Raw genomic sequence first — 58,949 nt, forward strand, 5'->3', positions numbered from 1 at the left:
ATATCTGAAAATAGAACTCACTGCTTGACTGCCTGCAACAATTAGCAGAGCAGACAGGCTCTTGTTTACCATGTGGGACTGAGATAATCCACAGTCAGCAGCTCTGCCTGCTGGCCAAACAGAGTAGGATATTAAGCTTCTGAAGGAATCCTGCACAGGCGCTAAGACACTGCTGCACTTTATGCACTTCTAATATTCCTTCACTTGGTGTTGAAGTTTTTCTGGGCTCTTGCTTCTTGCCCCACCAGAACTGGTAATGGGCCAAGATAGCAACCATGGTTGAGGGTGAGAAGTGTCCAGCATCTCACATACAACTTTTTGACCATAATGGTAGTAATAGTGCACCACATGTTACCATAATTGTCAGTGTGAATGCACTTATGCTCTGAATGGCCCTCGCCCTAACTATGGGTCATAATAAGCTGCTCACACAGACAATGAAACTGTCCTGGGAGGATAATTTCAACCCTGCACAGAGGAGGCAAACTCACCTCTGACGATGGAAGCTACTATACAGAGGAAAGTATAGGAACATTCAGTGACGGGCTATCATAGCCATAAATAGTATGAAAAATGGGGATTAATATAAATATCATGAGGATTATAACATAAAGCATAAAGCTGACAATAGCAGATTTATGTTACACTGTTAAGTGATTTGTGTTTGAATAGAGTTTACAGTTTGGTGATTCGGTGAGTTCCACCTGAACACTTTACAGCCTGCAGGTGACACACCTGTGCTGTCCCTGACTCCACAGTCTCATCACCATGCTGCTCATGTACCTGCAGTTTGTGGTCATTACCATCAGGTGACTCTCTAACGAGGTGTTCCTACTCCATGGTCTAATTAAGGAGAGCGGGACTGATGTGATGGGGGTGTGTGAAATCTGCTTAAAGCCAAATGAACCTGTAAAGGGCAGTAACATTATTCCTGATACCTGTTATGTCAGGTTGGGAGCTCATCATGTCCTGATTTCATCTCTCACTTCTGACTGACAACAGTTTAATTACTGAGACCATCCACAGCAGCTGCTTGTTTTCCTCATCAACCATCTGAATCATGTTTATCAGGAACAAAGGCTAAATTAGAGCATTGCACTTTGGATTAGGTCCAAGTGCTGGTCCAACGAAGTTAAGAACAGAAACAGTTGTAATGAAAAACACTGGCTCACCTTTGGTCAGGTAAGTAGTTGCTGGTTGTTGTGAGAGAATTTAAATGTCAGACTGTTGTGGAAACACCTGCTGCCATTTTCATTTGACTTTAAAACCCAGCCCACTCCAGTGCCGTATGTTACCATATCATGATGTGTAATATCCAACTGAGGAATATAGTGATGTGTACTCAGTTGTGGGTCTCTAAATCGTGGAGAATAACTGGTTCAGGTAGATGCAGATTCTGATGACGTCACAGCCAATCTACGCATCACTGCCGCCTACACTTCACTAACCCAGACTGTTAACTGCTTCACTAATTGTTGGATGAATATTTATATAAAAATTGTTGAACATTAGTTGAAAATTATAGCGAGAACTCTCTGTAGAAAGATGTCAAAATAAAGTGTTTCAGAAACTTTTAAAAATAAGGGCTACTATTATTCATCAAGACGAGAACCTTCTCTCCAGATCCACTTTTCTTCAGCTGAACATATCATCAATTAATAAAGGTGATTTCATGGATCAGTAAAAGTGGTGTTAATGTAGAACAAAGGATGATGATCACCAACATAGTCAACCCGCCTCGTCTCTCAGAAACTTTGTGAAGCTCTGTAGAAGAGAGTCTAGAGGCCTCAGTGTCCTTCATGGTGAGATAACACACTAGCTGTCTGAAGCACAGCAACACAGCATCAGTGGTACACTGAGCTCCTCGCCGTGTCCCTGACTCTAAATCAAACTCCACTTAAAAACTAATTCTCTCAGTCACAACCACAGGTGTGCAATGAAGCACAGACAGGTAAACAGAGAGCTTCATCTTCATCACAGCAAAGGTTAAAAGAAAGTAAAGACCCCCATCATCGGGCCAGAACAACAGAGTGACCTGTCTGTATAAGTCATGATGAGAGTTCTTTATCCTGGGGGGGTTCAACAGCCTCAAACCAATGAAACACAGAACATAATAAAGTTTCAGTCAGAGAACAACTTCCTTTAAAATCTGGTGTAACTCTGTCTGCAGTCAGAGTACTGAGGACGATGTGAGGGTACAAAATCCACATACCTACCTACCATACCAATGACCCCATCAGATCAGCTCTGGAGCTTTTGATTCTATGACATGGTCTTCATCGCCAGATGTGGTCACCCAGCTGGTCTGGAGCTTTAGATATTCAAAGTGCATTATTTTATTCATCATGTGTTTACACAGGTGAAGAAGCGCGACAGCATCAAACAGATTTAATCAGAAAATCAGAAATAACTAGATAAATTATTATACGATGATGATGATGTTCAGAATGAGTAAGGAGCACTGGTGACCATGTTGAATTTAACTCTGGGATTTTAACACACTTTGTCATGACGTGAATAAATATCATTCAACATACTAACTTATCATACAAGTTTACTCTGAACTCTGAAGTTTACTCTTTTCAGCTCCTGAAAGTCTCACAGTAACAGTAACAACACATCACCTGTCATGTGAGTGTAGGAGCGCAGAGGGAGCTGCACAAATGATCCTCTACTAAAACATCTCAAATTGTTTTAACCGTCTCCTGGTAGATACAGGGGTCTGTAGACAAACTGACTGCAGCTTTATCAGCATGACATTAGTGATACACACCCATGGCTGCAAACTGTTCTACATCTGTATCTACAAACAGTGACAACAACCAGTCCCAGTGTGACGCTCACCTTTGTGTGCAGAATGTGTGATGGTGAACATGATGTTTTTCTCTCGCATATTTTAAGTACTGTATGTAAAGAGTGTTGCTGTTGGCATTAGGTTAGATTAGTGGACTATCGTGGACCCTCACAGGACTAATGCAGGACTCAGACCTTTATCCAAACACACTGAGGTGAGATTGTATGGGTTCTTCTTTATATTACGAACCGTGCCATTATGTCACACTCCCATCTGCTAACAACGCATCCATTTCATGTCATTTCCATTTTTCATTTATATGCAAACTAATAGGGCTTCCTTCATTATTATGAGATCTCTGCTGTCTTTGAAGGAGGAAGAGAAAATATTTCCTTTTTCTCTTTGGTAACTGGTTACACTCTAAATGGCATGTGCAGTTTTTATAAATAAGGTGATTTGTTAAAATGTGAGATGTACATATAATACACAGGTCATACACCAACTGTTGTACTCATATCACAGTGAATTAGTTCTTTTTCTTAATAAAGAGCAGAGTGATGGAAATGTCACGTTTCCGTACGTGCAGACCTGTTTCATCAACTGTGCAAATGTGTGAATAAATGTGATGGACAACAAAGGTAATAAAAACACATCTGAATGAGCTTGTGACTTTAATTAGGGCTTTTCCATTACAACCTGTGACCTGGAGCTTAGCAGAAACTGAACCTGAACCTGTGAAATCCACGTCTCAGGTTCTGCTTTCCTTTCACTACAAACCAAATAAACAGTCCAGACCCAGACCCTATGTTTGAGCATGTTCGTTTCATTGCACAATAAATCAAAACTCCAGACACGGCCTGTACCACCAGACAAACCAACCTTAAGACCTGGTGGACCATCCAGTGGGGTCATATGACCATTACAAAGGTCATATTTAACTCATCGCACTTTAACCATCATGAAATTACAGGAGACGCTCAGCAGGACAGAGACAAAGATAAGAAGACTCCCTCTCACAGTCACTGTCAATGTTATATCTCAAATATCAAATCCTAACAAACATGACTCAGACTGTGTGAGGATATTTTTATCCTCTGTGTTCATCGTGAAAAAATTCCCACAAATCTGCTTAGAAATCACAGTGGTCGTTTTCCCATTCATGTATTGACTCATTATTACTATTATTTGTAGTATTTAATTAATACTACATGTGGTTCAGTTAGTGCCATAGTTTGATTGATTGATTGTCATTGAAGCGCTGTGTGTTGTGTGCAGGTTCCAGGCTGTGGTTAAACACTGAGGAGGAGACTGACAGACAGAACACGCCACTTGGCTCCGTCTCTTAGCTGCTTGTTTTCTGTGGTTAAACTATCTGAATAAAACTTTCAGCCCTGACATGGAAGCGAAGCAACAGGAAACAGTTTTCGTGATGGATTTAATTCTTTCTGTGGTCATACTGGTTCCCAGTTCGGCCTGTTTGGAGTGATTTAAAGGGTCCATAGGGCCTCATGTACGTCCATGACCTACATCTCATCTGACATTGACTCAGTCTGCAGCCTCGCTCCTGCATCAGCATTTATCACACCTGAGTTTTTGACTGTTTCTGTTTACTATGTGCTCATGTGTGTTAAATGTTGTGCGTCTCCGCTCAAGCTTCCTCAGATTTGTTCCAGAGCGTTGTGTGAGCTGAGCCACAACACCAGACTAAAGTATATTCACTGGCCTGTCTCACAGGACACACACATCACTGTTGGGCCCCCTGTGTTTTTTAGTGAAGCATAATCTCTGCAAGCAGCCATTCAAATCACACAGCTCCCCCACTGTTTATATGTAGTGAACGTATTAACAGTATCTATAATTATCAAGAATCCCAGTTTTGCTACAGTGCACTGAGGCAGACTTCTCACCGAGTCTATTTGAAAACTGCTTTTTTCCAGTAAATTTCATCAGCCTGGTGAAAGACACTGTCCTCTCTGCTGCAGACAGACAGCTGGACAACCTGGCTTTGAATGGGGATCCTGGGTTTGTACTGAGAGGACTGATGTGATGTCACCCATCTTCAGTGGGGGTTGTTGACCCCTCCATTGGTCAGAGTCAGTTTGCTCCACCTCCTGTTACTGAGGAGTTTACGGTTCTGCTGAACCTTCACTCGAACGTCAAACACCTCCTGGATGGCTTTCTTGAAGCAGTGGAAGTTGTAGTCGATGAGTCCTGAGAGGGACAGAAAGAGGAGGCTGGATCAAGTCTGTTCTATGTCTGAGAGAGAAGGACTTTAAAATCCTGCATGAAACAGGCAGGACAATAAAGCTCCACCATAAAACAGAAAGTAGATAAAGACTTCCCACTCTGACTCTAGTATACAATGAAATCAGTGTCATCTTATTATCAGGGCCATTCTGTATTTGAGCCAATATGTTTTCACATACAAGGTCAGTTCAGTTTAGTTTTGTTAGTATGATTCAGTGGTTATTATCACACAATGGTTGTATGAAGCAGTATCACAAACTTAAGTTGTTCCTAATAGAAACATTTCTTGTAATATTAGTCATTCCTCAGTAATCAGTAATATTCCAACTTTCTCATGATGTTCAACAACGTCACATTTATTAATAGCTGTTCAGTTAAGACAGTGATGGCAGTAATGACCCACTGCTGGTTCTGTATGTCAGGCCTGACTGAGACCTGATCCAGTCTCCGGAGCAGAACAGAGGGTAGACAGCAGTCAACCAAGGTGGGAGAGGTCCTGAGGGGTCAAACTTTGTGCAACAGCTCCACCTAGTGACCAATATTCACCAAATACCTCCTGACAATTTTAACTTGCATAACGTCTATGATGTGTACTGATGTGTGTACTTCTGCCTAAATAATAAATGAATGAATAAATTGCGCAGATTGGACTAAATTCCATGGGGGAGCTCAAAAAGTACGTTCTGCAATTTTGCAAAAAACAAAACAAAACAGAAAAAATTCTGGGTGGAAATGGGCGTGGCCTATATCAGGAGATTCCGCTACTTTCAGGAAAATACGTGCATGTAAGGTTTTTGAATGTGTAATGGGCACTGTGGGAGTTAGAGGCCAACACACTTTACCTTGATAACAGCGCCACCTGTAACTGTCACATAGCCCTTCATAACTGTTACAGTCTATGCTGCAGTACCACTGTTACCAATGAAAGAAAACATAACAATAAGGTTCCATTTCTGTTTCATTAAGTTTGTTACCAACGTGAAACCTGAACGATTGCTGCTTCACAAGAATGAAAGTATTTTTGTTGTGGTTTTGAGTTATGTTTTGGTTGTTGTATTTTTTGTTCTCTGTCCGTTCCCCCTCCCTTTTCTGTTTTCCCCTGCAGAGCTTGTGTGTGGCAGGGGCGTGGTGCAGCACTGGCAGCCTGACCCACCTGCAGCCCATCACTCATTAAGCCAGTTTAAAACCCCCGGTTCATCACTCACTCAGTGCCAGATTATTCCATGCTCTCTCCCTGCATGCTGTTCCCCGGCTACCCAGTCTCCAGGTTCTCTGTCGCTCCGTGTCTCTGCCATTCTCCTGCCAGCCAGCCTCCTGCTTCCTTTGCCTGCTTGTTGGACTGTTTTTGGCTAGTATTATTAAAGAAGTCTTCAGTTCCCACTCTCTTGTCTCTGTGCGTCTCTGCTCCGGGGTCCTAACCTTATAGGGAACCTAACAATTTTTTTGATGTGACGCAACCTGGACATCGGTTATTTTTTTGATGGAAGCAAAGAGCCTGCGAGTCCAAAACCCCACCCGACACCGACAAGTGGCTACTTATTATTATTATTATTATTATCATTATTATTATACATTATTATTATATCTTTCTATCATTTGTGTAGCATATTACATGCAAACATGCTACACAAATGCTTCACATTAACAGAATTAAAACATAATTTAGCAAAAAAACAAAAATGATTTATTTAGATTTTTTTGATAATATTACCGTAAAACATTACACTGCTGGTTTTACAAATACACAACATTTATAAAACCAGCAGGAAAAATTACATACAGATTACACTGTGCCCACTATGTGTTTATACAAAAATGTTGAACAGGCACTGGATTTTCACAAGCCAGGAATCACCCTTAGTGTGAGTGAAAAAGAAAATGTTTCTTAACTAACACAGCACAGTTACTGTATGATTATAACACAGCTGGTCAATAAGTGCTAATATTAGCCATCAGCAGAAATAAAAGTAAATGATGTGCTAACACTGTCACACATTAGCTTGTAACATACTGTATTTTAGCATCACTGCAACACCAGAATGACTTCCAGTTAGTGTCAATCTGCAGGTCAGCAAACTAACACTGTGCACAGAAAGCAAATCTGAGTCACTTACACATGTTCACGAATATATTAAACAACCAAAACCTACAGCTGCTGCTTTCAAGGACATGACAAGAGAGAAAGACACACTTACTAGGGAGGGTTCCCTATCCCACAATGCACAGCATGACTCTTGCAATGTTTCAAAAGAAAAGTCCATCATGGGTTCAGTGCAAACCAATTTGGCTCTGTGCTTCTATCTGATAATATATTTCTGCATGAGTTATAATAAATTACAATAAGCAATGTGCATTAACCCTCTTCTACTGACTTCAATCAGAGAGCAGAACACAAAGCAAAAAAAGAAAAATCCAGGAGCTGATGAGATCCGACTGCCTCAGTGAAATGCCAGATTCAATAGATGTCATGTTGTTAATTTCCCGGTGAGATCACTGTTCTCAGCTCAGAAGGAGGTGTTGAACGGGGCCACAAACACAGCAGCCTCAGCTGAGAAACACTAGAAACACTGAAAAGAAAGGAAGCAGAAGATCTGAGAGGTCCTGTTGGAACATGAAATGAAAACCAGTCGCTGACACATGAAGGTTGAGGTTGTGTAAGTAAAAGGATATGGGCAGTGCAGTGGCAGTGCAGTTTGGCATCAGCATATGTTTAAAATACAAATGTGAGTTAATCGCATGTTAATACTCAACAATAGTTTGATGAAGATAATAATAACAATAACGTGGTGAATGAAAATCTTTACTACAGGATGATATTATTACCATACAGACTGTCAAAACACAATATGAAGCAATACAATAAACCAAACAAAAGTTCAAGGCATAAACAGTGTGTGACACACTCATGAAGGGTTGCACAAAGCTGAGATTGTAAACAGATTATAGTCTGTGCTGCCCCAACTTTGCCTTGGATGTGAGTCAACAGTGGATGATCTCTATAGACACAATTAATCTCAACAGCAGCAACATCAGGTCAACAGAGCCAGAGCTACACTACATGTAGGAATACACACAAACAGAATTTAACACTGACACTGAAGTCACAAAAGGCTTATATTATAGAACAATTAAAATCATTAATTAAATTATAATTAAATATTTCATTATTAGATGATAAGGGGTTTGATTGTGAGGAATGTCATTGGCTGTATGTATTCTTGAATTATGTCCATGTATCATAACCAAATGATTCAGATGCTTCATATTATCTCTTTATGCACTGAGCTACATTTAACTACCTGCTGGTAAAGTGTTGAATTCATTCCTTATAGTCTTATACAGCTAATTTCTTCCAGTGTGAATATTAGTGGTGATTTTTAAAGGTCATGTTGTAGTAGTGATATTCTTGGGTTGTGTGGCTGCTGCAGAGGCAGAAGGTTTATACCAGCATTCCCATATAGGAAGTCACATAAGCATCTACCATATCATGAATTCAGCGCAGGCCCGACTTATCTAGACAGGTGTGCTGGAAGAAGTTTCTGCTTGTTTGGTGGGTGTTTTAGCCCATCAGAAAGGTGGGGTGAAGTTACCTTTACATTCCCTGGTCAATGATTTTAATCTGATCTGGAGAAAGCATGTGTGGAGAGTTTCACCCCCAACACCGGTAATAATTACAGCTGAAATTATCTGTTTTTCAGCGAATGCACTGATCCTCCTGTAGCTTAAATCCCATCCAGAGCAAGCTCCTCGTATCTCTGCATCGAAAGTCAAGTACATCTACATCTATGTCTACATCTAAATCTATATCTTCATCTATATCTGTATCTCTATCTATAGTGGGGTCCAAAAGTCTGACAGCACTTAGAATGGTCTCAGACTGGCTTTGAGGCTTTGGTCAATTGGCTGAACAGAAATGAATTAAATGATACTGACTTTTTAATGTAATTTAACCGACCCACAGAGAGAGAGAAATAACTCACATAGTCAAGAGAGAGTGTGCGTGCACATGGACAATAAGGGGGGTGAAGCTCAAACTTTAAAATATATTCTGCAGGTTCTTGAAATCAAGCCAGCACAATTAGAATGGTGAAAAGAACACTGGGCTCCTCCTCCCCCCTCCTCTGCCCAGCCCTTCACCTACATCCTCGTCATGTCTGCTGTCGCTGCTATGCAGGGGTCAGGGGTCATGGTCTCACTGGTCTGTGAGTCAGCCATAGTGGCGTCTTCCAGCAGCACAAAGCCTCGGTGTGAGAGGCACATTCATGTGTTGATTGACAGCCGTGTGCTCTCTCCCCTTGACTTTGGCCTTCTCTGATTGGTCAGATTGGCGAGGCCCTCAGAAATTTTAGAAGGGAATATCTCTGCACTGCTGCCGGGCTGTTCCTCCACATTAAGATATGTTTTGGAGCATGTTTTAATATATTTTTTTTTTTTTAAAGTTACATACTGTAGCTTTAACTTTTATCTAGTATATTAATTCAGTGCCATTCTCAGCTTTATCAGTGAAGTGTTTGAAATTACATTGCAGACAGAAGAAGGGTCCAGTGTGGGCTGAATGTGCAGATGGGTCTGTTGTCTGAGGCGTACTGATCTGGACTGTGCAGGTTGGTTTTCATGATGGAGTCACAATAGGTCGACTGTACAGCTCCTGGTTGCAGCTGCTGCTTTCTTGTAAACTATTTCCTCCTCTGATAGAACCATTTTTTTACGTTCTGCAGGGGGGGGTGTTAATAAATTGCTTTTTTATAATAGTTTGTCTTCTGTATCAGCAAGAGACTCTCCTCCCTGATTCAGTTTGGTTCTCATTTTGTTTTCAATTTAACTAAATTTCTGTGTCAGCGTCTTCTGTTTAAAAGGTTGATTACTCGCTAGTTGAGATGAGAATTAAACCAACATTAAAAAAATCTAACTCATACAAGGTTTTGCAGAAAATTAAAGAGAATAAACAAAGGGACAGATGTTGCCTGAATTCTTGTGTCTGCTGGTTCTTTGCCTCTGTCATCACAGCTGTTGTTAAAACCCACTTGGAGCTGCAGTTGAAGTTTACTTCTCTACTGCACTTAACTTTGAATAGGATTGAGTGATTTGATAAATGTGTCTTATTACTTTTACTTCTAGAGAAAAAAAAAACTAGTGTTACAGTTTTACATTACTATGTTGTCTCTTCAGAGCATCTTGTACTGCTATCAGAACATTAGTGTCACTTCAGTTCCTGATGTGAAGTGACACTAATGACCCTCTAACAACTGACTCACTCAAAGTAAGACTTTTCTCATCTGTTGCCAAGGACACAGTCTTTATGCAAGTTATAAGTAAATTTAGAAAATCAAAAAGCACCGAGAGAACAGTCTGTGGTAGGTCTCCTCCCATGCTGCCTAAAATACTGGATTGGGCATCAGCGAGTGAATGAGTCTCCACATTGGTCTGATCCCATGTAATGTGCTGATGAACTTTATAGTACAAACCCAGATGAAACAGCAGTTTTTGCTGGAAATCAGTTCTTCTTCACTGCTCTAAAACAGCAGCCTACACAGGAACTGGTGCTGTATAGCCACTGGCAGCTGCTGTTATAGAGCAGTGAAGAAGAACTGATTTCTGGTAGCTAGTGTAAAGTCAAGCATTGGTCACCAATACGTGGACCCCGGGCCCGATGCAGGCCCAGCTGCTGTCCTGTCCAGACCTGGACCTATAACCTACAAATTATTAAGAATTATTATATTTATCAGAGGTGGACAAAGTCCACAGCTCTGGTACTTGAGTCAAAGTGTAGACCCTCTTGGCCAAAGATGAAGCCAATACAAGTGAAAGTTGTTCCGTCAATACTTAAGTATTCAAAAGTACATGTTTTATGTGAGGCACTGTTGTGTTGCTCCACAGTGCTTTCTTTACAGGACTAATGACTGATACAACCTACTGACTGACTGACTGACTGACTATTTATAAAGTTTGAAAAATGGACTTCAGATCAGGCAGTGGTCTCTGATGAAGGATCTTCTGCCTCAACTTCATCTAACGAAGCATCGTTAAGACACAGACAGCTTCAAACTGAGCTGTTAAAAAATGCAGCAGCACATCATGACTGACAGGGGAGGAACTGACTGTGGTTGGTTTTTCTCCTGTGATGAACACAGGGTACGGTCTATCACATTATTCAAAATGAAAGAAAATTCATTCACTGACTAACAGCTCCGTTTCAAAGTAATTAGTGGAGACAAAGGTACAACATGTGTCTTTCAATGTAAATGTCAGAAGTTTCCAAAAAAAAAAAAAACTCAAGTAATGTACAGATAGACAGAAAAATATACTCAGGTATTCAAGTAAATGTGCCTTGTTAAAGTCCACACCTCATATTTATATTCATAGTGTTTCTGTTTTAATTAGTTTTAACAGCTGATACAGCTGTTTAAATTTCTTTGACACATTGGTATCAGATGATGTTCTTATTGGCTGATACACAAGCTCAGGTATCAGAACTGGACTCTTTTCTTGGTGGGAAGGAGAGGGCCGCCCCAGGTGTCACCTGTGTGGGCTCCCGGCTGCATTGCTGGGGTTAGGGTTAGTAAAGGGTGGTTTGTAAGGACATTGTACATCATATATTCACAAATTCCATATAATAACAATAATAATAATAATGTGTCAGATCACATCCCTGTTCATCCAGAGTCAGATTAATTATGAAACATTTGTGTGAAATTTTGTCATAATTGCTGTGTGAAGTCTTGAGTAATGTCTGCAGAGTTTTGTGAGGTCACACTAACTTTGACCTTTAACCTTTGACCACCAAAGTCTTATCAGTTTGTCTTTGAGTCCAAGTGGACATTTGAAGGGATTACCTTGAGGAGTTCTTGAGATATTGTCTTCACAAGGCCAACACTGTGTTTTGTGAGGTCACTACGACCTTGACCATTGACCTTTGACCACCAAAATTGAAAAAATCTAATCAGTTCATCCTTGAGTCCAAGTTTGTGCCAAATTTGAAGAAGCTCTGTCAAGCTGTTACTGAGATATCATGTCTACAAGAATGAGACGGGGAGACAACCCAACCATGGCTGTCACCGGCGCAGAAGCATAAAAAGGTATCAGAATCAGTATGGCAAACGTCTGTAAATAGAAATCAATAAATCCCAAAGTAAAGGCCAGAGGACAGATCTGGAGACAGCTGCTCCCTGTATGAAAATGCAATGAAAGAAACTCTCCAGTGATGGGTAGGGACTGACAACAAGCACTGCTGTCGATGGTTTACATGACCGCTGTATTTCCTGACAGTCAGAGGTCAGGAAGCGTCTCAAATTGATATTCATCATCTGATTCGTTTTAACAGACTGTTCCTGTCAAAGCTGCACAGCACAGGTATGAAGTCATGGGTGGGTATTTATCCATATTTGCCCATTACACCAGCAGAACCACATGTGTCCATCTCTGTGGGATATTAGCACAGTGCTGCTGTTAGCCAGGCTGCTAACTATTGCTTTTCTGTCATTTTGACACAGGTGACTTTTACAGTGCTGTTCCCCTCCAGCACATGATCACATGGTGCAGGAATCAGGGAGGGAGCTCCATCGCTGCTGGTGAGCGTTCTCCTGCAGGCAGGGCCCCTGATGGATTTTAAAACTTAATTTTGAAACCAAACTGTAATAAATGAGCATCAAGAGCATGAGGGACTCTCACCACTTGTCATATGGTGAATTTCAACATTTATTAGAAAGAGGATTCTGCCTCCTCTCTTATGATGTCTGATGGTGAGCTGGGACTCTCATGTGACAGTCAGCTGGATATTCACTCTTTCATTCATTCAGCTGGTGTCAGCAGAAATATGTGGAGGGCAACAGCTGGTCTGTTCATTGTTATTGTGGATATACAAGTTTTAACCCAAACCACGATGGAGGTAAATTTGTTTACTGTCAGACATAAAAAAGACAAAAGATTTCTGTATCTCTTATATTATTATATAACATAACATAACATAACATGTTTAGAATTATCATATTATATAAATAATACATACTATATATCACCACACTATTATTATATCACTTTACACTCTGTTATCTCTTTTATCTTATATATTATTTAATTACATTCCATACTATATTAGCATTTTTTGTGTTGTAAGATTTATTACTATATATATATATATATATATATATAGTGTATATATATGTGTGTATATATATATATATATGTGTAAACCTGTTGTGAAGACATCGAAGCAGTGGAGCAGTGAAGCCATAGAGGATCTGCGGGCATGTTTGGACTGCACTGACTGGGAGGTGTTCAGGACTGCTTCCAACAGTCTGGATGAGTTCACAGAGGCTGTGACGTCATACATCAGCTTCTGTGAGGACTGCTGTATCCCATCACGCACCAGGGTGAGTTATAACAATGACAAACCCTGGTTCACAGCTAAGCTCAGTCAGCTCAGGAGGCAAAAGGAGGAAGCTTTCAGGAGTGGGGACAGGGACAGGTTTAAAGAGTCCAAGTACAGGTTTAGCAAAGCGGTGAGAGAAGCTAAACGACTGTACTCTGAGAAACTTCAGCTCCAGTTCTCAGCCAATGACTCTGCTTCTGTCTGGAAAGGGCTCAGAAAGATCACAAACTACAAACCTAAACCCCCCCACTCCACTAACGACTTCCGTCTGGCCAACGATCTGAATGAGTTCTACTGCCGCTTTGAAAGACAGTGGGACAAGCCTGACACTAACCTCCACATCAGAGCCACATCAGAACCCCCCTCCTCCCCTACCAAAGGAACATCTCTCTCTATCCTGGAGAGAGATGTCAACAGGCTTTTTAAGAAGCAGAACCCCCGCAAAGCAGCCGGTCCTGACTCTGTCTCTCCATCATCCCTGAAGCACTGTGCTGATCAGCTGTCTCCAGTGTTCACGGGCATCTTCAACACCTCACTGGAGACCTGCCACGTGCCAGCCTGCTTCAAATCCTCCACCATCATCCCTGTCCCCAAAAAACCAAGGCCCACAGGTCTAAATGACTATAGACCCATTGTCCTGACCTCTGTGGTCATGAAATCATTTGAGCGCCTTGTCCTGTCCCATCTCAAATCCATCACTGACCCACTCCTGGACCCCCTGCAGTTCGCCTACAGAGCCAACAGGTCTGTAGATGACGCCGTCAACATGGCTCTCCACTTCATCCTCCAGCACCTGGACTCCTCAGGGACCTATGCCAGGATCCTGTTTGTGGACTTCAGCTCTGCCTTCAACACCATCATCCCGGCTCTGCTGCAGGACAAGCTCTCCCAGCTGAGCGTGCCTGACTCCACCTGCAGGTGGATCACCGACTTCCTGTCTGACAGGAGGCAGCACGTGAAGCTAGGAAAGCACGTGTCTGACTCCCAGACCATCAGCACTGGATCCCCACAAGGCTGCGTTCTTTCTCCTCTGCTCTTCTCCCTGTACACCAACACCTGCACCTCCAGCCATCAGTCTGTCAAGCTCCTGAAGTTTGCAGACGACACCACTCTCATTGGACTCATCTCTGATGGCGATGAGTCTGCCTACAGGTGGGAGACTGACCGTCTGGTGACCTGGTGCAGGCAGAACAACCTAGAGCTAAACGCTCTGAAGACAGTGGAAATGATAGTGGACTTCAGGAAGAGCCCAGCCCCACCCACCCCCATCTCCCTGTGTGACTCCCCCGTGGCTACCGTGGAGCATTTTCGCTTCTTGGGAACCACCATCACACAGGATCTCAAATGGGAGCTAAACATCAGCTCCCTCATCAAAAAAGCTCAGCAGAGGATGTATTTCCTGAGGCAATTGAAGAAGTTCAACCTGCCAAGGACTATGATGGTGAACTTCTACACCTCCATCATTGAGTCCATCCTCACCTCCTCCATCACCATCTGGTACGCTGCTGCCACGGAGAGTGACAATAACAGACTGCAGCGTATCATCCACTCTGCTGAGAAGGTGATTGGCTGCAATCTTCCGTCCCTCCAGGACCTGTACACCTCAAGGACTCTGAGGCGTGCAGGGAAGATTGTAGCTGACTCCTCCCACCCTGGACACAAACTCTTTGTGACACTCCCCTCTGGCAGGAGGCTGCGGTCCTTCAGGACCAAAACCTCTCGCCACAAAAATAGCTTCTTCCCATCTGCTAGTAGCCTTATCAACAAGGCTAGAGAGCCCCACTGTTGCTGATCAATTGCACCAATCACCAGAAAAAAATCCTTGTATGTGAAAACATACTTGGCAATAAAACTGATTCTGATTCTGATATATATATGGAAAGACATGGAAAGAAGGTGATGTGTATGGTATGCGTCTGTGTGTGTGTGTTGGGTGGGTGTGTGTGTGTGTGTGTGTGTCTCTAGTTTGTATGTGAGGTAGTAGTATGTATCTGTGTCATGTGTCTTTTGTCATAGGAGAGTAAAGTGGACATTAATGATGTGATATGAATATGTGTATATATATCACTTTCTTTCCATTTGTGCGTCTCTATAGCTGTTCTTGTTTTTCTTGTAATTTACATGTCTGTCCATTGTATGAACCCTCACTAATAAAAAACAATAAAAAAACAGACATAAGACAAGCAGCAGAATTCACTGATAACATCTATGTTTGAAACTGATGTACAGTGAGGTGAGAGGGATGTTGGTGGTGGTGAGAGGGGGAGGGGGAGCTTCTCTCCCAGTGGTCATTACTTAAGGCTTCAGGAGCAAAATAGATCTCAAAATCCATCAGTGGAGCAGCCTGAGAGAACAAAACATCTTCATCCCTGCCATCAGAACAGTTTTAACTAATAGCTCACACACACAAACACACACTCACCACGAGCACTGTGTCCCTTTCCATGCGCTGTCATGTCTGGATAAATCTGTGAGGAACAATAATGTAAAGTCTAAATGATACAAATCCATCACTCTAACAGATGAAAGCAGGAGCTTCACAGAACGCTTGTGAAAAAGGAATCCACGGTAAACCCTGAGGAGGTGTGCATATTTTTTAATATATTTTTTGCCACTATTCAGATTTTTACTACAGTCCAGTAACAGTTGGTTCTGGTTCAGTCTCAGTAGGTGGGCCACAGTTTCACCAGTTCTCTCTCTCTCTCTCTCTCTCTCTCTCTCTCTCTCTCTCTCTCTTTCTCTTGTTCTTCTCTGATGGACTTTTCCAGTTGGTATAGACTGAAGTTGTAAAAACATCTTTATTATTAGTAGCCAAAATATTTGACAAGGGAAGCAAAAGCTTGTATCTTTAGTATTTTAACTATGACTGTGAGTGAAACTAATGAACGAGAGCTCTGACTAAACTCCCACCAGTGTCTGTGTTTATGGGCAGAAGAACTAGTTTTGCTCAGCCTCTTTTCCTCTTGGATCCCTTAAGCAGAGCCATCCTGGTTCGACAGTGTCATATCACCCGTCTGGAGAGGAGCTGCCTGCTTTAGAGTGTTGCCTGGGGCAGAGAGCAGGAATCTGGGGGTGTGCAGCCCACCCCAGCACTCCCTTAGATCTGGGCCCGAGACCAGCACATAATGTTTCCATCACATTTCTGTAACGAGGTGCATGACTCACAGTAGGTTTGATCTCAGTAGCAGAGACTCTGATACAAATCAGGGTCAACGAGGTCAGACAATGAGGTCTTTGATCAGACGTAGTGAGGAAACAGTCATAGTGCAGTCACACAGTTTTTATGGCTGGTATCATTTGACAGTTTTAGATGTATAGGAGTTAAATGAGAGCCTCTGTCATTTAAGGGGGGGGGGGGGGGGGGGGGGGGGGGGGGATTAGAGAAATAAATGGTGAAGGAGGAGGGAAGGACAGAGAAAAGGACATGTTTAAGCAGTTCAGTGAAGATGTGTTGAGATTGTTTATTATAAAAGTGGTTGAGACTGTTGTCAAGCTACACTTTTTATTTCACTGCGTAAGATGAAGCACTTTATTATAATTTTCTTGAATTGTAACCATGACAACAAAGGTCCTCTAACCAGCTAGTTCTTGTGCCTGAAGCCAACCAAACAGTGACCATTCCACACCTGTACCTCTAAGTGCTGGTACACTCCTTTGGGTTGGTGCCGAGGGTAAGGACAATTGACCTGTGTGGTTGTTCAGGTCTTGGGATGTGTTCAATTAAACACCACTGAGCAAACTCCAGAGTTACAGTTAAAAATACTGAAATCCAGAAATACTCATGCTCACATCGACTGTCAATTATGACATGAATGTAGGAGTATTACCGAATGAATTTGAATCTTTAACATATTGTGCTTGTTCAGTTATTATTCACCAGAGTAATGAAGATTTTCAGGTCCAAAAGCTGTTAATATGAGCTGAGATGTATCAGACTTCAAAGTGGCTCCTTAACCTGACTGTTGAACCAAATACGAACTCATGCAAAAATAATCAGCACAGAGTCAACAGCAGGCGTGTTGAAGACCACTGCTTTATTCAGGACATCAAAGGAAGTGTCCTCACACCTGCTGAGCAGCTCTGACTCAGACACAGAGGTCCACACACACGTTTCCAAGGTGTTTACCATAAAGAGTGGTACAGCAGCCAGTGTCAAATGAACCACCAACTTTGATCATCTGAACACACTGCTGCAGAGGTTGGACCTGAGAGACCACCTGAGACTGAATCCTGTATGAAAAGATGAACAAGCATTGTCCTTCACTCCATCAGAGGCCAGTGGAAAGTGAAGCAGTAAACCTCCTGCTGTTCAGGGGACGCTGTCTCATTCAGGTCGTCTGTCTACTTAGACAAGACAAGACAGAGCCACAGGTTCATTTGTAAAGAATCTGTCAAACATGGAGGCAAAAGAAACATTTACACATTTGTGGATCACTTCCTGTTGGTTTGTGGGCAGCATGACATTTGTGACCTCCCTCCTGCTTCGTACCACAGCTGGTCTGTAGTAAAAAATCCACCAACGCAAGGTGGTGACATTCCTTTACATAAGATAGTCCGTACATGGAGACAGCACAGCTAACACAAGGTTGTGTACAAGCTAGCTCGTGTTACATCATTTTGATTTTGGGTGTGAGGTATGAAGAGCATGTTAATGAGCATCTGTGGACATTAAGCATTAGCTGCTCAGCTAATGGCAACGATGGCAATGAAGGTAGGTATGCCTGCTGCTATAGGGGCACTATTTCAGGAGACACTGCTATGGGTCATATCAAAGGGTTATGTTGTTCTGGTTGGAGGACTGGTTGGAGGAATGGTTGAAGGACTGGTTGGGGGACTAGTTGGGGGACTGGTTGGGGGACTGGTTGTAGTTAGAAGCTAAACGCTGTGTCAGCCCGATGTCACCGGTGTGTTTCTGCTACTGACCCTCTCATCCTCATCTTTCTCCATCAACACCACCTTCTGCTGCTGAGCCCAGATAAAGGGGGTGTAGTGAAGCTTGTTTCCACTCTGCATGTGAATGTACTGACCTTTCCTCTCGAAGCTGTCCTTACGGAGGAAGCAGACCACGGCGAGGAACTTAGTGACCTCCTTCAGGTACATGACCGTAGTGTTGTTCAGATGGATGATGGCCATAGACTCCTTGTCATAGGGTAAACCAGCAGCATTGTCTGCCAGCCTGAAGAAGAAATACACACTCCAGTGAGTAGAAGTAACAATGAATAAATAATGGATCCTCTGACACACAACACTGGCCTTGTTTCAAACATGGAGAACACTGCTGCTATTTAAGCTTCTTGTCTTGGACAATTTCAAAGGAAGCACACGGTGGTGCCTATTCAGAAATACAACAGACCTCTGATTTCGTATTCAACCACAGGAGTTCCAAGATGTAGAGAGAAAGGTGGAATGGAGCAGTGAAGAGAGCAGTTTAAAGGTGAAAAGAGGAGAGAATTTAAAAAAGGAGAAGAGCAGGAGGGCAGAGAGATAGACAGAGTTGGACAGAAAGGACATGCTGTTTTTGGGTTTCACTGGTAATTTATTCTGTTTGCACAAAGGAAGACAACAACTAAATGAAAACACTCTTCTCTTCAGTCCATCTGCTAAATATTAATGTTTCCTTCCTGCTTCAGATTTCTGAGCTGTTAATTTTACAGTATTCACACACACACAGAGCAGCTGTAGCATCAGCTCATCATACCACAGTTTCCCAAAAAGCCGAATCAATAACAGGTTTATTAGTAGAGCTCTTTCATCACAGTGTGTGAGAGCCTAATGTCGGACTCCTGCAGAGCAGATTAGAAGAACTTCTCAAACTGGGTCAGAACTTGTTGGAGAAAACCTGAATTTTTTTTTTTTTTTTTTCAGAATCAGAATCAGAATCAGTTTTATTGCCAAGTATGTTTTCACATACAGGGAATTTTTTCTGGTGATTGGTGCAATTGATCAGCAACAGTGGGGCTCTCTAGCCTTGTTGATAAGGCTACTAGTAGATGGGAAGAAGCTATTTTTGTGGCGAGAGGTTTTGGTCCTGAAGGACCGCAGCCTCCTGCCAGAGGGGAGTGTCACAAAGAGTTTGTGTCCAGGGTGGGAGGAGTCAGCTACAATCTTCCCTGCACGCCTCAGAGTCCTTGAGGTGTACAGGTCCTGGATGGATGGGAGATTGCAGACAATCACCTTCTCAGCAGAGTGGATGATACGCTGCAGTCTGTTATTGTCCCTCTCCGTGGCAGCAGCGTACCAGATGGTGATGGAGGAGGTGAGGATGGACTCAATGATGGAGGTGTAGAAGTTCACCATCATAGTCCTTGGCAGGTTGAACTTCTTCAACTGCCTCAGGAAATACATCCTCTGCTGAGCTTTTTTGATGAGGGAGCTGATGTTTAGCTCCCATTTGAGATCCTGTGTGATGGTGGTTCCCAAGAAGCGAAAATGCTCCACGGTAGCCACGGGGGAGTCACACAGGGAGATGGGGGTGGGTGGGGCTGGGCTCTTCCTGAAGTCCACTATCATTTCCACTGTCTTCAGAGCGTTTAGCTCTAGGTTGTTCTGCCTGCACCAGGTCACCAGACGGTCAGTCTCCCACCTGTAGGCAGACTCATCGCCATCAGAGATGAGTCCAATGAGAGTGGTGTCGTCTGCAAACTTCAGGAGCTTGACAGACTGATGGCTGGAGGTGCAGGTGTTGGTGTACAGGGAGAAGAGCAGAGGAGAAAGAACGCAGCCTTGCGGGGATCCAGTGCTGATGGTCTGGGAGTCAGACACGTGCTTTCCTAGCTTATTTTAAGTGTGAAGTGTTTCCTGCCATGGAGAAAGGACAATGAAATGGAGACGATTTCATCTGCACAGTTCACAGCCGACTGCTCCTCTTCATGTAACAACCACACAACCTCATCCAACAGGTGAGAGCTCCCTCTCCACCTGCATACATGTAGCATGTTAGCAGCATCAGCTAACAGCCAGCTGCATTCAAAATCCTTATGAAAAAGAACAGGCGACTGAAAGATGCCACTGTGTCAAACAAAGACAGAACAGTGTGTACAACACTACATCAAGCTCTTACTGTTTTGTGTTTGTGTTGTTGTTGTGTTTTTTCAGTCTGTGGTGGAGGAGGTGCAGTGGCTTCATTATTGGACCCACTGCAGGGCCCAGAAGATAAAGAGTCTTGAGTGAGGTGAGGGACCTGAGGGTCCTCAGAGAGACGGGAAATCATCCAGAGTTTTCACCTTGTGAGTCTGTGTGTGTGTGTGTGTGTGTGTGTGTGTCAGTGAACAGATGTTGTCACCACAGTGTGGGTGTGGTGCGTCCCAGCCTTTTAGTGTACCCAGGGAACACTTCTGTTGTCGTCTGTGCTACTTTTAGAGTATTTGGTATTTTGTGTATTTGGTTGTGTTGTGAGTATTTGCAGCACATGCATTGTCAAAGTGATGAAGATGTTTTCTGACTTAAGTTGCAGTGATTTGAGCTTTTAGAGCCAACATATGTTATGTTACACTTCACACTTCAGTCTGAACAGATACAGTGTCCTGACCTCAGACTCAGTGTGAACAGCTGTCACCATTTACAGCTGTTCCAGATGAAAATGTTTACATGAAGCTCATCCTTCTCCACTTCCTCACAGTGTGTCGCTGTGTGGTACCAGCCTGATTTCAAACTTCACTGTTGGCTTCATGTTTCAGACCTGGAGGCTGATGCTTGGTCAGTACAGGACATGATGCACAGTAACTGTTGCTGGTCACTTTTGTAACTATGGCAGCCAGTCTAAGGACTGAAGGCCGCTCCATCAGCACTGAACAGGAAGTGATGGTGTTCAGGGTGAGCAGGTGTTTGCAGCGTTTATCGGAACTCTCAAAAACAGTTTGAGCGAATGGAATACATTTCATGAAACGTGTCTCAGCTGAGCTGTGAAGAATGTAACAGTTTCAAAAGGAATTATTTTTACACATCAATCCACAAACAGACTCAGCACTGAGCTGGGCTTTAATTAATTATGAATCGCTCATATCTGCACCTGAGGCAGCGCTGGAAACACACACAGTAGAAACATGATAAAAAGAGCATCTCTGTGCAACAGATGCCGGATTAAATGTAATTATCAAAATGAATCAAATGCTCCCTCTCTCTTAATCTCATGTTGTCGTGGCCATTAGCCTCAATGTGGCTACACATGGGAGCTAAGAATAGTCTCCACAGACCGGGTACAAATATGCTGGGCTCATGTCAGCTCAGTGAGATGTGAACTCATCATCTTTGTCAGAGAGAGAAAGAGATAATTGTGTTTCACTGACAATAAGAGTTGGCTCCGTTTGTTGGCCGAGGAATATTTTAGTCACATTTGAGCTTTCCAAATGTAGATGGTGCCAGGTTCCTCACACCACCAGAGCTCATTAATTAAATGAGCTGAAGAAAGGCTCCATTTCCTGAAGCCTCTAATTAAGGATAATACCCCAGCTGTTTTGTCACGATAACGACGGCAGCCGTCTGCACTGCAATCTGCCGATTGATGAGAGCAGGTCCGAGCGGCACCTGCAGCACTCCCTCACTGTTTCACGGACACGTTACAGGGAGTGACTGAAGCGGACAGTTCAGGTTAACTGATGTGTGTTTACACAGAGAACATGGTCCACTGACAGCAGGCGTCAGTCCACCTCTGTCTGGGGCCAGAAAGTGAAATCAGCCCTCAGCCACATGCTCCCTGGAACAGCTGCAGTGGTTAAATATTCACTCACTTCGGGTCAAGTGTGGCCCAGTACAGTTAAAACCCTCAGCTGTGGTGCCCAGTGTCAATCACACACACATCTGTTCACACACACAGGTTGTCATAGGGTCATTTTTCCAGACATTACATAGACTTAGACCTACATTCCTTTCCTGGAGACTTTCCCCAACCCTTAAACCTTTGACCTTTGACCTTTAACTCCTGACCCAAAATCAGATCAGAAGATGTCCCCATATTAATTGATCTTAAGTCATTAATTGGTCCCTAAAAGTAGCCTATGACACACACGCGTGCATGCGCGCGCGCACACACACACACACTCACACCCCTAAATATAAACAAACAGTAAATGAGAAGCTCAAAACACAGACAACAGCAAACAAGACTAAATTGAATAAAACATTTCAACAAGACATAAATTACATCCAGAAATCTACATTTCCAGCAAACACATAAAACACAAGCCAGAATGATGCTTTGTGGCAGTTCCCATAGTTACCAGTTTGTCACAATTATAACTGCTAAGGCTCAGACACAATTAAATAATCAAAGTTTAATGAATCAGATGTTAAAATTCACATCATTTTTAACCTTCACAAGGTGAACTCTGTAACTATCCAATGATGTGAATGTTCACAAGTCATACACATCTGTACTATTCGTCTGTCTACGTGTCGCTGCCACACAGGAAAACAAACAGGGATCAGGATCATGTTATAATGTGAGATGTTTTTCACGTTATCACAGCATCTGTAGTGTCACCAAAATCACTTCACACATCTTGGTTGTACCACAACACTTCATTTGGAAAAATGGGTAATTGATGTGTGATGTAGTTGTCATGATACTACAGTGCATAAAAGGGAAGTTACTGAATATTGTTCCTCATACTAATTACACAACATAATGAAAGAGCACATTTCTCCAAACTAAGTTTTGTAGTGTAACCAGCAGGAGTCTGTTGATGTGTGAAGTAGGGCTGACCTGCTAACCCTAACCCTAACCCTAACCCTATCGTTGGATGCCACAGGGGGGACTATCGAGATAGATTATCTTAATCTAACCCTAACCCTAACGATTCCTCAAGAAACTCAATCAACCCGAGTCATAAAAGTCATTGAGGCAAATTCTTTGCATCGAAACTTCATTTCATCCACATGAGGCTCAGTCGTCACCATTAGACATGAAACAGTTTCCAGTTTCACGCTGAATTCTAATTATCACAATAACTGTGGCAGATTACTGTGGTTAATGTTGATTTTTCTTATGAAGAAACAAACTAATTGATCATTTTAACAGACCTGTGTTCTTTTCTCTGTTTTATATTTTCTATCTTCTATATATATATAACATGTTCCATTGATTTCTTATGTCTTATGTCTCTTTAATAAGGCAAAGTAGTTCTTATCCAATTACTCGATTAATCATTAGATTTATAGGTACTGGATTACTAAAATAATCAATAGCTAGTGTGAAGTTTGAATCTGTGAACATCTTTCCAACCTTAACAAAGTCTCAAACAGCAGAATCTCCCTTTTCTTTTTCTGCTGTACCATATGATGATGATGAGTGTGAAAATGATTGTAAAATATATATATATATATATATATATATATATATAGCTGATCAAATAATGCTACAATGTGTATCATATAAAAAGCAGATGGTCAGGGATTGTACAGAAAAACAAATTTAGATGGATGAAAGGGAGGATTTAGTCCCACGGAAACATCTGCTGTGTTTCTGTGGAACATGCATACACATGTAGATGACACCACATATAGATGTACTGTCATTATACTACTTTTCTGCATTTTTAAACAGGATTCATTAAATTCATTAATTGTTGGACAAATCTGTGAACACAGTATCTTAGCCTCAAGCCCCTGAGTGGGTGTTTCCCACGGCACTGGCTGACTGACAATGGAGAGCTGCCGTTGCTAGGAGACAAAATATGAGCTTCTGTGGTGTGCTCCTGACTGGAGAACATCAGACTGTATAGACTACAGCTGTGTCCCAGTTCAGGAGCTGCATCCTGCGGAGGACATGGTCACACCTTCTAGATGTCGTAGACGGGGAAGGTCAAACCGAAATGAGACAACAACATGTACAACAACATTTGTACTGTTAGCTGTTAAACTGAGCTGAAGTGCAGCACTCACATTTAAAAGTGTCATCCTCAGGCTCTCTCTCTGTGTTTGCTGACATATCATTTCCATTGAATCTTGGGATAGGTTGGGCCACGAAGGAAAGTTTGTTGGTGACGTTTTGTGAGAGTGTCCACCTCCGCTATATTTCATGCTCTGGATTCCCTGTTGCCTTGGAGCTTCTGAGGGAGCACTGAAGGGAGGGGTGTGTTTGTTTTGCTGTCTTTCTTCGGAATCTCTTACTGCACCTTTGAGATGATTTAACATCTGAGACGACCCATCGTTCCAGCTAGCTGGATTAGCTTGCTAATGTTCACATGGATTAAAACTAGACTTTGTTTTTCCGTCATGTTATTTCAACACCTGCTAAATGAGCAGCAGCTCAATGGTGTGTTTGTCCTTCACAATATAAAGGAGGGAGGGGGTCTAGCATCAGCTGATGGCAGATGACCAGGGGTCAAATCAGAACTTGCAGGTCCTATCTTAACTGTTTGGTAATCATGATAACTAAGATTAGGACCTCATTTGAGAAAAAAAAGCCTTTAGAGATGAGTGCTTGTTCCTTTCTTCACTGAAGATGGAAGAAGTGTATTTCACAAGCTTCATATCCTCCCAAAATCTTAAATAAACTTTCAGTTAACAGTTTATCTGTCCTGACCTCCGAGCTGACTTCTTTCATCCACACAGCTGCTCTTTTATTGCTTTTACACAACCAACCAAATGTCAACAGACAGAACTCATTCACTAAGAGTCTCAGACCTGCTGCTCACAGTAATAACACAGTTACTGTTACAGTCATTTGCAGTTATAAACTTTTCTTAACAGTGAGTTCACTGAAACCATTCTGATGTTATAATGGCAGCTCTATAATAAACTATATAGAGAGCATGTATACCTCCATATCTCCACTGATAAAAATCAGTTACAGTTACTCTAATTTAGTTTGAAAATACAGCTCATACACACTCATACAGCTCTTTACTGTGTACTCCTGCCTCTCTTCTTCTCAAAGAAAAACTCTGGACACATCACCTGATGTCCCCTTCACTGAATCACCAAACAAATGGACAAGGTGCTCGCCACCACCACAGTGACACCCGGTGCTATGAGATTGACCAGGTGCTTTGTCAAACACAATGGTGATCACATTGTGAGGCAATATGATCACAATAAATATTTTGATGTGTTGTTGATATATAAGAATTGTATGACACAAGTCATAACAGCCAAATTATTTTCTGTGCAAACCCTGTTTTCCAACTGACAACCTGCACGTCCTGTTACTGTACCCTGACTGTCTCTGCTGTCAGCAAGGTGCTGCAAGTGGACTAATAAATCATATATATACGTACACATATACATATGTTTTACACACACACACATACGTATATGTAACACATATACATACATACACTTGTTTGCTATCTCAGTCTGATTGTGCACTAAAATATTTACATCCATCTCAAACACTGGAGAATCAAAGCGGATAGCTGGTTAACAACAGTTAACAGTCAAGAAGTGATTTCTGTCAGACAAAAAGAAAAACTGATCTTCCCCTGCCTCAGTACAGCCTTGAATGTTTGATCATTATTCATTAAAGTAAAAAGAGTTATTTAAAAGGCATTATTTAGCCTCTGTATTGTTATGGGGTCAGATTGGCATCAACATTTTTGAGACTTTCAAGTGGGTAATGAGAACCACTAATCTAGATCATCCAGTGTGAGTGATGGTGACATCTTACCCACTTTAAAGAACTAAAGTTGCTTTAATATCAGAGGGCAGCTTTAGAAAATCTGAAAACCAAGAGACTTATTTTAAATATTTAAGAAAAATAAAATATAAAAACAAGAAATAAAGCTAGCTTTCTCCTCTAGTTGAAGAAAAGCTTATGTCTTATCTAAACATCACAGTGATTGGTAAGATGCTTGAATCCCAAAACTACAAACAAATTAGAATCACTGCCTCACAGATGTGTCTCCACCACTCAGACTAATTTCAGATCACATCCTGTTTATCCAGAGTCAGATCAAATATGAACCATTTGTGTGAAATCTTGTCATAATTGGGACAAGTCTCGACTAATGGCTAAAAAGTGTTTTGTGAGGTCACACTGACACTGACACTGACCTTTGACCTTCAACCAACAAAGTCTAATCAGTTCGTCCTTGAGTCCTTAAGTGGATATATGTGCCAAATTTGAATAAGGTCCTACAAGGCGTTACTGAGATATTGTGGACACAAGGCCAAAAACAGGCTTTGTGACATCACCTTGTCCTTGACCTTTGACCTTTGACTTTTAGCAACCAAAACCTAATCAGTTTTGTCCTTTGAAGAAATTCCCTCAAGGTGTTACGGACATACTCCATTCACAAGGCCAAAACTGTAGTTTGTGAGGTCACTGTGACCTTGACCTTTGACCTTTGATCCCCAAAATCTAATGTAATCTTAGTCCAAGTGAAGGTTTGCGCCAAATCTGAAGAAGTTCCAACAAGCTGTTACTGAGATATCGTGTCCACGAGAATGGGACAGACGGACAACCCGAAAACAATATGCCTCCGGCCCTGATTATCGTTGGTGAGGAGGCATAAAAAGATTTACTACAAATCAACTGCACAGATTTTATTTATTTAAAATCAGATTTGAGCTTAAATTTTGTTCAACAGAGGTTTTATGAACTGTCACAAGATGAGCTAAAGTCACAGGATGTTCCTGAAGAAGAAACACAGCCAATGGAACAATGGGTTCATCCCTGATGAGCAGCTAAGAGAGTATCTGCCATCCTGTGATGATCAACTGGCTGTTAGAGGACACTGCAGACAAAAGGAAAATGAGTACAGCAGTTACAAGTCAAAGATCTCTGAGCGACTTAGAGGAAACAAAAAGGTGATCATCAGTCTGAGACAGAGCTTCAAAGCCCCACAAAGAACACTCGGAAATGCCAGAGTGGCCACTGGGAGGGACCGGGATTTATCCCGATGGACTGCTACACAAAGTGTGCTTAATGTGAAAAAAATAAAACATCAGACAAAGACAAAGACACAGAGGGAGAGAGAGAGAGAGAGAGAGAGAGGGAGAGAGAGATGACAGAGCAGGCTGCAAGACCCACTCTGGTCCTATGAGAACGTCTCATCTCGTCTCGCTCTCCAGCTAAATAAGTTCTGTTCTGTCTCGCAGCTCCGCCCACACACTTCATCATGGTCTAAACACTGAGCAAACAGTAGACTGACACTGACTCTATTTACAGGAACTACAAAGTTTAAAAAAAAACATAAGGGCCTGACTGAGAGGCTCAGTCAGGAGAAAAGAAGTAAGATGCTTCAAATAGTTGTGGATCTCTCAGCAGTAACTCTGCAGACAAGGAAGATTGTCTGAGTTTATTCAGCAGGTTAATGTTGTACAGCTTCGTTTTCTGCTCTGGTTTCATCAGTCATTTAAAGTCATGAAAGTCTGTGTGATCAGCTCAGAGCTACAGAATCTTATTACAGAGAGATGCACTGAAGGACGAAACTCCTGCTGTGCTGTCCAGTCTGATTCTCTCTGTACTGACCTGTAGCTACAGTTATATGGCCGCAGCTGCTTGTGTTGATGTAGTCGTGGACAGTTATATGAACATGTGTTTCTCTTCTTCACAAGCTACAATAATAACATTTAATTGAATCTGTATCTGAATAAGGTAAAGAACAATTAGACTATAACACTACAAAGTTATATACACATAGTTCATGTGCAGGTGTTTCTATTTCATGTGCTTATTGTAAAGAGTGGGACAGGCTGTTTGTGATGGTGTCTCAAGATGGGTTTTGGTGAGCCAGTGTGTCAGAGAAAGACAGAGATGGGATGGGGAGGGGGAACCAGAGGAGCGAGGGTCCTGAAGGGCAGTCAGAAACAGAACCTGATGGAAAAGGCTGTGCAGCTATGCGACTTTCAGCAGTGTTCATTAGAGGATAGTATCACAGTCAGGGAGTTACCTCACTAACTTTCTTTTAACAACCAAGAACAGAGACTTAAATCTGGCAGAGAACAGTTATGCAACTGCACAAGAAGGTGAAAAGACACAATACAGACCTGATGTCTATCACCACTGTGGATATAAATACTTCATGTCTCAGACTGATTCCCTTCTTTACACCACAGTCCCTAGTTCATCAGAACATGGAACATTTCTTCATGAAGCTTTAGAGGACAGTGGTGTTGTACCACTGCCCTTGGACAGCATCTCTGGGATGGAACACTCATGTCTCGAGAATACCTTCTCTCTTCCTCAAGAAGCGTCCTTTGAACCACCCTTGCCTACTTCCATTGATATATTACAGGAATAAGCAAATCAGAGAGGAAGAGTGAGGAAGACGACTCTTCTTCATCGTGGACAGACTCTAAGGGAACTTTCTGAGGAAAGTATCGCAGAGGATGACATTTACTTTCATGTTATTCTTCCCAGTGGGAAGCTTGAAAAGGCTGTGGATGAGGGAGCTGTTATGTGCTGTCAGAATTTTGAGCTTCTGAGCTGATCTATGGGAACTTGCTTCAAAGTGTCATACGTACATCATGATTTTGGTAAACAAGAATGAGAAAGTGCAAAATGAATAATCACATTTAGCAGGCAAAAAAGATGATTCCTGTAAATCTTGCCCCTGTACTCCTGCAGCATGCTGTTTGAGTGATTGTGTGGACAGCTTTTTCAAGGATGTGTCAGATTCAGAGCGAGTGATCTTTGAATTTTGTTGATCAGATTTTAAGGATGTTGACTGAGCAGAATTCAGAAATCCTGGATATTAACAACCACAGGAGGCTTCCACCAACAGATAACACTGAGCAAATCCTGAAGGAGCTTGTTCACCAACAACAGATCAGAGTTTAAAGGGTCAGCAGCAGTCTATGAAAGATCATGAGATCAAACTCGCCCAGTACCCAGAATGCCCAGGAGAAAAAAGTGTCAGGTAGTGCATACCTGAGAAAGTCAGACACGCAGCACCTGTCTTCTTTCCTCACAGGAAACAGCATCACCATTGGCATCTCACAAGTTCAGGGATTTCAGAGAAAAAGTGTTGTTCATACATGTAGAGCAAGTTTTAGGTCAGTTTTGAAGACTACCCAGATTTTCAACATGAAACTAACAAGTCCTAGAAAGCAACACATGGCTAATGGACATAGATATAAAGATTTCAGCCAACTAGAAGTTGGCCACCATGAGAGGCTCATGTTTGAACTTTGTAGGTTTTCCAGATTCTTGTCTCATGAAGGAAGTCCTTACTGTCACAGCTTTAAGATGCTGTCCACTGTCTTCTGCTGATGATGGTGAAAGTTGTTTTCAGTTTGAGAATATGTTCTCTTACATGCTATACTACAGAGCAGCCCCATATATTCATGTGACTGAGCTGGCCAAGAGCGACCAAGGGACAGCAATAAAACTCCCTCAGTTTAGGCCTCAACGTGACAGTTCTGGTCCCGGCTACTATTCAAATGTTCTCTGTCTCATATCATCAAAATTTTTCAGTTTTAAAGACATTTTATAGACGATGTGAATCAAAACAAACAAATCAGAAAGTATTTGAAACATTAATCAACTCTAAAATTCAACCAGCCCTCCAATCTGAACAACCATCAACCCAAACGACCCATAGTGTCCCTGAAATAACACCCCTACAGCGGCAGGCATACCGCACCTCAGTTGTCATGGTTACGATAATGGCTTGGTTAGGTTTAGGAAAACATGGTGACTTGGGTTAAAATAAGTACTTCCTCAACATTAGACGATCTCTGTTGTTATGGTAACAATAATAACAACAAACGGTCATGGATAATAGAAACAAAATAAACAACATAAATCTGCGTTTGATTGACAGCAGCAGCTACATGTCACGGACACACAGTGTGTTGTTCGTGATATTTTTATTTTTAATATATTTGCAAAAGTTTCAAGCAAACTTTTTTCACTGTCATTATGGGGTATTGTGTGTAGAATTTTGAGGTTAAAAATGAATTTAATCCATTTTGGAATAAGGCTGTAACACAACAAAATGTGGAAAAAGTGAAGCGCTGTGAATACTTTCCGGATGCAGTGTATGTCTACACCCAGGAGATGTTAGCAAACATTTACATGCTGTTTAATGTGTCAGTCCTGCAAACTGCTGTTCACACTTCTCCCTAGTAGATCAGTGGTTCAACAGGCTGAAGGTCCAGGACAAGATCATATTAGATCAGAAGCAGAGCTCAGCAGGGAAGCTAATGTGGGCTGTTGTAAGGGAGTGTGGCTCAGTGAGTCCATCTGCTCTGCCTGTGATGCAACATTAACACTACAGCTTTATGCATGATTTGATTGACTGGATCCAGTAAAGATCTATCTGCTTACCATGTAAAATCAGGAGGCACCATTATGAACCCAAAACTATAAAAGCTAAATATCTACTCTGTGGTTTCTGATTCTCTTCTAAAGGGAGTAAGTAAAAGAGCAGGTGTGTTTGCTGGAGCAGACAAAAAAATTTTTATCCCTGCTGAAAACAACATTATCAGTGTGTTTAATATAACATACCTAATATTAGTTCAGCAACTCATTGTTTATAGTCATAGAATGAGAACTACGTCACTTTACAGTCACAATACGCATATTTTAAGTGATAAAGATCAAGTGTTTCACCTGGTTAATGTCCTCATGATGTTTTTATATGATAAAGACATATCATGAGTGAAATAATCAGTCAACACCATGACTGAGTGTTTCCACCTTGAACTGCAGTGAACCAATGACAGTCTCATAAAAACAGATTCAGACAGTCAGGGATTCATATGTCATAGAACCTAAGGAATCAATCCTGTCAACTTGTGGGGACGGGGGGTGGGGCTAAATACCGCTGAAACCTTGTCAGTACAGAGAGCCAGAGTCAGCATTAGCACAACCACTAACACTGTGTCAGCCACTGCCAGTTAAGCTAACAAAGATCGTAAACAAATAAAAGATGCTAACTACGCTAACCGTTCTGATACATCTGCTAGTCTCTGATTCTGGTCTCAACAGACTCCTCATCTGAGTCTGGGTCTGACTGAGGCTCAAACATGAGGCTGAGTCTCTCTGATGTTTCCTCTTCGAACCATCTTCATACACTCTGCTCTTTCACCTGGACACCTGGAGCCAGCAGGTGGTGGGCGGGGCCAAAGCCTGATCCAGGGCTGCAGTCGAAAAGTCAAATAATCTCCTTTCTTGACCGCTTCTCCTCGACCTTCATGGAAAACGTCATGAGGTCAAGGAAAGATGTGAGGGAGAGTTCATAAAGACTTAGAGAGAATCCGACTGAACTTTCACAAGGCTTTTTTTTTTAAACCTTTATTTATAACACATGGACGATAGATACTCTTTCCCAAACTACAAAAAAAAAAAAAAAAAAAACAGGATTGAAATGTTGAAATAAAAAACATCAAAGGAAAAGATAAGCAGATCAAGTTGATACATTAAAATAATAATTAAATAAAAATAAGGAACTGATCAGAGGGAGGTCAGAATAAATTATAAACGCATAGAGCTTCCTGAAATGGACACTGGATGACATTTTTATACATTTGTTCAGTGAAGAAAATTTATTTTCAGTACAATGGGAGAGGATTTAGTAAAATGCCATTATGTGTGTATGTGTATGTACTGTGTTATGATGATGACGTTACTGTAAATCTGGACCGATTTAAAGGGAATTAATCTATATTGATGGATTTGGAGCTAAGACCAGGGTTTCCATCAGTTCTAGATCATGTCACAAACAACAGCTGCTTTGTTGTTTCTATATTTATGTGGGTCTGCTGGGGTTAAACTACAAGGGTGTGTGGCTTTAAATGTTGCTGCAGCAAAGAATTGTGGGACGGCATTTTCTCCTTTCTTTTTGTAAAGGAAGGTCCAGTGTTTCGTATGCTAAAGGAGAAGCTTCTTTTCTTATCATTTAGAGAATCTGAGCAGCTGTTATCATGGCTGCTGCTCAAATACTTCTGGGTCATTTCATCCAGTGTGTGTGCATGTGTGTGTGTGTGTGTGTGTGTGTGTGTGTGTCTGTGTTGCGCGTATTTGTGATCATAGCAGAATGTGGTCCTGGTGACACGACTGTAGCAAGAACTACCACAGAGGAGGTTTGGACTTGACCAAGTGTTAATGTGTCTCTCAAGATACAGTCAGAAACTCTACAAGTGTGCAGCTGTGATCAAAATGAAATGAGGTCTGATCCATGATGTAATCCTGGAGTAACGACTGCTGATGGATCATGAGATACTGATTATACAGATTATACGGATTAATACTGAGGGCTTCTCTCCTGGCTTCTTCGTGCAGTGGAGGAATCAGTGTCTCACATTAATTCCCTGACTGAACTCTGACCCACTGACTCACACAGACCTGGATCAGGAGCTAATTATCCTCCCAGCTGCAGTGATTATTACAGAGCAGACTCTGCTGGGGATCAGAGGGCTTCACTTCACATTCAGCTCTGCACCACCATCATATCCAGTCTGCCAGTTCAACTACCACGCACACTTCACCTTGACAAGGACAGTGATTTCAGCCACTCCAACATTCCATGACCTCGTCACCACCCTGATGCTTCTGTTAGACCTTGATCAGCTCCACACACACATCAGTGCACTTAGCTTATTTCTGTATGTATATATATGTGTGTGTGTGTGTGTGTGTGTGTGTGTGTGTGTGTGTGTGTGTGTACATACAGAAATGATATTTAAATTATTTAAATTTAAATTTAAATGTTTTAAAAGGAAATTATCTTGAAAAACATTAAAAATGCTAAAAGAAATTATTTCATTTTATTATTATTAAGGGCTCTCACTGTGATCAGCCACTGACAGGAACTTTTATGTTGTCACATCATATGCTACAAAAACTGGAGAATAAAAATAGATAGCAGGTTAGCAACAGAAGAGTCAGAGACAGATGGTGAATCATCAAGTGATCTCTCCTCCATCAGACAAAGAGAAACTGATCTTCTCCTGCTTCAGTTCAGTCCTGATGCTCCATTGTTATCATTAAAATCTGAGACAACATTATTCCGCTCCTGTATTGTTACAGGGTCGGATGTGGGCCACCAACATTTTTGAGATTTTCAAGTGGGACATGAGATGGAAAAAGTTTGAAACCACTGACATATATGAAATACTCACAGTAAAACTTGTAAATGTACATATATTAAATATATCTATATAATGAATTTTTATATGATGTAACATGTTGCAACTATATATGTTAATATGTTAATATATTTGTAATTTATATAACACCATTACCTATACAGCTGTTCCTGGTCTGTCTCTCTCTCTCTTTTCTCCTCTCTCCTCCCCCCACCCCACCTTTTTTTATCTCCTCCTAAACCCAACCGGTCAAGGCAGACGGCCCCCCACCGTGAGCCCGGTTCTGTTGGAGGTTTCTTCCTGTTAAAAGGGAGTTTTTCCTCCTCCCAAGCGCTTGCTCTTTGTGGGAACTGTTGGGTTTTTCTCTGTAACAAATTGAAAGTAAGGTCTTGACCTTACCCTGTAAAGTGCCTTGAGATAATGTATATTATGATTTGGCACTATACAAATAAAATTGAATTGAATTGAATATAAATAGGTTTTTTTTTAATTAATTTTAAACATGTCTCTTCACATTGTGATAAAGTGTCTCAGACTTTTGGACCCTTCTGTTTATAATATCAACATATACTGACAGGCTTTGGGATGGATATATATTTATGTAACATATGTCTACAATATACATATAATACATACATAAGCATACATATTTGTATGGGCCAGACTTATATCTTAATATCAAATTGTTCCAATTTCTAACAGGCTTCATATGAAATCTGTCATGAAATCTGTCATGAAGGCTCAGTTCCTCACTGTGTGGCGTTAGCATTAATGTTAGCATTAACGCCACACAGTGAGGAGCTGAGCCTAAGTAACAGTAACCAGTAACCTATTCCATGAAACTGAACTTTATCCACACGATTGTATCACCAGGTTTTTTTTTTTGAGCTGCCAAAGCCCGAATTTTTCAAACAGTACACAAAACTGAACAAGACATACAACATGTCATCACCTTTTAAGTTGTTATAGTGACCTGGTTGGACCAGCGGTTATTGAGCATCATGTCTCGAAAGCCCACAGACCCAGGCAGCCTTGTGATTTCTGGACTCTCAGATATTAAATCCTGGACATCCCAAACTTTAAAACTGAAGTAATTATGATGAATTTGCATCAGCTCTCTCAGTGCAAATCTTGCTGACCTCTCTAATTATTTCCAGCTGGCTGTTGGGTAATATCTGACACCAGCCTAACTTCTGATAATCAAGTCAAACATGTGGTTCAGTCTTGTTTCTACCAACTCAGCATCATTTCTAAAATCAGATCATTTCTATCAGTCACAAAAAGTTGTTCATGCATTTATCTATTCTCTCTTTATTCAGGTGTCAGGCCTCCATCCACAAACTGCTGCTGCCCGTCTTCTTTCTGGAACTGACAGGTACAGTCACATGACTCCGGTCCTCACCTTACTACATTAGCTCCCTGTTAGATTTGAAATTTTCATTGCTGACTTTTAAGGCTTGAATTGATCTTGCCTCAACCAAGGACTGAGATCCCGTGTCAGGGTTTTGACTAATGGTGACCCATTAACCTCCTTTAAATCTCTGGTGATTTTTATATAATATATTTATATTGTTTTATCTCTAATTATTGTTTCTACATATTTTATTGCCTCTTTTTACTTATTGTCAGATCCTTTCGCATAATGTTTGATATATGATGTTTTTATTTATGCTGTTCTTCTTTTTTTATTATGCCCCGACCATTTTCTCTTTTACTACTCTGTAACTTTGTTAAGAAGAAAAACACTTGATAAAAAGTTGTTATTATAATTATCCCTCACCTGGAGTCATGTTTCTGACCAGTGCTCCCTCTCTTTTCCTCTTGTTTTCTGGCTCTTTAGCTGCTAAATGCTCCATGTTCACCAGCTGCTCTCTGACTGTGTCTGTCTGCTGGTTGCTGCACAGCAGGTCCTGTATTCCGACTGGTTTTTTTTCTCACTGAAGCCAAATATGAGACTATGAAACTGTGAGAGCTGTGAACCAGAACAGTCACATTGTGGACTGGAAAACAATGAGCAGAGTCTGACTCTAAAGCAGTTCATTAACTATACCAGCCCTAAACATTACACAGAATACAGATAATAACATAGATATGATGAAATAATTCAACTGTGTGCATTGCTAATGATAATGACAGAGGCAAGTGTGGAGAGACTGAAGGCATAGAACGAAGCTTGTTCACTCACCAGGGCTGACACATTATTGAACCTGTGCTGCGTCTCTTATTCTTGTTTTACCACCAGTGCCTCTCATTTCACATGAATCTTACCTTTTATAAATATTTAGAGCAAAGGCCAAAGTCTCAATGGCATGACACATGTTTGAAAAAGCGCACACAGACACACATATCCGTTATAAAGTAGTGCAGGAATAGAATAGAAGGAATAGAAGTGTTCTGAATATTAAGGTCATAGTTATCATTTGTCATAGACACATGATGGTTCCCTTCTTTCACTCTGAGACTGTGGAACATAAAGTGCAGTATAGAAACACATTTCCAGCAGCTCCTCACACACACTGGTGTGTGTTGTTCCTTCCTGGTTTCCTCCAGTATCATTGGAGTCTCTCTCTCCTGTTGAAGGCTGTAGAGCTGCTGTCAGCGAACACTGGTTGTGGATGGTCAACACAAACTCGTTCATCCTCTGGTACTTAAGAATAATGACCTGACCTCTCAGGAGATTCAGAGTGTGACTGTTACTGCTGTTGGCTTTACTTGACGCCTGATGGAGACTCTTTATTCCAACAGAAACACAGTAGACCTACAGTAAAAGACCTCAGGTTCAGTGGAGCTGTAGTGAAGCCTGAGGGTCCACTAAGGACTTAACTGAACCAGGAAAACTTAGTGCCTCATTAAGAAAAGAAGGTTGTTTCAAAATTTCATATCTCTAGCTGTGTCCTAGCAGACAGACACACAAACACACACAGACACAAAAACACACAAACTGCTCTCCAGTTGAAGTAGTAGGATACTTGCATATATACCATGACCCATGAGAAATGTAAAGTGATGCAGTTTTAACTATTTTGAAGATATAGAATAATTGTTGTTATGATGATGAACTTTGACATTCAGGAACATGTTGCCACCATTTCTGATGGAGCTTCCCATCAGGTTGTATAACTCTCCTGATAGCTGGAGTGTGCTGTTGTGATCTGCTGAGTGTCTCACCCATAGATGCAGGAGATGTCAATGACCACGTCGATCATGTCGCAGCACAGCTCATACGTCTGCATGTCCACGGGGCTGCTGTCTGTGGCGATGTAAATCTTACTGACCACGTCAAACAGGAAGGCCTTCTCAATACCTGAGTTCTGCAAACAGAGGCAGAGACAGAGAGGTTGTTAATGTTACCATGACAACCTCAGATGATCACTAAGAGTTTTCAATGGCTGATGATATATGCAGGTCTGATAAACGCCTTCCATTAACTTCACCTTGGATACACATCAAGTGGTCAGAAGAGAGTGTGAAATTACATAAAAGAATTCCATTCACCCATCCACCATCCATTTATCCATCCATCACCCATCCACCTTCCATTTATCCATCCATCATCCATCCACCATCCATTTGTCCATCCATCATCCATCCATCCATCACCCATCCACCATCCATTTATCCATCCATCATCCATCCACCATCCATCATCCATCCATCATCCATCCACCATCATTTATCCATCCATCATCCATTTATCCATCCATCCATCTATCATCCATTTATCCATCCATCCATCCATGCATGCATCCATCATCCATCCATCCATCATCCATCTATCATCTATTTATCCATCCATCATCCATCCATCATCCATGAATCCACCTATACATTCATTCATCTGTCTGTCTATCCATCCATAATCCATTTATCCATCCATCCATTCATCCATCTATATATCATTCATTTATCAGTCTATCCATCCATCATCCATCCATCATCCATTCATCATCATCCATCCATCCATCTATACATCCATTCTTCTGTCCATCTATCCATCCAGCCATCCATTTTCTGCCACTCCTTTGGAGAGTCGTCACCATGGCAGCAGCTCAAATGTAGTATTCCAAATGTTCCTCTCCTCAGCAACATTTTCCAGCTCCTCCTGGAGGATCCTGGGGTGTTCCCAGACCAGATGAGATCTATACCCTCTCCAATGTGATCTGACTCTACCACAGAGTCTCCTACCAGTTGGACATGCCTAGAAGAACTCCAGTGGAGGGTCCCCAGGAGGATCCTGATTAGACGCACAAACCACCTCTACTGGGTCCTTTTAGCTTGAAGGAGGAGACTCATTTTAGCCGCTTGTAGCTGTGAGCTTGTTCTTTCAGTCACTATCCAGAGCTCGTGACCACACGTGAGGGTGGGAACGTAGATTAACTGTTGTCCAAACAGCATCAGTGAAACACAGATTTTTCAAGTGAAACTGTTTGATTCAGAGTTTTTACTGGTTCTAATCAGCTGCTCTGTTTGTTGTGGACAGGAGGAGCCCTTTGTGGAAAATTCAGCTCCAGGTCAAAACCTCTAGAACCACTGACACTGAAGGATCCAAACCAGGAGAAGCTGAAGACAGTGGTGGTGAGGACAACTTCTGATGAAGTTTTTTTTTTTTTTCTGAGCACCTCTTTTTTCAAATGAGGAGAGAAAACTGCTGCACCCAGCATCTTTTTTCAGAGTGTGTTTTTTTTATTTGGTTCTTGTTGAAAATCTGTGACAGTGTCTGTCTATCCTGAGCTGTATAATCTGCCAGACAGTAACTATCACAAAAAGGATAGAAAGACAAAGACATTTGTGTGAGCAGATGGGATAGAAAGTGTTGCTGGTGAGTGTTGTGCTTCTATCGCTGTATGTGTCAACAATGTAAAACAAACTAATAAAAAATAAAGAGTTTATCATACAGCAGCAGTGGCTATTTGTTGTCAAGACACTGTCAGAGTAACAAAATCCACACATGCTTTCTTTACCAGATAAAAAACTAAATGGACACACACCATAACAGTCTGTGCTACAGCTGAAGGTTCTTAATTCTTCTAGATATCAGTGCAAGAGAACCACCATAAACAATAATGAATATGAAAATGAACAGATTCAAGAGGTATCACATCATGTGAAAATATTTACATACAATAATAATAATAATAATAATAATAATGAAGGTGATTGTGCTTTTGCTATCAGCTTCCTGTTATTTCCCCTTTTCAGCCTCTTGCCTGTTAATTATTTTGCTTCTATTGTCACAGCACTGTGTAAACTGTTTTTAAAGGTGTTATATAAATAAAATTAATATAATTTACAGTTCAGCTGCTTAATTCCTTCAGAGAACAACACGAACAAATGAAAAATAATGTCTGAAAAATGCCAGAAAGAAACTTGTGATAATCAGACAAACATTTCCCAGGATAATGAATAATGTATTAAACTGTATTATTAAGGGCAGTAATCATGAAAACAAACAGGGTTCATGTTGGTCTGTAGTTCAGCAGAGAGGAAATAAACCCTGAGTGAAGGTTGTTACTGCAGATAATGGATGTGGTGATAAAATAAGAACACACACATCATAAAACCACACAGTCGACTCAGTGGTGTCAGCAGAGATTTGGGAAATCACCATGTGGAGGATTACATCATCATTATCATCATCATCATCATCATCATCATCATCATCATCAGTAACAGTCCACTGAAAGTCAGGCTCTGAACAGACATGACTCAGTAAAAAATGTTGAAAAATAACAAATCTTTACTTCGTGGCTCACTATCACGCCACAGTGACGATATGATGTTTTTAGTAGATGGTCAGTGTATTAACATCATCATCAAGTCCATCATCATCCCCAACCCCATCATCATCACCATCTTTACACACTCAGCACTGACTGAACTCTGTTTGAGGACACAGCTGAGTGAAGCTCAGACATCGATCTGTTCTTTCAGTTTTCACCTGACTCATTTATTCAGGCTCATCTGTGCTGGAAGAATAAACACAGATCATGTCGGACAAACCAACTTGTTAACAGACCAACAGTCATTCTGTCAGTACATCACATGACATTTTGTTCAGACATTCATGGTCCCCAGAGGATGAATCCTGCTCTCTCTGGTGGGCCCTCCTTTCTATGTCGTCCATCCGCCCGGCCCTTTCTCATGAACCTGATATCTCATCATAACATCTGGAGGGAACTTCTTCAAATGTTGCACAGTCATTTACTTGGACTCAAGGGTGAATTGATTTGGCAGTCAAAGGTCATAGGTCGAAGGTCAATGTGACATCACAAATCATGTTTTTGGCCATAACTCACAAATTCATTCACTAATTACGACACAATTCAATTGAACTCAAATGTCTATGAGGATAAAATGAAGCTGGCAGTTCATATCCAAAAGGTCAAAGGTTAACTTCACTGTGACATCATAATGTTCTGTAAAAATATTTCTGCAGCTTGGATGGTTGGTGGAGGAAACAACCAGAGGAGGTGATTCTAGTTCATCTTGGTTGAAATTTGTGGTTTTCAGTGACATGTCTCAACAGCTATTGGAAGTTGGAGTATTGTGACATGTGGTTCACCCATTCATGTCCTCCTCAGGATAAATTAAAATAAATCTGTGACTCCTCATCGTCCATAATCAAGTCAAACTTTCAATTAGTCCAATTCTTTGGTTTATGACCAAATACCTGTCAAACAGGTGATGTTATGTGGACCTTCAGAGGAGATTCAAATGAAGATATGAGGTTGCTAATAAACCGAGATATGTTATGACCAGGAGTCGTAACATGTATTTTTATTTTGGTGCTGTTCTCCCCATTCTGTGTGTTTTCCCAGTTTGTTGACTGGAGCCTGACGACTTCTCCTCTGTCCACAGACTGTAAAGAAAGATGGACTTAGCCTCTCTGACATCACCCACAGGTTTCTGAAGCTCAGAGTGAGCTGCTCCTCCATCAACATCTTGGCAGGGCCTGACTCCGCCCCTAACTTCCAGCTAATCCAAAAGTGGTCAAAGAGGTGGGAGCCGGACTTTGGTTCAGGATGGTTTGTGGGAAGCATGCCCTCACCCACCTGTCAGTCAAAGAGGCCACACCCTCAATAACTTTCGTCCTCAATAAAATGTAAGCAGGTTAGTTCTATAAAATTCAGCCCGTATGGTTGTAATTAAGGAGCTCTAGAGACTAGAACAGTTTTTGTTCCAGGCTGTAAACATGTTTATTTCTGCTGTAAAGTTGGACATTTTAACATGGGAGTCTATGGGGACTGACTCCCTGTGGAGCCAGACTCTAGTGGTCATTAGAGGAACTGCACCTTTTGGCTTCATGTTTCAGACCTGGGGGTTGATGCTTGGTCCCAGACATCGAACCAGACCGTGCTGTGTCATTAGACTCATCTCTGTTGTACAGAATATAAATATCTTCTCAGAGCTGTAGAGGTGAGACACTTTTTTAAGAAGCCTGTGTTTTCTGTTGTTTTGGATGTTTTGTTTTGTTCTGTTGTTTGTTGAAGTGAGGTAAGATCGTTGCGAATATTACAGTTTGTGCTGTTTGTTGTTGTGCATGTGCTCACCTGACACCTGCTCTACCCTGCCTGGTGAATGAATCAACTCTGTTTGGACTGTGGCTCTGCAGTGGCCCTGCTCCTCCCGGGGAGTGGGGAAGGAGTGGAGTCGTTTTGTGCTCTCCTCAGCTTCCCCCTGGGCTGAGCAGACAGACACACACACTCATCTTTTGTTGTCAGAGCTGGCTGCTTCGTATCTGTGTGTGCAGGCCTCCTCCACCCACAGAGAGCAGCTTCCTCAGCTGCTGCAGATACAATCACAGCCCAGAGATCACAGCAGTCAGAGGGAGCTGATACTGAGCCGTCTCCACCACTGTGCATTTCACCTTTTCATTTTAATGATTCTAACACTGATTTAGTAACATTTGGTTGTTGACTTTGTGTAATTGTGATGTTTATTTTTCATTTTTATAATATTTGGTATAACAGTGAGATTCAGGTGAGTCACATTAGCTCAGGTTTTTAACCCAAATGTAATGCTGTCTTTACAGCGTCATTACTCTGCAATGGTTGGAGCTGGAGAGAAGCCGTGGCCACGTCGCTCCAGTGGGTGCTGTCACAGCCAATCAGAGTGTCTGATTCAGGCTACGTCCAAAATACTACGTTTTAGTTTTAAACTCGTCTCTTCTTCTACATTTTAGTTTTAAACTTGTCACTTCTTCTATGTTTTAGTTTTAAACTCGTTTCTTCTTCTACGTTTTACTAAAACTTATCTCTTCTTCTGCTGTTTAGTTTTAAACTAAAACAGAGACTTTCAGAAACGCTGCTGGACCCACTTTTGTCTAAAACTCCAGGGTTGTGTTGTAGTCTGGACGGACACAAACAGAGACCTTTGGAAACAATGATGTAGACGCCCACGGTGGCTCCTGATTGGCTCTTATCAGCCTGGACTACCAGTGGTGAAACAACATGGATAATGAATTAAAGTGTTACTGACCTTGTTGTCTTAGCAGCAGCTGTTGTTCAGTTCAGTTCTGGATTTCAACTCTACAACTGTCTTTGCTGTTCCTGCTTCAGAGGATTTACTGGATCTAACCAACTGAGAGGTTGTTTACACTGGCTCACGTATGCTCAGTGTGGGTGAATGGTCATGTGATGTGTGTTTTCAGGTGTGTTAGTGTGGATGGAGATCATTTAGTTTTAAAATGAAAACATATCAGTCTACAAGGCCTGGCTGTCAGTTGCTTGTATTCCCAGACTAAATGAGGGCAGAATAGTATTACTGTTGGTCCAAGTTTATTGTAGTGACAGAAAAAGACAGACAGATGTGACCAGTGAGATATTTAGTGCAGCAGAGGCTTTGGAACTGATCTTTAAAGGAGGAGAAAAAAAAAACGTCCTTGAATAAAGAAAAGAATGAAGAAAACTCAAGAACTGATGAAAATAGAACCTTCAAATCACCTCGAGAACAAAACTGTGTTGATGTTTTCTTTTGTTATTATGGTTTGCAGTGTGTTTATCTATGAAATAAGTACATTTTTTTGTTATATGGTTACTTTCCCCTATTACAGTGTACAAAAGTCTTTATTGAGTGACATAAAGAATTAGCTGAGGTTGTGCTAATTCTGAATCTGTGCAGCATTTAGTGAAACTTAAGAAAAAAATCCAACTTTAACGGTATGAAAACAACTCAGAGAGTTAAACTGAATTAAAGAGGATGGATTTTCACTTGCCAGTAACAGTCATACTTTTTATTCCAAATTATTAAACCTAATGCAACAATAATAGTAAACAGTGGGCAGTGATGCGCTGGGTAACTTCTGTCCAATCCAACTGCTTCCATCACATTTAGAGCTTTCATCAGTGCTAAATGACTCATCTCAATCTTTATAAAACACTGTGCGGCTTCATTTATCGACTTCCACCAAGACATTAAAGAGTCTGTGTGGTTTTGTCTTTTTAAAAAGTGTCTCTTACCCAAACCTCCAGTCTGGTTTCACTGATTGGACTGGACTGGACTCCAGCTCTGATAACTCCTGACTCCAGTCAGCTTCTGTGTTCAGTATTTTAATGTTGAAGGGTTCACACATTGTTTACACTACACTGTGAATGTTTGAATGTTTTGTTCAATATGGACAAGAACAACACAATGATTTGTGTGTTATTAGTTAAAGGTCCATATTTAAACTTCTCCTGTGTTTTATCTGAAGTGTTGATCTCCATCAGAAGATATATTTGTGGTTTTAAGAACCAAAAACCACCTCAGTGTAGTTTTACATCTCAAATTCAAATACATCCAAAGGGTTCAGCTCACTTCTCTCCACATGTAATGATATAAAGTATATTACAGTGTATTACATGTATGTAATATGTAATATTCACTTGGTTTGTTTACACTTATTTTACTGTAATTTTAACATGTTAGTAACATTTTACCAGTTGTCTCACTGAACTGGGTAAACGGGTAAATGCTCACCATAGTTAAAGGTTTAGTGCTTAATTTTGATTTTATGGTTTCAGCTGAAATCAGCAGTTTTATGTTTTGCTATCATTTCCATAATTATCTGTGGAGTCAGACATAATTTATATTGGTATTAATTGCCACTATCAAAGCCCGGTGAATAAAGGAACTGAACTATGAACAGAAACATCTGGAGCACATCAGTATTTCAGCTCATTTACATGGCAGGTGACACAGAAGCTGAACCGACAGTGGAAAATGCAGGAGCTGGTACTGAATGAATGGTGTCAGCAGAGGTCTGTCAATATTTTATTTAGTATGACACATATTCGGGGTGTTTTGCAAAAGCTAGTTTATAACTTTGGCTTTCTCATTATCTCATTATTTAATGTTTTGTTTTGTTTTGTTTTTTCAGGATAACATTCAGTGACATACATATGATATACATTCATGCAGTGCAACTACTGTATCTTATGTATCACTGCCACCTAGTGACCTGAGTGTAAAGTACAGGGGGACATGCACATGTAATACACTGTAATATACTTTATATCATTACATGTGGAGAGAAGTGAGCTGGTTTAAAGCACAGCAGTGAGGGCAGGAGTCTCTATGGTCTGTGGTGTGGTGTCGGCAGCAGGACTGACTCACTGATATGAAGATGTTGAGCAGGTTCTCCAGCGTTGGCAGCTGAGGGATGAGCTTCTGGACCACTTTACTGAAGGCCTCAAAGATGGAGTGGTCGTATATACTGGTCAGATAAAAGCTGCAGGGGGCAGAGTCAGAGTGAGTGCAGCACCTCAACCACACTGCAGCTCTATCTCAGATTCACACTCATATTTAGTATCACAGTTCAAGATATACGGGACCAAATGGCAGAAGTATAAATAAATAAATACATAAATGCAGAAATATTTAATTAAATACATAAATTAATGCAAAGAACAATGCAAAGAACCATGCAACATTTCTATATTTATTTGTTTATTTCTTTGTGTATTTATGTATGTATTTCTATATTTATTTACTTCAACATTTATATATTATTGTATTTCTGTGTCTGTATGTTAATTAGGTGGATGGTCCTACCTCAGGCTAAAGCAGGTTTGGTTATAGTGATTGGACGGATCTGCTCCTACTGTCTCCACTGGTTCACAGGAGCTTTTCCTTTCCAGTGTTGTCAACTTAGCGAGTTTGACATTAGATTTAGTGACCTTTCAGACTCTTTGGTGGCATTTTTCTTTCATAAATCACTTTGCCACAACTTTAGTGACTTTTGGGATGAACAATTTCTCATAAAGGAGAGTCACAGTGCAGCGTGCAGACACGTCTCTCTGGTCTACCGTGCTGAGCGAGAGGCAGAGTAGTCAAAGATAAAGCAGTGAAAATGTTCAAAACAAATCATACACATTATGTACATAAGCAATATTAGCTTTAAAGTGGCTAAAACAGGTTTTTGTGGATGTCCCCGTCCACAGCAGCTCGTCACTCAGCCTCTGTATCTCTGCTCCTGCTGCTTTTCTAAACTCTCAGCGCACTGATCTGAGTCTACTGAAACAGTGCATGCTGGGAAGTCTGTTCACATGCTGATTTAGTTTGTTTAAAACCTTCATTTAATGAGTTGAGTGAACTCTCAGGAGTTCATTTACTCAACTCATCATTTCAAGTCAAAAGATGACAAACTCGTGTTTATAAGTTCAAAGTCTGAAAATGAAAACTAAATTTTATAAGCTGAATCAACTTGAAATGAACAAAACTTTACACATTTACACTGAGATGAGATGATTCTACTGAACGTGTTTATGACGGTATTTTACAAAGCACAGTTAATGTGTGATGATGTCTCTTCATTCATTCCTGGTGTCAGTCCAGTTTCTGCTGTGTTAGTTCTTGTTGTTGAAACCTTCTGGTGAGTCATCTCTGACTCTCTACTGTTCCACTGTTTGTGTTCTAGTTGTGTGTTTGTGTGTGTAGTCATTTATATGATAATTTGTTCTGAATGATTCATGTTTTACATTTGATTGAATTTTTGATGCATCAGATTGAACACAGTCTTGAATAATGTACTTTAAATGTGTTTTTCTGTTTACAGGGACAGGGGTGTCCAGCTCTGCTCTGATTGGTGGATTGATGTAAATCACAACCACCTGAGTGATGAATGTGTTTCTGTCTGATACTGTGCTTGTTGTGTTAGATCATAACTGTGCTGTGTCAGTATTCATTTGCTGCTCAGTGCTCTGATGATGATGGTGATGATGATTTTGAACCGTGCCTGAGTTTCAGTGTTTGTTTATTGTGGAACTCAAACCCCGTGTAGCTGCAGGTGAGCCCAACCTCAGGTGGATTCGCTCCAGCCCTGCATCCCCGAGGTCATCGCTGGCTCGTTTCTGAATATCCCTCTGCTTCTCGATCTTATGGTCATCCGACAGGCCATCCACTTTGTGAATGAACACCTCGAAGTTGATGTCTGGATTGACTTTGTAGGCTCGGGTCACCGTGAGGTGCAGTCTGCTCAGAGCCTCCACGTAGTCGTCCTATCAGGAGGAGAAGTAGAGATTCACTCAGCTGAGGAGGCTGCCATTAGACCACGAAGGTTCTGGATACTCCGTCATTAAACCAGTGAGTTCTGCAAAGGTGACCAAAGAGTCTGACCAGTGTTTTATATGTTTTATCAAAGGTTTTATTAGTGCGTATGTTGTTACGGCTGCAGCCACCCCACCCCCTGAAGCGTCACCACCTTCCACATCAGCTGAATGCTGATTGAAGCAGCACCCACCAACCCACCAGATGCAGTTTAGGAGCTTGAGCACAGAAGCCTGGCCAGTGTACCTCCTGTAGTTGTTGAGCTTGTGTTGGTTGTTGAATTAACTTGTTAACTTGTTGGTTGTTGAATTAACTTTGTGTTTTGTGTTGAGGTACTTGTTGGAGTCTCTGAGGACTGAGCCAGGTGTCGAGAAAAAGCAGAACTGACCACACGTTTCATTTTCATTTGTGTTTTCCTTCAGACAGCTAGTTACAACTCTTAGAGTCATCTTTTGGTTTAAACAGCATCTGTTCCCCCTTTTAGCTCAGCTCCTTTGTTGTCTGTATCCATTCCTCCAGGCTCCTCATAAATAAATAACTCCTGTTTTATGTTGCAAACTTTTTCCCAAAACAAGCACTGAGAGACAGTGTTTCCATGACAACATTTGTCCATCAGAGAGCACAGAACCAACTGGTGTGCACTTCCTCCGTACATTTCCATATAGATTGTTATTGGTCCTGAACATAGGTGTTTCTGTGACAGGCAGGTATCTGCAGGGATGGGTCATAAGATTTATTGACACTGGTACTAATCAGTTCTCTCTTTAATTCTTAAAGTTTAACAGGATTCAAATTTGTGACTGGATTCACCAGTGTTCAATCAGCCTGTTATTTACTGATCATTCATTACTGTTAAAAATGTAGCTGGTCATTTTTGGGAGTACACTTCTTTTCTTTGATGCTGAGAGTTTGATGAGAAGATTGAATGTTGCTGAACAAATGAATGAATGAGGTTAAAGTAGCAGCGGTAGCTACAGGACGTTAGAAGTTCCAAGGATTCTAACCATGAACCAGAACCTATTGAAGACCAGTCCTCTTCCCCCCCTATCTGCCCTCATCTGTCAGCTGCTGCTGCTCAGTTCATATCCCACTCCTGAAGTAAAATCCTCTTCCTGGTCCTAAAGCTTCTGCTAAAGGTGCACAATTCAGAAAATTTCACAATTTGATTTTGATTCTTGGGCTCAGGATTTGGTTCAAAAACGATGGTAAAAGGTCAAATAGTAGTAGACAGTATATGTTTAATATATATTTCACATATATATATATATATATATATATATTTGATGGCCAGAGGTGAAGTACTGGAGCACACCTGGTGTGCGTTCTCCAGTTATAAAATCAAACACTGCCTGAAGACTGGGCAGGTTGAATTACTTTAAGTTCAGTCCGATTTTCTCTGCATCACCGTAGTCTTTTCCTATGTCCTTATCAATAGTCCTTTAGATCTTCCTTTGACCTCATGACATTTTCCTTCCAGGTCAAGGAATATGGCTGGGAAAGAAGATTATTTAGACTTTTCAACCGCAGCCTTTTTCTTTACGTTTTCCATTGCTCACTCTGTGGGCGGCTGTGGCTCAGGAGGTAGAGTGGGTAGAATGGACCATCCACTTATCAGAAGGTCAGTGGTTTGATCCCCGGCTCCTCCAGTCTGCATGTCGTAGTGTCCTTGGGCAAGGCACTAAACCCCAAACTGCCTCGGATAGCTGTTCCATGTATGACTGTATGTGAATGGTAGAAGCTCCATGTGTAGATGTCAGCGCTGTATGTGTGTGTGAATGGGTGACTGTGGCACATTGTAAAGTGGTGGTCAATAAGACTAGAAAAGCGCTATATAAACAGTCCATTTACTTTTACTAAACTCATGTCAGAAAGAAACGTAAACCAGACTGAAAAATATGAACTGAAGTTTTGAAATTTCTGAATCAATTTTGAATCAGTAGAGATGCAAACCTCGAACATCTCCTGCCATGAATTCTAACACGGCTGCAGAGCTGATTCATTACTGTGGTGCCACTTCTGCAGGATCACGATAAACTGACCTGTGAGTCAATGACGAAGATGAGTGCCCCGGTGCCTCTGAAGATCATCTCGTAGTCGAAGGTGGGATCGAAGAAGTCGATCTGTCCAGGGAAGTCCCAGATCTGGAAGCTGACGAAGGAGCTGCTGGAGACGTCCTCCCTGCAGATCTTATTGGTGCTCTCCAGGAACAGGGTCTCGTTAGGGGACATCTTATGAAAAACCACCTTCTGGATGGAGGACTTTCCACTCCTTCGCAGGCCCATCAACAGGATACGTGGTTTGACCTCTCCACTCAGTGAATCACTGAAGCCCAACACTACACAGCAGGGACAGAAACAGGACAGAATCAGGCGGGTAAACCTACATTAGGAAACCACCACGGCCACACACTCACAGCTTTACAGACAGAGTAATGTCATGCTAACGATACTGAAGACAACACAGTAAAATACTGCCTGTTGTCCCTGTTGCTGTTGCCTTCTATTCAAACTGATCACATTTTAATATTGTTGTAAATCTGACCTTTTACAGCTGAAGAACTTTTCTGATCTCTGTGTCCACATCTCGACCTGTCTGCAGCAGATCTGGTGACATCATGCTCATATTATCGCATGCTACAGCTCAACTCTGTGTTTTTTCTGTGGCTCTATAGGAGCTTTTTCAAGTCTGAGAAAATATCATCATCATCAACGTTGTTATCTTTGCTGAGGCTGCAAGACCACAGATTAAAACACACAATCTGTACCACAAACTGAGACTAGGACAGTATGTCACTTGGCCCGTAACAAAAAACACTGATGGTGAAAATCACCTCTAACATTGGTAAGCATTTGTAGACTAAAGACAAAACAGGAGGTGTGTTTCCACTAAGCTGCTTAATCCACAATTTTGAATATGTGAACTCAGACTATTCGACAAAGGATTATTCCACAAAAGTGAAATGGAAACACTTTTTTTCACATTGAAGTCGTGGCCCCTCTCGTATCAGGCCCCTGGGAGCCAGAAACAACAGAGAGGTGGACTGATGGAAATCTGTTGTCACGTTGAATTTGAACGATATCATGAGAAGAGAAAACCAGCTGTATTCACACAGCGTCATTCAGTGGAAACACAGAACAGTCACAACTGTGGTTTATTGACTTTTCTAAAAACTGCACAGAACTCCAATGAACACCTGACTACTGTCTTGTCCTTCAGTAGAAAAAGATATAAAACACCAGCTGCTAATCACTGACTGAGGAGCCTCTGGCGTGACTGCAACTGAATAACTGACTCACTACATAAACACAGGGCCGTACACTATGAGGGTCCATCTCTTCAAATCTCTCGACCCTCCAACCAGCTGACCCACAGGAAACTGTTTTAATGTGAAAGGCTGCCTGTCATGGCTGCCATCAACACCATGGAGGTATTCTTACCACAGATAAACTCTGCCCGTAGCCCCGCCCCCGACACTGTGATTGGACAGTTACTTATTCTTCATGTTTGGATTGATGTATGTCTTCCTCTGAGGAAAACAGGTTCATCATGAGACTAAGATAAGATAAGATCGCTTTTATTACACAGTCTAACGGACAGTCTCTGTATTTAATCCTGCAGGTCTATGACGTCCTCTGCTGGGCAACACTGAGATGTTTTTGTTTTTGTGATGATTTTCTGTGTTGTGACTTCATTTTATTGTGGCATGAAAAATTCATGTCACAATGAAAAACAATGTATTCAGTATTAAAAAAGTAGTAATAATAACAATAAGAAATTATTATCATTATTATTATTATTATTATAAGTCATCAAACATATGATTTTCGATCAGTTACCACACAGTAAATGCCAACATGATACAAATACCACTGCGTGTTTTTTTTTCTATATGAAAGAAAATGTGCTTCTGCTGAGGACAAGCAATTATGTTGTAACAGCTCATGCTTGACTGGGAACAATCAAATCACCTTCAGATGAGCTTCTTCCCACAAAATCACACAGCTGAAAACACAATGCAGCCTTCTCTAACACGGGGGTTTAGATGAGAACACACTGTCAGCTCAGAGCAGCCACCACCAGCTGTGATAATGAGGAGCTTGAAACGGACATGGCTGAATTGTTTTGGGCATTGCTCTGAAAAATGTGTTGAAAAAATCCTTTATAGCTGCCTTCTCCCACAGCTGGCCTCGAAACAAGAAGCTGGAAAACAAGCAGCAAGAACTGGGAGCCAACCAGAACAGGGTCATAATAAAAGATTAAAAACTGACTTTAGGGTGATAAATGTTCCAAATCACGGAGGGGGGGGGGGTTCACAAACTGGTGTGCACTTAACAATTTGGCTCGCAACACCAAGATAACAAAAGAACTGATCATCGACTTCAGGAGGGAAAGAGGTGACCTTCAGCCATTGGAGATAGATGGTGAGAGAGTGGAGAGAGGCTCGATTTTCAGGTTTCTGGGCACTCACATTTCAGAAGACCTCACATGGGCGCACAACACAAACCATCTGATCAAGAAGGCACAGCAAAGACTACACTTCCCGAGAAGCCACAGGAAGATAAGTCTATCACACCATCACTGAGAGCGTTCTCAATCATGGTGTCCTGGTATGGCTTGGCAACAGCTCTGCAGCTGACAGAAAGGCTCTAAACAGGGTCATAAATACAGCAAAACAAATAACCAATGCACACCTGCCTGCCCTGGAAGACATCTTCACCTCCCACTGTCTAAAGAAAACATCAAGCATCTTAAAAGACTCCTCTCATCCCGCTCATCAACTGTCTGAACTTCTGCCCTCAGGCAGATGTTACAGGACCATTAACCCATGAACCAGCAGACTGTTGAACAGTTTCTACTCTAAGGCCATTTCCACACTGAATTCTGCCCTTAAAGCACACAGTAAATGAACTCAGTGCAACATTTCAAGTACATGATTTATTTATTATTAAATATTGAGTACATGAGTGTTTTAGAGTATAAGTGAATGAAACTTATTTCTTTAGTTATTAATTATGTATTAATTTCTTTAAGCTACAGTTGAACAAGTGCACTTAAATTTCATTGTCTGAAATACAATGACAATAATGAAAATTGAACTTCAACCTGTTTTCATCAGTAAATGACACTTAAACATCTGTGATTAATTCAATTACAATTCAATCAATTATCACGTACCATTAGGCTGTTTAAATATTATAATTTTGTTGTTGTTATTAGACAATTATTAATATCATTATTAATGGGATTGCTGGGCAAACAGCAACCTTAGTCCAGACTGTTCTGCTCTGCAGTTCCCTGATATAATATTATTATTTCATAAGGCTGCAACATAACAAATGTGACTTACATACTTCTACCTCCTGTCACAGCAGTGACACTAATGTCAAAGCTGTCAGATTTGAGTCTGTTCCTTCCCAACATGGAGGAGACTCAAACTCTGCGGAACTTTAAAATTTTAACATTTAAAATTTTAACATTTAAAATGACGCACATGAAGTTTCCAGCGGACCGTGAACATGACAGAGAAGAGCGACAGCCTGAGTGTTGACCAGTTAACCAGCTTCAGACTAGTCCTCCAGAGACAGACCCGCTCCAGTTCAGGACAGTTCACCGCACTCAGACACTTGAACAGTGAACTGTGACCGGAGTGAAAGTGCCCCGTCCCCCCCGCTTCCTGCCGCCGCTGTGTGACCTTCCCCGCCTACCTCCGTCCTCACAGCCCAGCTCTCCGTCTGAAAACGCCTCCAGGTCGTCTTCGTCGTCGTAATATCCCAGAGCCGAGTCCTCCTCGTCGTCCCCGCTCAGCGCCGAGACTCTCTCAGTCGTCATGCTGGATTGTTCTTCTGTCGTCTGGTTCTGTGGTTTGGATTTAAACCGCCTGTGGTGTCCAATTTACCCAAACTGCGACCTGATATATGAGAGCCATACTGGTGAACTTTCACCCACACACTGCAGCCACAGGGGGGACAGAATCCGGGTTAGGGCCGTGATTCTGGTGGGTTCAGGGGTGTGACGAGAAAATAGTGAAATAGCTTATATAATTATAATAATATAAAATATAATAATATAAATAATATACTCATTTCCTATTTCACCGAAATATAATATGTTTGTGTTAAAGATATAATTACTGTAATTATTTTAATTACATTAATGACAGAAAACTCCAGGAGGAGCTGAATCACAGATGCCATTCAGCTGTTGTGTACAATGATTAAAAACATCAGTGGGGAAAAAGATTAATTCCCTGTCAACGTCTGGTTTTAATTCATACCATCAATTTATGTGTTAATTACCACAAGGGGCAAAGCCATTTATTTCAGCTCCCAGCTGTCTATAATCAGGATGCTGCTGCACCAGATGAATCGGTGCATCTGTTTATTACCTGAAGCCTTGTTGTTCCTGGGGCAGGAATGTTCCTGGTTGAGGTTTGTGGTCCAGGACTCAGAGGCGGGACACTGAGAACATGTGGTCCAGGTGCTGCTGGTTTAGTACTAACAGATTTCCTATGCTCTTATATTCGCATGCAGCTCAACTGACCCCTCCTTCCAACACATTATCTGACCCTACATTCAACTGTCCTCACTGGTGGCCTGTCAGGTACTATCAAAACCAAAAACCATAAACACACGTACTGAGTTAATATAAGTTAAGAGTTTATATAGCCATGTGCCTCACCAAGTAAAGTCATAACATAATAAAATCATTAGCTAATGAGTCAAATGCTGATCATTTCCACTCCATCAACTGCTCTTACCATAGCAACCAGCAGGTGGAGGCAGACAACAGAGGATCAGTGTGGAACTGTTACAATAGTCCAGTGAACTAAAGAATCAGAATCAGAATCAGAATCAGTTTTATTGCCAAGTATGTTTTCACATACAAGGATTTTTTTCTGGTGATTGGTGCAATTGATCAGCAACAGTGAGGCTCTCTAGCCTTGTTGATAAGGCTAATAGCAGATGGGAAGAAGCTATTTTTGTGGCGAGAGGTTTTGGTCCTGAAGGACCGCAGCCTCCTGCCAGAGGGGAGTGTCACAAAGAGTTTGTGTCCAGGGTGGGAGGAGTCAGCTACAATCTTCCCTGCACGCCTCAGTGTCCTTGAGGTGTACAGGTCCTGGAGGGACGGAAGATTGCAGCCAATCACCTTCTCAGCAGAGTGGATGATACGCTGCAGTCTGTTATTGTCCCTCTCCGTGGCAGCAGCGTACCAGATGGTGATGGAGGAGGTGAGGATGGACTCAATGATGGAGGTGTAGAAGTTCACCATCATAGTCCTTGGCAGGTTGAACTTCTTCAATTGCCTCAGGAAATACATCCTCTGCTGAGCTTTTTTGATGAGGGAGCTGATGTTTAGCTCCCATTTGAGATCCTGTGTGATGGTGGTTCCCAAGAAGCGAAAATGCTCCACGGTAGCCACGGGGGAGTCACACAGGGAGATGGGGGTGGGTGGGGCTGGGCTCTTCCTGAAGTCCACTATCATTTCCACTGTCTTCAGAGCGTTTAGCTCTAGGTTGTTCTGCCTGCACCAGGTCACCAGACGGTCAGTCTCCCACCTGTAGGCAGACTCATCGCCATCAGAGATGAGTCCAATGAGAGTGGTGTCGTCTGCAAACTTCAGGAGCTTGACAGACTGATGGCTGGAGGTGCAGGTGTTGGTGTACAGGGAGAAGAGCAGAGGAGAAAGAACGCAGCCTTGTGGGGATCCAGTGCTGATGGTCTGGGAGTCAGACACGTGCTTTCCTAGCTTCACGTGCTGCCTCCTGTCAGACAGGAAGTCGGTGATCCACCTGCAGGTGGAGTCAGGCACGCTCAGCTGGGAGAGCTTGTCCTGCAGCAGAGCCGGGATGATGGTGTTGAAGGCAGAGCTGAAGTCCACAAACAGGATCCTGGCATAGGTCCCTGATGAGTCCAGGTGCTGGAGGATGAAGTGGAGAGCCATGTTGACGGCGTCATCTACAGACCTGTTGGCTCTGTAGGTGAACTGCAGGGGGTCCAGGAGTGGGTCAGTGATGGATTTGAGATGGGACAGGACAAGGCGCTCAAATGATTTCATGACCACAGAGGTCAGGGCAATGGGTCTATAGTCATTTAGACCTGTGGGCCTTGGTTTTTTGGGGACAGGGATGATGGTGGAGGATTTGAAGCAGGCTGGCACGTGGCAGGTCTCCAGTGAGGTGTTGAAGATGTCCGTGAACACTGGAGACAGCTGATCAGCACAGTGCTTCAGGGATGATGGAGAGACAGAGTCAGGACCGGCTGCTTTGCGGGGGTTCTGCTTCTTAAAAAGCCTGTTGACATCTCTCTCCAGGATAGAGAGAGATGTTCCTTTGGTAGGGGAGGAGGGGGGTTCTGATGTGGCTCTGATGTGGAGGTTAGTGTCAGGCTTGTCCCACTGTCTTTCAAAGCGGCAGTAGAACTCATTCAGATCGTTGGCCAGACGGAAGTCGTTAGTGGAGTGGGGGGGTTTAGGTTTGTAGTTTGTGATCTTTCTGAGCCCTTTCCAGACAGAAGCAGAGTCATTGGCTGAGAACTGGAGCTGAAGTTTCTCAGAGTACAGTCGTTTAGCTTCTCTCACCGCTTTGCTAAACCTGTACTTGGACTCTTTAAACCTGTCCCTGTCCCCACTCCTGAAAGCTTCCTCCTTTTGCCTCCTGAGCTGACTGAGCTTAGCTGTGAACCAGGGTTTGTCATTGTTATAACTCACCCTGGTGCGTGATGGGATACAGCAGTCCTCACAGAAGCTGATGTATGACGTCACAGCCTCTGTGAACTCATCCAGACTGTTGGAAGCAGTCCTGAACACCTCCCAGTCAGTGCAGTCCAAACATGCCCGCAGATCCTCTATGGCTTCACTGCTCCACTGCTTCGATGTCTTCACAACAGGTTTACACAGTTTTAGTTTCTGCCTGTATGTGGGAATCAGGTGGACCATCACATGGTCAGAGTGGCCCAGTGCAGCCCGGGGGACAGCGTGATAAGCACCACTGATTGTGGTGTAACAGTGGTCCAGAGTGTTCCCCTCTCTGGTCGGGCAATTAACAAACTGTCTGTATTTAGGCAGTTCGTGGTTGAGGTTACCTTTGTTAAAGTCACCAAGGACAATAACTACGGAGTCCGGGTTGGTCCGCTCCACACACAGTATCTGATCGGCGAGCGCCCGCTGTGCCTCCTGCACGTTGGCCTGTGGTGGGATGTAAACACCGACCAGGATGATTGAGGTGAACTCACGGGGGGAGTAGAAGGGCCTGCAGTTTATGATGAAAGTCTCCAGGTCAGGAGAACAGTGCTGCAGGATCACTGTCACGTCTCTGCACCAGCCACTGTTAGCATAAAAGCAGATTCCTCCACCTTTCGTTTTGCCGGACAGCTCTGTGTCGCGATCCGCTCTGATGAGTTGGAAGCCGGCCAGCTCCAGCGCAGAGTTCGGAATCGATCCACACAGCCACGTCTCCGTGAAGCACAGGACGGAAGATGAGGAAAAGTCTCTGTTCTTCTGCACCAGTAGCTGAAGTTCATCCAGTTTGTTGGGCAGTGAACGCACGTTGGAGAGAAAGATACCTGGGAGAGGTGTGCGAAGTCCGCGCCGGCGGAGACGCGCACCGGCACGTTTTCCTCTCCTCCGGCGTTTCACTGCGAGAGCAACGGTCAGTGACCTCTGACCAAAATGTCCAATAATTCCACAGGTGAGTCGAGAAAAGTAGGAAAAAAATCCACTGGAGTTGTTTCTCTGATATTAATGAGTTCTTCTCTGGTGAAAGAGCTCCGGAAACCAAAGCAGAAAACTGGATTTACAAAGAAAATAAGGCAAAAAATGCGCACCAACACACCGAGGCAGCCATCCGCGGCGCCATGGCAACAGAATTTTAGTGTTAATTATTAAAGTGTTATAGTTCTTATAGTATCTGTATCTAGCTTATTTAACATAATGTCTGCAGTTTGTAGATGATGATGGTTTACTCTAATCTTTGATTATTGGTGAGACAGTGGATCATTTGAACATTTAATGAAATGAACCCATGACCATGAAACCAAATCACTGTTTGGTGGAGCTGTTAACAACTCATACATCTGAACTGTGACCCAGATTAAACTCTGCTTTATGTAAGAAAGAAGCCAAAAACCTTTGAAACCACTCATTTAAACTCGATTTTAAAATTATAGTATCCATTGTGTAAAATCTTAATCTTAAAAGTAACTAGTAAGTAAAGCTAGTAGAGTAAATGTAGAGTAGAAAGTACAATATTTCCCTCTATTTATAAAGTAAAATAAAATGGGTTAGGGTCAATAAGTACCTCAGCAGAAAAACATATGAGTTCTGAGTTTGCTACACCACAGAAAAATGGCATATCAAACCCCCTGCTAAATTTGAATGAATAAAAATATTGCCAAATATATAAAATTAAGTATCAAACTTAAGCAAAAATAAGCAGTATTATCAACTCTGGAACGCTGGGGGCGTGTCCGCTGGAGGCACTGAAACCACGCCCACCATCGGGAGAGCTTCCGCATCTCTAAACGGTCTAACAAATTTATGCTGAAAGGAAACATGACTACGTCCAACAGCTACATTGATTGTACACAGACACAGACAGACAGACACACACACACACACACACACACACACGTGTTGTATATATTTTCACATTACAAATTGCTCTAAATTGTCCGATTGACCTGGTTTTATCTATTTCGATGCTGGCATCGTTAAGAGAAATAGCTTCTAAGCTACACACGGAGATAACTTAGCCCATTTTCCACTGGTCATTAATTTGCAGTAGACACGGGTATTTATTGGCTCCTGCTCCGATCGGCTTCGATCAGCATTGATGTAAACACAAAACCTGAGTGAACCCACTAATTTTCGCCTCTTTTCCTGCTGTAAAGTCTCTCAGAAGACACAGACACAGGCCTGTCACCTGTCCAGCATGGTGCTGTTACACCAGAACCTCCGTGGCTACACTGATCGTGGGGATGAAAGAGTGAGCTGCAGCTCTGAAAGTTTTAAAAATACACAATCACAGATCGAAACCAGTTTGCAGGGCGGCGATTTGTGTGTGTGTGTGCTCTAAGTGCAGAGGTGACATCGCTCCCTGCAGTTGTGTGTCCCGAGTCCAAACAGACAAACTCGACTGGCGGTGGAAAAGAAGTGTATGGGCTTTTAATTGCGGGTTTACCTGCTTTTTGATGAGAGGATGAAGCGGAACCATCCTTCTGGTCATGAAAAGAAGGGAAACGTCATGAGTGAATAGCAATGATTATCAATTCATACATTATTCTGTAATTACTAATAAAACCACACCATTGGTATTGCAGCCTGTAGGAAAGACACATTTTGGGAGGGAAGGCTTAGCTAACCAGCAATAACACTGAGCAGGAGAACCACTGATGCTGGTTCACTCCATACTTACTATTACAGCTTTAGGGGCGGGGCATGCTAAGTGCAAGTCCAAGTGCGTCACCACCCCGCCCGAAAAAATGGTCAACGCAAAATGATGAAACACAGTTTAACGGTATAACTGCACAATTCAGTACCACACAAGCTTCACATGATTCACATGTTTTCAGGAATAGTTCTCCAACTTATATATTGATTTTATAAACAAATCTGTGAATTTGCTTTACAGGATCTTTAAGTACTGTACTTTGAGTAAATGTGCTTAATTACTTTCCACCACTGCTGATATAAGTACTGAGCTTTCAGCACATATGGATTTTCATATGGTTCAATGAACCAACAGGTAAAACTCCTGAACTGAGTGAAAAAAAGAGGGTGTCTAATAGAATGTCAAAAAGGTCAAAGATTAACTAAACCATCACAGACACACAAAAGACTGTTAACATGAAATAATAAACTCTACATTGATGTCAATACGTATCTGTACAACTAATCCTCCACTGTCTCACTGCTCATTAGCTCTAACATTAGATCATATGATATTTTATATTGGTAATGAAATGACAAGCTAACACTGGAAATGAAAGGCCACACTATCAACTAGTTAACATTAGTTAGCTAAACTATAAGGCATAAGTTAGAAACTAGCTAACAGTAGTTAGCTGAACTGTAACTTCAGGCTACAGAAGTGGCTGAAGCACATGTTTTGTGGATGCCCTGTCCACAGCAGCTCATCATTCAGCCCCTGCTGCTTCTCTAAACTGGGAGTGCAGGTCCTGAATTTACTGCAGGAAATACACTGACTAAACAAACCAACCCCACACAACCCCCAGTAAATAACCCACACTATTACTTCAATATTATATAAATAATATGTGCTGGTCTGTGACAATGAAGACCTAAGTTTTGCTTTTCATGCCAGTTTTCCTAAGTGATTTGATCCTGGTTTGGTTTTGTCAGGCTCATTTAAAATAGACCTTTGCTCTGCTTCTCTGAGCCTCCTCGGTGAAACAGCCTGAAAGATGATGGTGGATTCATTTTAGCCCAGACTGAATGAGCCAAACTATAGGTGTGAATGTCACATGTGCTCCATCTGAAGTTTAGTGGATATACAGGATGTGTGTATGATGCAGGAAGTCAGTCTCAGGTAAACCTGAATAAGTGTGAACACGTCTAATAGTTAAATCCCATGATAATCTCTGAAGTCTCACCAGTGGATTCTCATGTTCGATGAGAACTAACCCAGCTGTCAATATATTAGGACCTGACTTGAATTTCAGTTTAGCTCAAGATCTTTTTTTCTCTCAATCCTGTTTTTCATCACATGCAACAAAAGCTTAGATAAAAATGACAACAGGGGCTCATCAGAGATTTCATCCGTGTGTCCTGATCCTAATCCTCATGGGATGCATTTCAGAAAGATTCACCAAAGACATGCAGGCCTGTGGATGTTTTTGCGTTTGTGTGTGCTTAATGGAGAAGCACACTGTTCCCCACACAAGCTAGAAATCAGCTGGCATCCTGGTTTATTTCCCATCACAGATGAACTGGTCATAAACCTGTTGACATAACAGAGAGCGTGTACAGATGGAGGGTTTCAGTTGTTACTGTAGATGTATGTACTCTCTCTCTGTCTCTCTCTCT

At 41.9% G+C, this 58,949-nt stretch overlaps 1 protein-coding gene across 6 annotated transcripts; it reads right to left on the reverse strand.

Annotated features, from left to right (window-relative positions):
* Positions 1-3,451: 3,451 nt before the first annotated feature.
* rragd (ras-related GTP binding D) lies at positions 3,452-52,118 on the reverse strand. Of its 6 annotated transcripts, none has more exons than XM_071471047.1 (7): positions 51,614-52,118; positions 47,948-48,243; positions 45,660-45,859; positions 43,977-44,091; positions 36,552-36,694; positions 18,437-18,585; positions 3,452-5,005 (listed from the first exon to the last, which is right to left on the reverse strand). In XM_071471047.1, exons 1-7 carry the CDS (start codon positions 51,735-51,737, stop codon positions 4,854-4,856), a joined length of 1,179 nt encoding a protein of 392 aa, XP_071327148.1. In that variant the 5' UTR covers positions 51,738-52,118; the 3' UTR covers positions 3,452-4,853. The 6 variants fall into 6 exon arrangements, with proteins under 6 accessions (XP_071327148.1, XP_071327153.1, XP_071327150.1 ...); XM_071471052.1 differs by lacking the exon at positions 51,614-52,118 and adding an exon at positions 51,256-51,363; XM_071471049.1 differs by lacking the exon at positions 3,452-5,005 and adding an exon at positions 6,654-7,608 and having other exon boundaries at positions 51,614-52,116.
* Between the last annotated feature and the right edge of the window lie 6,831 nt (positions 52,119-58,949).

The sequence above is a fragment of the Trachinotus anak genome, unplaced genomic scaffold (genome assembly GCF_046630095.1).
Source record: "Trachinotus anak isolate AG129_WGS33_773 ecotype Australia unplaced genomic scaffold, CSIRO_AGI_Tana_v1 ptg000033l, whole genome shotgun sequence".
NCBI classification, from domain to species: Eukaryota; Metazoa; Chordata; class Actinopteri; order Carangiformes; family Carangidae; genus Trachinotus; species Trachinotus anak.

Bases quoted from the DNA above. Each gene is read 5' to 3' on its own strand.
- rragd (XM_071471047.1), bottom strand. From the start codon at position 51,737: ATGACGACTGAGAGAGTCTCGGCGCTGAGCGGGGACGACGAGGAGGAC. The intron at 18,586-36,551 runs GTGAGACACTCA...TTTCTTCTTCAG, and splicing joins GACATCTCCTGCATCTATGG to GCTGGCAGACAATGCTGCTG. The intron at 5,006-18,436 runs GTCAGTACATTC...TGTCCCTCTCAG, and splicing joins GGACAGCTTCGAGAGGAAAG to GACTCATCGACTACAACTTC.